At 43.8% G+C, this 72,089-nt stretch overlaps 2 protein-coding genes across 2 annotated transcripts; both read right to left on the bottom strand.

The window, feature by feature from the left end:
* Positions 1 to 28,198: 28,198 nt before the first annotated feature.
* Positions 28,199 to 41,034, bottom strand: LOC311143458 (nectin-3-like). The gene is made up of 10 exons (XM_084179275.1): positions 40,953 to 41,034; positions 40,573 to 40,654; positions 38,386 to 38,733; positions 32,804 to 33,109; positions 32,288 to 32,390; positions 31,892 to 32,046; positions 31,292 to 31,394; positions 31,123 to 31,165; positions 30,945 to 31,022; positions 28,199 to 30,817 (listed from the first exon to the last, which is right to left on the bottom strand). Exons 2-9 carry the CDS (start codon positions 40,625 to 40,627, stop codon positions 30,987 to 30,989), a joined length of 1,149 nt encoding a protein of 382 aa, XP_084035401.1. The 5' UTR covers positions 40,628 to 40,654; positions 40,953 to 41,034; the 3' UTR covers positions 28,199 to 30,817; positions 30,945 to 30,986.
* A 26,797-nt stretch (positions 41,035 to 67,831) lies between these two features.
* LOC311143825 (uncharacterized protein) lies at positions 67,832 to 69,245 on the bottom strand (the record flags this gene model as incomplete). Its single annotated transcript, XM_084179707.1, has 5 exons — positions 69,232 to 69,245; positions 69,055 to 69,144; positions 68,300 to 68,383; positions 68,089 to 68,193; positions 67,832 to 67,966 (listed from the first exon to the last, which is right to left on the bottom strand). Exons 1-5 carry the CDS (start codon positions 69,235 to 69,237, stop codon positions 67,832 to 67,834), a joined length of 420 nt encoding a protein of 139 aa, XP_084035833.1. The 5' UTR covers positions 69,238 to 69,245.
* Between the last annotated feature and the right edge of the window lie 2,844 nt (positions 69,246 to 72,089).

The raw sequence follows: 72,089 nt of genomic DNA, 5'->3' as shown, positions 1-72,089 counted from the left end.
AAGATGGGTCGTGGCTGGGTCTTCCAGCATGACAACGACCCGAAACACACAGCCAGGGCAACTAAGGAGTGGCTCCGTAAGAAGCATCTCAAGGTCCTGGAGTGGCCTAGCCAGTCTCCAGACCTGAACCCAATAAAAAATCTTTGGAGGGAGCTGAAAGTCCGTATTGCCAAGCGACAGCCCGAAACCTGAAGGATCTGGGGAAGGTCTGTATGGAGGAGTGGGCCAAAATTCCTGCTGCAGTGTGTGCAAACCTGGTCAAGACCTACAGGAAACGTATGATCTCTGTAATTGCAAACAAAGGTTTCTGTACCAAATATTAAGTTCTGCTTTTCTGATGTATCAAATGCTTATGTCATGCAATAAAATGCAAATTAATTACTTAAAAATCATACAATGTGATTTTCTGGAGTTTTGTTTTAGATTCCGTCTCTCACAGTTGAAGTGTACCTATGATCGAAATGACAGACCTCTACATGCTTTGTAAGTAGGAAAACCTGCAAAATCGGCGGTGTATCAAATACATGTTCTCTATGTATATACAGTGGGGGAAAAAAGTATTTAGTCAGCCACCAATTGTGCATGTTCTCCCACTTAAAAAGATGAGAGAGGCCTGTAATTCTCATCATAGGTACACGTCAGCTATGACAGACAAATTGAGAAAAGAAAATCCAGAAAATCACATTGTAGGATTTTTAATGAATTTATTTGCAAATTATGGTGGAAAATAAGTATTTGGTCACCTACAAACAAGCAAGATTTCTGGCTCTCACAGACCTGTAACTTCTTCTTTAAGAGGCTCCTCTGTCCTCCACTCGTTACCTGTATTAATGGCACCTGTTTGAACTTCTTATCAGTATAAAAGACACCTGTCCACAACCTCAAACAGTCACACTCCAAACTCCACTATGGCCAAGACCAAAGAGCTGTCAAAGGACACCAGAAACAAAATTGTATACCTGCACCAGGCTGGGAAGACTGAATCTGCAATAGGTAAGCAGCTTGGTTTGAAGAAATCAACTGTGGGAGCAATTATTAGGAAATGGAAGACATACAAGACCACTGATAATCTCCCTCGATCTGGGGCTCCACGCAAGATCTCATCCCGTGGGGTCAAAATGATCACAAGAACAGTGAGCAAAAATCCCAGAACCACACGGGGGGACCTAGTGAATGACCTGCAGAGAGCTGGGACCAAAGTAACAAAGCCTACCATCAGTAACACACTACGCCGCCAGGGACTCAAATCCTGCAGTGCAGGACGTGTCCCCCTGCTTAAGCCAGTACATGTCCAGGCCCGTCTGAAGATTGCTAGAGTGCATTCGGATGATCCAGAAGAGGATTGGGAGAATGTCATATGGTCAGATGAAACCAAAATATAACTTTTTGGTAAAAACTCAACTCGTCGTGTTTGGAGGACAAAGAATGCTGAGTTGCATCCAAAGAACACCATACCTACTGTGAAGCATGGGGGTGGAAACATATATATATGCGAGAGCAAAAAAACATATGGAGGATTGGAAGTGATGCAGACAATTACATTGATGGAAGTAGCAATCTATCTGCAATATTAAAGCTGATCTACCCCCTGAAAAATGCTAACGTGTGCTAATGTGATTAACATGACTGTTGTAAGTAACAGGACATAGATATATCTTATATGGGCAGAAAGCTTACATTCTTGTTAATCTAACTGCACTGTCCAATTTACAGTAGCTATTACAGCTAAAAAAAGACCATGCTATTGTTTGAGGAGAGTGCAAAACAACAAAAAATTTAAGGCAACTGGTTTGATACATTCACCTCTGAAGGTAAAAAATGTACTTACATTCAGTAATATTGCTCTGATTTGTCATCCTAAGGGTCCCATAGATAAAATGTAGCATAGTTTTGTTTGATAAAATCAATTTTTATATTCAAATGTAGGAACTGGGTTCTACAGTTTGAACTCCTGCTGTCTCTGGCTCCACACCCACCCCACCTGGCCATCTAGATAAGTCGCTCTGGATAAGAGCGTCTGCTAAATGACGTAAATGTAAATGTAAATGTAGATGTGTGAAAGTTAGTGTATAAGCTAAAGATCCATCATATATGACATTCCTGGGAGTGTGTAAACTTACATTTTGAATTACCATGTCATTTTTGTATGTTCTCTATAGTTATGTACTTGAAAATGTATCAATTGACAAATTCAGCACATTTGGGCAGACTTTATACAAAATAGTCCAGTATTGGAATGCTTCACTGGATCAATGTGAAACTTTGTACACACACTGCTGCAATATTATATTGTGGCCTTTCTATTACATTTACATTTTAGTCATTTAGCAGACGCTCTTATCCAGAGTGACTTACAGTTAGTGAGTGCATACATATTATTATTATTTTTTTTTTCATACTTGCACTCTTGCATTTCAAATATGATGGAACACATTTGTTTATAGAAAAAGCATATTTTTTTGTTTGTATTATCTTTTACCAGATCTAATGTGTTATATTCTTCTACATTAAAAACACCTAAGATTATATTAGCCTACTGTACTTGAGAGTGAAATAACATTCTTCTCTCCCTGTTTGTTTTTCCCGCTCTTTACATACTGAATATGTGTCACGTTCGTTGTGTAAAGGATCGGACTAAGGTGCAGCGTGGTATGCGTACATAGTCGTTTATTTTAATAAACACCGACAAAATAACAAAATCCAACAGAACGTGAAGTTCAAGAGGCTAAACATCAAACAAGCCAAACAGAAACAAGATCCCACACCTAAGGTAGGCAACATGGCTGCCTAAGTATGATCCCCAATCAGAGACAACGACCGACAGCTGCCTCTGATTGGGAACCACACCCGGCCAACATAGAAATATATAAATTAAAATTCACACCCTGACCAACCCAACTAGAGATCTCAATGTCAGGGCGTGACAGTATCCCCCCCCCCCCCCCCCCCCCCCAAAGGTGCGGACTCCGGCCGCAAAAACCTGACTCATTAGGAGAGGGTCCGGGTGGGCATCTAGCCTCGGTGGCGGCTCCGGCTTCGGACGTGACGTAAGCAGTAAACTCTTCTCCCACCCTGCCTCCCCTTTGCACGCCCGGTCCGGTCTGGACCCCGGCACGATGCTCCCCCTCTCAGTCCTCCCACAATGCACCAAGCCCTGTCTGGACCCTGGTGTGGGAGCCTTCGACCCTGGAGAGGGGCTGACATCTGGTCCCGGCCCAGCAGTATTAGATTTCACACCCTGACCAACCCAACTACAGATCTCAATGTCAGGGCGTGACAATATGGCAGAGGTCACACACTGACTATAAAAATGGTAGGTCAATATAATGTTACTAAAATTACAAATTACATGAGCTTTTACATATAATTGGCCTTTGACTGTGAAATGGGTTGGGAAAGGCGTCCGTAGGTCTCCGTTCGTCAGGTGTGGTATTTTATTAGCCTGGGGCCAACTGAAACTAAAGGTAAATTACCAGGCTATCTTTATGTTCCATCTTTCCATAGTGTCATTCACTTTTGTTGTTTTCTCAGGTGCAGCTAGAATGCAATGAGGAGGTGATTTATGAAAATTGCCTAGCAACTGAAGTTGCACAACACTGTGAACATGAACCCACAAGACTGAGAGAAAATGAGGCAGAGTAAACAGAAAGAGGACAGCAGTGAGAGAGGGAGCGAAGGGAGGCGCGGGGTGGAGGTGGGGGTGAGAGAGAGAGGGGAGGCACGGGGTGGAGGTAGGGGTGAGAGAGAGCGGGGAGTCACGGGGTGGAGGTGGAGGTGGGGGTGAGAGAGAGAGAGAGAGAGAGGGGAGGCGCGGAGTGGAGGTGGGGGTGAGAGAGAGAGAGAGAGAGAGAGGGGAGGGGTGGAGGTGGGGATGAGAGAGAGAGGGGAGGCACGGGGTGGAGGTGGGGGTGAGAGAGAGAGAGGGGAGGGGAGGGGTGGAGGTGGGGGTGAGAGAGAGAGGGGAGGCACGGGGTGGAGGTGGGGGTGAGAGAGAGGGGAGGCGCGGGGTGGAAGTGGGGGTGAGAGAGAGAGGGGAGGCGCGGGGTGGAGGTGTGGGTGAGAGAGAGAGGGGAGGCGCGGAGTGGAGGTGGGGGTGAGAGAGAGTGGGGAGACGCGGGGTGGAGGTGTGGGTGAGAGAGAGAGGGGAGGCGCAGGGTGGAGGTGATAACAACAGTGCTGAGGCCAAAAGTCCTAACAGTTAGCTATTATTTTTGCTCAATCACATTAAACCTGAATCAAACCAAAGTTCCAAAGGCTGGGCCTAATATTGTGTATAAGAGGTCATACATTAAGTTCTGTAGTGATTCCTATGTTGTTGATGTGAAGAATATTTGATGGTCTGTGGTGTGTAATGACGAGCAACCAGACGCTGCACTTGACACATTTATGAAATTGCTTATTCCAGTTACTAATAAGCATGCACCCATTAAGAAAATGACTGTAAAAACTGTTACATTCGTTGTGGATTGATGAGGAATTGAAAAATTGGATGGTTGAGAGGGATGAGGCAAAAGAGATGGCAAATAGGTCTGGCTGTACAACCGATTGGCAAACGTACTGCAAATTGAGAAATCATGGGACTAAACTGAATAAAAAGAAGAAGAAACTACACTATGAAACAAAGTTAAATGACATAAAGAATTATAGTAAAAAGCTTTGGAGCACCTTAAATTAAATTTTGGACAAAAAGGTAAACTCCGCTCCATCATTCATTGAATCAGATGGCTCATTCATCACAAAACCCACTGATATTGCTAATTACTTTAAATATTTTTTCATTGGCAAGATTAGCAAACTTAGGCATGACATGCCGGCAACAAACACTGACACTACACATTCAAGTATATCTGACCAAATTATGAAAGACAAGCATTGTACTTTTGTATTCCGTAAAGTAAGTGTGGAAGAGGTGAAATAATTATTATTGTCGATCAACAATGACAAGCCGACGGGGTCTGACAACTTGGATGGAAAATTACTGAGGATAATAGCGGACGATTTGCCACTCCTATTTGCCATATCTTCAATTTAAGCCTACTAGAAAGTGTGTGCCCTCAGGCCTGGAGGGAAGCAAAAGTTATTCCCATACCTAAGAATAGTAAAGCCTCCTTAACTGGCTCAAATAGCCGACCAATCAGCCTGTTCCCAACCCTTAGTAAACTTTTGGGAAAAATGGTGTTTGAACAGATAAAATGCAATTTCACAGTAAACAAATTGACAACAGACTTTCAGCACGCTTATAGGTAAGGACATTCAACAAGCACAGCACTTATACAGAGAAATTGATGATACAACTATTGTGGGGGCTGTTTTGTTAAACTTCAGTGCGGCTTTTGACATTATCGATCATAGTCTGTTGCTGGAAAAACATATGTGTTATGGCTTTGTAGTGTATTAAAATTATGTCTTTGTTAAATGTTTTTCATGACGAAATGGAATGTTGGTTGTTCAAGCCAGAGGGGGGATGTTTTATGATGTTATTTGAAATGTGCCGCTTGGAGGGTGACGCCCGAGGGGAGACTGGTGATTGGCCAGAAGAGGGGGTAACCCTTATTTTGGTATTGTCTATATAAGAAGGGTTTTAGACAATAAACCCCAGAGCGGTTATTATAATTCGAGGCAACTGCTCTCCAGACAACGCGTGTCTGTAATTTATGCTGTAACCTCGTGGTATGAATAAAAACTTCTGACACGATGCAGCATGGATGGACTCTTTTGTTGACAGCAATGATGACCACCATTCATCATATACGACATAATGGCGAGCTTGCCAGGAGGGATGATGCAATCCTTCTTTGCTGCATTTGGAGTCACCAAGCTAACTCAAGCTGACTTTGATTTGGAGTCATGACCCGACTAAACACAGCTAAGTTGTTGGTTTTGTTACTGCTTATGTACACTGGAGGAATGTACCCTTACGACCGTGTTTCGGGTGGCGTTATGGCTGTTGAATAGGAGTCTGGAAAATTTCTAAATTTGGTTGATGGGTAAACGGTAAATAATTTTAGAGCAATCGATGGTAGAGATATTAACGGCAGATATTGGCAGAATGAAGTCAGGAATACGTATGCATTTTAGGGCATTGTCAATCTGGAAAGACCTCGAAACGGGGCGACTCGTAATAATAATAATTATTATTATTGAGTGGGCTACAAATCCTGTGTGAAGTGTTAGGCTTTGGCAGGTTGGTTCCGGGAACCATGAATTGAATGATTGTATTTATGTTATACTCCTCCTCTGGCCGACGGGAAATTGGCTGGGGGTAACCTCTCGATATGATATTCATAATTCAAGGCAGCATAAAGTTAGATGGATATATGGATAATGATTTGGGGACAATGCTAGGATATTTGTTGGCGTAGTAGGCCGCAGTTAGCTAAAGGCTAATGGTGAGTGATTATGCTTCATGCTACATGATACATGGCTGCTAATGATAATGCTAAAGGCTAATTGTGTTGAGTGCTACATGCTAGCGGATGTCCTTAAAGGCCCCGTACCGACGGATTAAAGTCTTTTAAATTTGTATTTGTGTGTAAGTCAGGTTATATGTTTTGTGAGCTCTGTTATGTGTAATTGTGTGAGTATAAGGTATAAAATGGTGGAGCTGTAGCGTAATGCTGTCGTTCTGTGGTGGGGGAAGCATGGCTTTAAAATTGGATGTGCGCATGTGCGTGATTTTACGGGGCTAAAACTACAACATGTGGTTATGTGCTAAGCCTACAAAGCACGGCATTATGGGTAAGGGTCATAGGTCCCATGTGGGGGTCGGAAGGGACAATAGTCACAGAATAGAGAGATTTTGGGAAAAATCTCCTAGGTGTTAAACGGCTGTTGTTCGAACGTGAAACTATTTGGCGAGATGTAGTAAAGTTATAAATCAAATATATGTTGACGGAGTATAATTAATTAAATTAAAAGACGATTAAAATTAAATGAAATGTTTTGGAGCGATCTATTTAATAAATGTATGGGCATGTGTTTAATTTTGCGACATTACACTACAGAACGGGGGAGTTGGAGTTTATGGCACGAGATTAGGGAACATTTTGTTTTACGGCACTAGACGGCACCACGATGGGATGCTGAAACTCAAGCATGAGGTTAAAATGATATTTGCGCATGCGTGGATTTCTGTAAAACAACACATTGGTTAAACTGCAGGGGGAGACAGAGGAACACAGACGACGGAACAAATACGCATAAAGAGATTTTAACACGAATCTTATAAGTTTAAACGGCGGTGGGTTAAGATGAAACTTGTTTTGGGACTTATTGAATTTATAAATTAAATATATGATAATGGATTATAATGGATTGAATTAAATAATTAAATAACGGATTAAAATAATGTTTTTGAGCAATCTATTTAGTTCTGAGTTTAGTCTTAGAGTGAATAATGTAGAACGAATGAATATTGAATGGTTGGAAATACTCAGTGATGGCATTAACTACTAAAAGCTGTTCTTGTGTCTTTGTCCCTTGTCATGAGAGACAGGAGAGAGGGGGAGCGAGGAGATACAGGAAGTGATCACGTGACGCGGCAGAGGATCAAGTCATAAAAAAGGTTACTGTTACAAGATATGTGATGTTATGACGATTTTACATAGGCTTGGCAAATACTATTTCATTAGAAATTGCATTTTGGTGGCTCTGTGTATCACTGGGGTTTGATTACAGATGTGTTGGGAATCAAGGATGGATTGAGGATTGTTCTGTAAATTTAAGATAATTAGAGCTAATAGAGCAAGGGGTTATGGGAATTGGAGTATTGAAGGGTTGTAAGGTTAGAAGGCTTTGTTTATGGGTATTTTAGTCTGAAGATGACTAACTTGCATTTACTTGCAGTTGATGGGTTGTGGTAAGATAGCTAACACTAATTGATATTGGTGACATAGGAATAGGAATTGGGGTTAATTATTCAGGATTGTTAATGGATTTGTTTAGGTTATATTAAGAATTACAGGGGGGAAGCCTATATAACTTATATAGTCTAAAATAGGATAGTTCACAATAAAGGAATAGAAAGGCTTGTTACAATGGGGAAAAAGATATCAGGACTATGAAAGTCATTACACGGGTTGAAATAGTGGTAATCCTTTAATTAAAGTGTTGCTAGGGTATCCGGCAAGTGAAACAAAAGTTGCCCTTCATTCTCAAACAGAAATTGATAAAATATTCCAGCGATAAGATAGGCTAAAAAGTAGAGCTTAGGGATGTTTATTCTCAGCTTACAATGATCATCTAGGAGTGATTATTGCATCAGAAATTAAGATGAACAAATAATAGATAGGGTACCAGCAGAAACAACGATGAAGATGAATCCAGAAGACGGAAGAAAATGAGAGGTCTGGAACGTGAAGGAGAAGAGGATGATGAAGATGAGAGTGATTGAGAGAGGTCATGGGTGGATATGACTCTGTGATCAGAAGGAAGTTGGCAAGAGAGAAACGAAGAAGGGTACACGAGATTTGATCTCTGATGGAAGTTGAAGATGAAGAAAGCGATGAAGATTTGGAGATTAAAGGTGCTTTATTTTCAAGAGGAGTTTGTCCTACAAGGACTGGCACAGAAGAAAAGTAAGAAGATGATGGAAGATGATATTTCGAGGACAGAACTTAGAACTAAGGTTGAAGAATACTGATATGTCAACGACGAGAAGGAACAGGACCAAGAAAACTGCTGAGAGAATCCCAAGAACAGGAGAAAACAACAGAGGAAGATGAAGGAGCAAGTGAAGATCACCTGTTCTAGAGAAGATCCGGAAGGGGGGTGCATTGCTGAGAGCCTCGATTGGAGAGGAAGAGAAAATAGCCAACAATTGAAGTAAAAACAACCGACCATTAGAAGTGATAGTGAATAGGGGAAAAACTTATCTGGGTTCAGTCTAAAGAGGTTAAACATATCACTCTGTAAAATAAACTAATTAGGTTAGGATAGGGATTGGAAGTAGTAAAACAGTTTAATTACTCTTAAGGAATCAATTGAGCTCTGCTATAGAAGTCAAATAGGAATTAAAAGAGACAATATACCAATGACATTGTGGGAAGAGATGCATGGTGTAAATTGAAGTGTTCAATCAGAGGCACACTAGACGACTGACTGTCTGGTAGAATATTTTAAAAAGTAGGGTTTTTGGGAATCATTTGCTTAAAAAGATAATATCATAGGAAGGATGATAATCTATTAGATTGCCTATTAGACAATCTGTCTGGGAAAATAAACTTAATAGGGTGACTGTTATTCTGGGTTACATTCTTACACTAAGAGATTTCAGGCTAGGCTAAAAGGTGTTTAGACGTTTTGCCAAGTCTGTGTGTAATGAGTCAGAAGCAGGTGGGGAACTTTCCCAATCACATATTCTACAAATTTGGTGGTAAGAGATTTTGTCAATAAGTCAGGGGAAAAGGTTTTAAATGTTATGAGAGAAAAGATTAGATTAAAATAAGTTAGGGGTAGGCTAGGTTGAAGGGACTCTGAGACAGTAAGCTAAGTTTCAAAGTTAGTAGTGAGAGAGAACCGTAATGAATGACACTTTAGAATAGGAAGATCAAGGTAATTGTGGGTACCTTTTGTTATAATCAGAAGGTTTAAAGTTTAGAGGTAGAACTGAAAGGGGGAAAAAGTGACACTAGTGGTGATGGATGGAAGTACAAGTAAAGAGTTGAAAACTAGGTTGTTTATAGGGGTCCAGCATCAATTATAGGGGGAAAATACTGTTATTAGGGTTAGGAGAATAATAATTATAATATGCCATTTAGGATGATGACGTTTCTTTCACAGAGAGAGAGAGAGAGATAATTAGGGAGAATATGTGTACTTATCTAGTGAAATCATTAAAATTTGTTTTGGTTAAGAATTATTGGTTAAAGGGCTATGTAATTTGTAAGGTGACGCTTATAATGGAAGATTTGAAGTCTGTAGAAGTTTCCACAGTCACAGAGGGAGTTAAGGATAAGTTTATTACAGTAGTCACTCCAACAGTGAATAATACACATGGGATATGGGTAGCTTTTCCACTAGAAGGAATTAAGGGTTTTAATTCATCAACTAAATCAACGACGGTAATGGTAACTTTGGAAAGAAATTAATGACTCAGGAGTTTATGTTACGGATGGAGAGGGCTGTCAATGATAGTACGAATAGGATTAAAATAGGAGAGCAGATAGAAACAATATAGATTAATCTGAAATGGAGAATATAGATTCATCATGGAAGCTGCAGGATGGGGTCTTTTGATTTTGATGACAGAGGGGGGGGGGGGGTATCTGATCAGTGCTGCTCGTTCCTCTGTTGTGAAAATTAGAGATAGATTAACTCATTCTGTAAGGTCAGTGAGGAATCTTGAGGGTTGATGTCTGTTGGGGATGCCAGCCCAAGACGTGTTAGACGGTCGCGCGGCCTCTATCAGGTGTGGGTAAGTCTTATGCTTTGTCATGACTGTGGTATCGGCAACAGTCATTGACAGATAAAATAATGTAGTTGTCAGAACAGTAGGGTTTAAGTGTTCTTGGGTAAATGGATTACCCTATGGGAATTGTTAGATGGAAAGTAAAGTCAGGTAACAGTGGAAACCTGAAGTATTCAGGTGAACCAGTGAGGATAAAAGTTGTTGTTGTTCTAATAAAACATATGAGGTAAGGGGTATGTTTATGGGAATATCAGAGTGTGATGAGTATAGGATAACCTTGGATAAGTATGACCTTAAGGGTAGTAATGACAAATAATAGGTTACTTTTTATATATCAGGTAGTAAGAAGAGCAGGACTTTGATGGTTAAAAGATTAGCTTTTGACTGACAATGTGACTATGGGAATTTTAGAGATATTTGGTGGGTTTGTGATGATAGAGTATATTCTTACCCTATGGGGGATAGGAGGTTGTTACAGGTCAACGTTTAAGCTTCCATATGAGGTTTTTACCATTAAAAGAGGAGTGGTACCAACACAGAAATCTGAAGCTAGGGTTGAAAATGGGGTGAAAAGAGACATGGCTACATGTCATAGTCTTCAAGCCTATCATTGAAGGGTAAGTCTAAGGGAGAAGGGGGGACTTCATTCATGGTATGGTGTAACATTTGGGAAGATAATATTGATAAATATTAGTTATACTTTGAGTCCAGATAGTTCAGATAATATCACTGGGGTTATAGATGCATTATAAGGGATGTGTTTGGGAGATCTGAGAGGATGCAAGATCAATTAGGCCAGTAGGGGCAGTGATGGGTCAGATTTTAGTTTTAGCTTTGATAACACTGTGATGTTTGTAATTTGTTACTGATCTTTGAGAAAGCTATGATATTGAGATAGGTTGGAGAGTGATTCCTGGAGACAACACTCAGATGCCCGTGTTGACTGTTCCTGATCTGGATAAAGATGGATGGACTACTGATGGATAAATATCATTTTTTTATGAGTTGATTATTTTTCAAAAAAAAAATTCAATAGTAGGGTGATGTTGGTATGATTTATGAATCAAGGGGGGGATAGGTTAATGTGATTCATACATCATTTATAGGTCATTTTTTATATTCTTAAATTGATGTTGAGGTTTAATTTGAAAATGTTGTTTTGCAAAAGATACTGTTTGGTCGTTATTTTCTTGTCATTCCAGAAGCATTTGGGGGAACATGTGACTCAAAGACAATATGAAGGGACAATATGACTGGAGGAGATGAAACAAGGAGGGTGTGGCTGATTCCATCATTAACAAGTCCATTGGAAGTCGAGACTACGGAGGAGATGAAGTGTAGTGGACTACATTCCAGTGTCTGCAATGAAATATAGACATATTTGATGTGTAATACATAATTGTGTCATATTCTTAGGTATTGATTTTAGTAGAATGATGTTTGATGTTATTGAATGCAGATGAGGATCTTAGATGCTTTTGTTTATTTCGATGGGGTAGGGAAAGGACGTTTAGGCAGGGAGAGATTCCCTTTCAGGTCCTATGGGTTGACCAGCCTGAGAGTGGATGTTTCTGGATAGGATTTTGTTTGCAGGGGAAACATGTGTATTTAATGGCATCATAGTTTCAAATGTATTTACATGGTTTATGAGTTTATCTGGAGTACCGCGGTGGTTGCCTGGGGCAGAGGGACCGTGAGAGAATTTTACTGTCTTGATTGATATGGATGGATGGCTGCTGGACAGTTTTTCGCTCTTACACTCCATAGAGATTTCTTCATATGTCATAGTAATGTATTCACACTCCATAAAGATTTATTCATAATTCATAGTAATGTGTTCACACTTCATGAACAGTTTGTTCATAATTCATAGTAATGTGTTAACATTTCATCAACAGTTATTCATATTTCATAAGAAAGGTATTTACACTCTAGAGGAGAATGTGTTTGGTTTAATGTTAAAGATACTCAATAAGATAAATGGTTAATAGTCATAATCCTATTCTGTTTGGTTTCGAGACGTTTAGGTTGTCTCGAAAGGGGGGAATATGTAGTGTATTAAAATTATGTCTTTGTTAAATGTTTTTCATGACGAAATGGAATGTTGGTTGTTCAGGCCAGAGGGGGGATGTTTTATGATGTTATTTGAAATGTGCCGCTTGGAGGGTGACGCCCGAGGGGAGACTGGTGATTGGCCAGAAGAGGGGGTAACCCTTATTTTGGTATTGTCTATATAAGAAGGGTTTTAGACAATAAACCCCAGAGCGGTTATTATAATTCGAGGCAACTGCTCTCCAGACAACGCGTGTCTGTAATTTATGCTGTAACCTCGTGGTATGAATAAAAACTTCTGACACGATGCAGCATGGATGGACTCTTTTGTTGACAGCAATGATGACCACCATTCATCATATACGACAGCTTTACACCCCCTGCTATATTGTGGATACAGAGTACCTGTCTAACAGAACACAGAGGGTGTTCTTTAATGGAAGCCTCTCCAACATAATCCAGGTAGAATCAGGAATTCCCCAGGGCAACTGTCTAGGCCGCTTACTTTTTCCAATCTTTACTAATGACATGCCACTGGCTTTGAGTCAAGCCAGTGTGTTTATGTATGTGGATGACAACACTATACACGTCAGCTACCACAGTGACTGAAATGACAGCAACACTTTTTATTTATTTATTTTATTTTATTTAACCTTTATTTAACCAGGTAAGCCAGTTGAGAACAAGTTCTCATTTACAACTGCGACCTGGCCAAGATAAAGCAAAGCAGTGCGATAAAAACAACAACACAGAGTTACATATGGGGTAAAACAAAACATAAAGGCAAAAAATACAACAGAAAATATATATACAGTGTGTGCAAATGTAGCAAGTTATGGAGGTAAGGCAATAAATAGGCCATAGTGCAAAATAATTACAATTAGTATTAACACTGGAATGATAGATGTACAAGAGAAGGTGTGCAAATAGAGATACTGGGGTGCAAATTAGCAAAATAAAGTTTAACCAGACACCTAGGTATTTGTAGTTGTCCACATACTCTAGGTCAGACCCGTCGAGAGCAGTGATTCTAGTCAGGTGGGCGGGTGCCAGCAGCGTTCGATTGAAGAGCATGCATTTAGTTTTACTTGTGTTTAAGAGCAGTTGGAGGCTACGGAACAACAAAGAGCTGCAGTTAGTTTCAGAATGGGTGGCAAGGAATAAGTTAGTCCTAAATATTTCTAAAACTAAAAGCATTGTATTTGGGACAAATCATTTACTAAACCCTAAACCTCAACTAAATCTTGTAATGAATAATGTGGAAATTGAGCAAGTTGAGGAGACTAAATTGCTTGGAGTAACCCTGGATTGTAAACTGTCGTGGTCAAAACATATTGATACAGCAGTAGCTAGGATGGGGAGAAGTCTGTCCATAATAAAGTGCTGCTCTGCCTTTTTAACACTATCAACAAGGCAGGTCCTACAGGCCCTAGTTTTCTCACACCTGGACTACTGTTTAGTCGTGTGGTCAGCTGCCACGAAGAGGGACCTTGGACAAATACAATTGGCTCAGAACAGGGCAGCACGGCTGGCCATTAAATGTACACAGAGAGCTAACATTTATAATATGCATGTAAATCTCTCATGGCTCAAAGTGGAGGAGAGATTGACTTCATCACTACTTGTTTTTGTAAGAAGTGTTGGCATGCTGAATGCACTGAGGTGTCTGTTTAAACTACTAGCACACAGCTCGGACACCCATGCATACCTCACAAGACATGCCACCAAGGTCTCTTCACAATCCCCACGCCAAGAACAGACTATGGGAGGCACACAGTACTACATAAAGCCATGGCTACAGGGAACTCTATTCTACTTAAAAAATATATATTTTAAAATCAGATTTTAAAAATGTGCCTTTTACTGTGGACTTGTTTCCGTCTGGCCACTCTACCATAAAGGCCTGATTGGTGGAGTTCTGCAGAGATGGTTGTTCTTCTGGAAGCTTCTCAACCACATCCAATGAGAAAATCTGGAACTCTGTAAGAATAATCATCGGGTTCTTGGTCACCTCCCTGACCAAGGCCCTTCTCCCCCGATTGCTCAGTTTGACCGGGCGGCCAGCTCTAGGAAGTGTGTTGGTGGTTCCAAACTTCTTCCACTTAAGAATGATGGAGGCCACTGTGTTCTTGGGGATCTTCAATGCAGTGGTGATTTTAGCTTATAAATCTTGGTGTGGCAAAGAAAAATAATAATGAGGGATGCATTCCAGCAAAGCCACAACACAACACAACACAACAGTAAACAATACATTCATTGCACTATAATAGTGACAAACGATGCCCACAAACTGTTAGGGCATACATAAAGCTGTCCCAACAGCAGAGTCCCAACAGCAGTCCCAACACCTTACCACTGCTACACCTCGCTATCAGTGGAGCCTTGTCTGGCAGCGAAACAGATCATTCAGTCTCATTTACTGCCTTAAAAAAAAAACATGGCTAACTTGCTTAAACAAATGTGGTTTCTACTGACAATTGAGATGTACAAACTATGGCATAAGGGGACGACAAGCGGATAAGAGGCAATCCATAACTTCGATTAAGACATTAATGAGCCAACTAGGAAGGACGTAGTCAATATAACTATTTGTTCAGCACTTTTGAAATGTACAGCGACAGAATTCAGAACATGGGCCGTCTTACAGTGTTCTCCCTGTATACCAAGTCAGAACCGTAGGATAAATAAAGGGGGCATATAAGCTGACAATGAAAGCTCTTACAATATTTGATGATTACATTTCTCTAAAATAGGCTATAGGCTACATGTGCACCACCAAGTCAGAACAGTAGGCAAAATTAAGAGGGGAAAATATACCAAATTATTAGGGTGAGGCACATGTGCTACTAACAGCTTACTACACAACATATACTTAGTATTACTTTCTTAGCTACAGTATACATATCTCCCTGGCATATTACATAATTTATGCAGCAGCATACAATATACTTTTGGACTCACCTTGTTGTGCTGTGCTCACTTGAACAGGAAGGTGGCGTGGCTGTCCTTCGTGGGCAAATGTTGTCATTAAACTTTGTCATCAAAGTCTGGCATTCTCTGGATTTATGGTGCTTTCAAGACAACTGGGAACTCTGAAAAAACAAGGTTGAATCATGATGACGTCAGTGATCTTCAGGTCATAGCTCTAGAAAGAGGCCAGAGTTCCCGATTTACAATTCCGAGTTGGATGACCGTTCAAAATGTATTTTCCCAGTCGGAGCTTGTTTTTTCCCGAGTTCCCAGTTATCTTGAACTCACTGAAGTCAGATTTCCAACTTGTTGTGTAATGTATATGTCCAATGGCCGATTAGCACCGATACGTTTTATTTATAATTTATCTTAATTATTTATCTTCACATGACAAGGATTAACAAGGTTTTGCCAGTAGATTGTGGAGTTGATTCGTGATGATGACTACAAGCTAAGATTTTGAAAGTATGATGTTGACATGATCAGTCCAATCAAAGCTACTGTAGATATAACGTGATTTGACGTCATTTTATCTGTGGCAAATGACCTTGAGCCTTCTTGGATAGGCACTTCTAATGGAACTCTATGGCAGCACCCAAGGGGCTTGAATTTTCGAGCTCTACCCTTAGACTTGGCGGTGATGTAGTGTCCCCATGAGTGACAGAACACTGAGCCAATCACGGCTCAACTAGAGAACATTACCAACCCCTGGCTGCCCCACCACCACAGAAAGCACTGAGCTAGGCTGAAACACATCCATGTTGGAGCTGCCTTACTCAAGAAAGCAAAAAAGAGACCATGTTTGTATGAGGCTTTATTAACTCAATGATTATTATTATTTTTTTACATTGTTTACAAACTGATATGTGACACGTCGTAATGCCAAAATAACATGCAAAACAGGCAAGCCCAAAAAAATTGCTACAAATGTGGGGCTTTACCCCACCTTCCCTGAATGATGGGTCGCCACTGCTTCAATGATGCAGACATTTTTTGGTACCCTTCCCCAGGGCTGTGCCTTGACACAATCCTGTCTCGGAGCTCTACGGACAATTCCTTCGACATCATTACTTGGTTTTTGCTCTGACATACACTATTAACTGTGGGACCTTATATAGACAGATGTGTGCCTTTCCAACTCATGTCCAATCAATTAAATTTACCACACGTGGACTCCAATCAAGTTGTAGAAACATCTCAAGTATGATCAATGGAAACAGGATGCACCTGAGATCAATTTCGAGTCTCATAGCAAAGGGTCTGAATACTTCTATAAATAAGGTATTCATGTTTTTTATTTTTAATACATTTGCAAATATTTCTAAAAACCTGTTTTTGCTTTGTCATTATGGGGTATTGTGTGCACTCACTAACTGTAAATCGCTCTGGATAAGAGCGTCTGCTAAATGACTAAATGTTAAATGTAGATTGATAAGGCAAAAAATATTTTTAGCCATTTTAGAATAAAGCTGTAAAAAGTCAAGGGTTCTGAATTCTTTCCGAATGCACTGTATGTATGTATGTATGTATGTATGTATGTATGTATGTATGTATGTATGTATGTATGTATGTATGTATGTATGTATGTATGTATGTATGTATGTATGTATGTATGTATGTATGTATGTATGTATGTATGTATGTATGTATGTATGTATGTATGTATGTGTTGTAAAGGGAACCCAGGTATAAGCTAAATAATATGTACTACATGGAGAAGCTTGTCAGTAATAACTAGACATATCCCTGGCTGATGGCACTTCTTGCAGCTGCTCCATAATGCATTCCTTCATATTATGAAGTCAATGCAGTCTTGGTACAGGGAGCAGTTACAAGAGGAACCATGAAACCAAGGGTGTGGCTAGTGATCAACTGGGAACAGAAGCTCCACTAACAGCTGCCTTATGATCCACACCTTAACCCTATCCCTTTTGAACCCTATATTTTTTTGGGTTTTAGCCTAGCATTAGTGTACTGTAGATAGTTAGTAGAATGCAGGTCTTTTCAATATATTAGTAGTTAGAATGCAGCTTAGAAAGATGCTTTTTGCATTATGTCATGCCTTGTTCAAAGTTTATTCAAGGCCGTGCTTTGGTTAGTGCACTGTAACCTTGCATTTCAACTTTGGAATTAGGAACACACAGGGATATGCTGTTTGATGTGAGGCCTTTGAGGCTCAGCTCTGTCTGCCTGATGGAAGTTATGGGCTTCTGTAGACGGGTAGATTAATTACCTCCAGAACCACCAACTGTTCACACTGCTGACACATGCTGATTGGCTAGAGGCTAATTAAACCTATACTATACTAAGCGGGACATGCATTTCATTCTTCAGTGAAAATAAATAATTAATTATCTGTAGTGACTATTTAATGTGTTAAGTGTGTAGTATGTAAATAATAGCTATTTTTTTGTAATTGTTTTATTCAACCTGTATTCATCACTCATTGTCATTCATTTAAGGTTCTCTTTCTCACGGGTCTATTTTCTTCTGTTATTTCTGGTGTGATTGGAACAACAAGATCACATGAGCATCAGAAGGAAACATATCCCACAAGGCTAACTTTATGTATAACCATTACTGACATATACTCTCCTCGCCTCCTTCTCAAAACCCTTTGGACTAGAAGGTCAGAGGGGAGGGACCATGTACCTTCTCTTCCAATACTGTTGAGAAGTGTCACGGTTTCGGCCGAGGCTGCTCCTCCTCCTGGTTCGGGCAGGCTTCGGCGTTCGCCGTCCCCGGAGTATTAGCTGCCACCGCTCTATGTTTCTGTGTTTGATTGCTTTTGTCTGTCTGACACACCTGTGTCTGTTTGAGTATTGATTACGTGTCTTATAAGTTCCTTGTTTTGCTCTATGGTAATTGTGTGTTGTTATTTTCCGTTGCCTCTTTGTATTTGATACGTGTTTGTTTTCCGTATCATTTTTCTATGTTTGGTGTTTTACGCGTGTGCGTAATTTTCCCTCGCCTCTTCGTGTTATCGAGGTCGGGGTTTATACTATTGCATTTGAGACTATTAAAAGTCTTGTTGGACTAAACCTCTGCCTCCTGCGCTTGACTCCTCCACCACATCCACGACGGTTTATGACAGAACAACACACCATTATGGAGTCAGCAGGATCAGCGGCGGCACCCGAATCCCTGCTGGACCGGATCAATTTCCAGGACGCCATGATCCAGCGACTCGGGACCGCCATGGACGAGGTGTCCAACGCCCTGCGCCGATTGGTGAACTCTGAGGTGGCCAAGGACCCTTACAACATCACCTCACCAACGGCCAGTCCTCCTCTCTCAGTACCGGAACCCAGTGGCATTCGGCTCTCACTCCCGAGGGCATATGACGGTTCTGCAGCCGGGTGTCAGGGATTCCTCCTGCAGGTAGAACTGTACCTTGCCACTATACACCCGGCGCCCTCGGGATACGAGAGCGTCTCCGCCCTCATCTCCTGTCTCTCCGGCAAGGCGTTGGAATGGGCCAACGCCAAATGGAGGGGAATAGACGCCGCTACCATCACCTACGCGGAGTTCTCCCGCCGCTTCAGGGCTGTCTTCGATCATCCCCCTGAGGGGAAAGCGGCGGGAGAGCGTCTATTCCACCTCCGACAGGGGAAGAGGAGCGCACAGGAGTTCGCACTGGAGTTCCGGACACTAGCGGCGGATGCGGGGTGGAATGAGAGGGCCCTCATCGACCAGTACCGATGTAGTCTACGAGAGGACGTTCGTAGGGAGCTGGCCTGCAGGGACACCAACCTGTCGTTTGACCAGTTGGTGGACATTTCCATCCGTCTGGATACCTTGCTGGCTACCCGCGGACGTCCCGAGTGGGGGTCGTCCAGTCCACCCTCCAGCACCCCCGAGCCGATTCCCATGGAGCTGGGGGGTGCTGGCGCTAGAGAGAGGAGGAGAGGGAACCCGAGGGGGGCCATCCCCTGCACCACCTGCGGTCGTGGAGGACACACTGCGGCCAGGTGCTGGGGAGGGTCCCCTGGGAGAGGTGACAACAGGCCACGCACTGGGGAGTCATTTCAGGTGAGTAGGCGCCCCACTCACCCAGAGCTCTCTGTTGGTCACATGAGTATTCCTGTGAGGTTTCCACAGGTGGCACCTCATTCCCAGCATAAGGCGCTAGTAGATTCAGGCGCAGCTGGGAACTTTATTGATTGGGCATTTTGTAGTAGGTTAAGGATTCCCCTTCGGCCGGTAGACAATCCATTTCCTGTCCACGCATTAGACAGCCGGCCATTGGGGTCGGGCCTGATCAGGGAGGTCACAGCACCACTGACTATGACGACGCAGGGGGGTCATGAGGAAATCATTCAGTTCTATCTGATTGACTCTCCTGCGTACCCAGTGGTGTTGGGCCTTCCCTGGTTAAGCACCCATGATCCTACCATAGCGTGGCAACAGAGGGCTCTTATGGAGTGGTCTGCCCAGTGTGTAGGGAGATGTCTAGGTGTTTCCATAGGGGCGACCTCGGTAGAGAGTCCGAACCAAGTGCCCGCACAGCGCATTCCCCCCGAGTATGAGGATTTAGCACTCGTGTTTAGCAAATCGAGGGCAGCACGGCTACCTCCTCATAGACAGGGGGACTGTGCGATAAATCTCCAGACCGGAGCGGCTCTTCCCCGGAGTCATGTGTATCCCCTGTCTCAAGAGGAAACTGCGGCTATAGAGACATACATAGCCGAGTCCTTGGCACAGGGATACATACGGTTCTCTACTTCCCCAGTCTCCTCGAGTTTCTTCTTTGTGAAGAAGAAGGACGGGGGATTGCGCCCGTGTATTGATTATCGTAGTCTCAATCAGATCACAGTTAAATACAGCTACCCACTTCCACTGATTGCGACGATGACGGAGTCATTACGCGGAGCGCGGTTCTTCACAAAGTTGGATCTCAGGAGCGCGTACAATCTGGTGCGCATTAGGGAGGGGGATGAATGGAAGACAGCATTTAGCACCACCTCGGGTCATTACGAGTATCTCGTCATGCCATACGGTTTAATGAATGCTCCTTCAGTCTTCCAATCCTTTGTTGACGAGATTTTCCGGGACATGCATGGGCAGGGAGTAGTAGTTTACATTGACGACATCCTAGTGTACTCTGCTACTCGAGCCGAGCATGTAGCCCAGGTACGCCGAGTGTTGAGACGACTGTTGGAGCATGACTTGTATGTCAAGGCAGAGAAATGCCTGTTTTTCCAGGAGTCCGTCTCCTTTTTGGGTTATCGATTGTCCGCGTCTGGTGTGGAGATAGAGGTAGACCGGGTATCGGCCGTGCGTAATTGGCAAACTCCAACCACTGTAAAAGAGGTGCAGCAATTCTTGGGTTTTGCTAATTACTACCGGAGGTTTATTCTGGGTTTTGGACAGGTTGCAGCTCCCATTACGTCCCTGCTAAAGGGGGGTCCGGTTCGCTTGCAGTGGTCGGCTGAGGCGGACAGGGCATTTGTCAAACTTAAGAACCTGTTCACCTCGGCTCCTGTGCTGGCGCATCCGGATCCCTCTTTACCATTCCAGGTTGAGGTAGACGCGTCCGAGACTGGTATTGGGGCAGTTCTATCACAACGGTCCGGCACGCCACCTAAACTCCGCCCCTGTGCGTTCTACTCCAAGAAGCTCAGCTCGGCGGAGAGTAACTATGATGTCGGGGACAGGGAGCTGTTAGCCGTAGTCCAGGCCCTAAAGGTGTGGAGGCATTGGCTTGAGGGGGCTCAACACCCTTTCCTCATTCTGACGGATCACCGTAACCTGGAGTACATCCGGGCAGCTAGGAGATTGAACCCTCGTCAGGCTAGGTGGAACATGTTCCTAACCCGGTTCGTTTTTAAGATCACATACATCCCTGGGTGCCAGAATGGTAAGGCAGACGCCCTGTCCCGGCGGTATGACACAGAGGAGAGGTCCAACGAGCCTACTTCCATACTGCCGGAGTCCTGTTTGGTGGCTCCGGTGGTGTGGGAGGTCGATTCAGAAATCGAGCGGGCACTGCGTACCGACCCTACTCCCCCCGAGTGTCCTGTGGGGCGGACGTACGTTCCGCTCGAGATTCGTGATCGACTTATTTATTGGGCTCATACATCACCCTCCTCTGGACATCCCGGTATTGGCCGGACAGTGCACTGCCTTAGCGTGAAATACTGGTGGCCAACGTTAGCCAGGGATGTGAGGGTTTATGTCTCCTCCTGCTCGGTATGTGCCCAGTGTAAGGCGCCTAGACATTTGCCCAGGGGTAAGCTACATCCCCTGCCCGTTCCACAACGACCATGGTCCCACCTATCGGTGGATTTCGTAACCGACCTTGCCCCCTCCCAGGGGAATACCACCATTTTGGTCGTTGTGGATCGGTTTTCTAAGGCCTGTCGTCTCCTTCCCATGCCGGGTCTCCCTACTGCCCTACAAACCGCTGAGGCCCTATTCACCCATGTTTTCCGGCACTATGGGGTCCCCGAGGATATTGTGTCTGACCGAGGTCCCCAGTTCACTTCCAGAGTTTGGGGAGCGTTCATGGAACGGTTGGGGGTCTCGGTAAGACTTACCTCGGGGTACCACCCAGAGAGTAATGGGCAGGTGGAACGTGTCAACCAGGATGTGGGTAGGTTTTTGAGGTCCTATTGCCGGGACCGGCCGGAGGAGTGGTCGAGGTTCATCCCCTGGGCAGAGATGGCCCAGAACTCTCTCCGCCACTCCTCCACCAACTTAACTTTTAGGTTATCAGCCGGTCCTGGCACCGTGGCACGAGAGCCAGATCGAGGCCCCTGCGGTGGACGAGTGGATTCGGCGCTCGGAGGAGAGGTGGGACGCTGCCCATGTCCATCTGCAGCGTGCCATCCGTCAACAAAAGGCGAGCGCCGATCGCCACCGCAGTGAGGGACCGGTGTACGCACCGGGAGATCGAGTCTGGCTCTCGACTCGAAACCTGCCCCTCCGCCTGCCCTGCCGGAAGCTGGGTCGGCGGTTTGTGGGGCCCTTCAAAGTCCTGAGAAGATTGAACGAGGTGTGTTACAGGTTACACCTGCCAATTGAGTATAAAAATATTAACCCCTCGTTCCATGTGTCTCTTCTCAGGCCGGTGGTAGCTGGCCCACTCCAAGAAGATGAGATAGGAGAGACCCCTCCGCCCCCTTTGGACATCGAGGGGGTCCCGGCGTACAGGGTCCGGACCATCCTGGACTCGAGGCGCCGGAGGAGTGGTCTCCAGTATCTCGTGGAGTGGGAGGGGTACGGTCCGGAGGAACGGTGCTGGGTGCCCAGGGGGGACATACTCGATCCATCCCTCCTGACTGAGTTTCACCATGGGCATCCCACGCGCCCGGGTCCGCGTCCTCCTGGCCGTCCCCGAGGCCGGGGTCGGCGCGCGGCTGGTGCCGCGCGTCAAGGGGGGGGGTACTGTCACGGTTTCGGCCGAGGCTGCTCCTCCTCCTGGTTCGGGCAGGCTTCGGCGTTCGCCGTCCCCGGAGTATTAGCTGCCACCGCTCTATGTTTCTGTGTTTGATTGCTTTTGTCTGTCTGTCACACCTGTGTCTGTTTGAGTATTGATTATGTGTCTTATAAGTTCCTTGTTTTGCTCTATGGTAATTGTGTGTTGTTATTTTCCGTTGCCTCTTTGTATTTGATACGTGTTTGTTTTCCGTATCATTTTTCTATGTTTGGTGTTTTACGCGTGTGCGTAATTTTCCCTCGCCTCTTCGTGTTATCGAGGTCGGGGTTTATACTATTGCATTTGAGACTATTAAAAGTCTTGTTGGACTAAACCTCTGCTTCCTGCGCTTGACTCCTCCACCACATCCACGACGGTTTATGACAAGAAGGAGGCGAGGAGAGAGGATGTAAGGAATCAGGGACAGACAAGTTGAGATAGAGCCATGATTAGGGCTGTTATTGTCACCGTATTACCACCACACCGGTGGTCACGAGTCATGAGCGCAGTCACATTCCACGTGACCGTTTAGTAACGGTAACTAGGCTTCTCCAAAACTGCGCTCTGATGCCGCTGATGGTCATTAGTAGCCTACCAAACTTGCTAACTGCCAGTCGCTAATGGCCTGGTACTCAGCGCTCTATTGTCCCGCTAATCACTCTAAAGTCAATGCAAAAGAAATTCAAACACTTAATGACAGCCCATGAGCTTTTTTTTTTTTGTCATTTAGCAGACGCTCTTATCCAGAACAATTTACAGTAGCAATTAGGGTTAAGTGCCTTGCTAAAGGGCACATCAACAGATTTTTCACCTAGTCGGCTCAGGGATTAGAACCAGCAACCTTTCAATTACTGGCACAACGCTCTTAACCACTAAACTACCTGCCGCCCACTAAGCTACCTGCAACATTTCTATAGGCTATGCAATTGTGTGAGAAAACAGAGTTTTTATGGCCTTTTTAAAGAGGAGGATCCCATCAGCTTCCTATAGGCTAGGTGTCAGTGGTACTGATGTCGATGTGGTGGTGGAGTCAGGCGCAGGACACAGAAGCTTAATCCAAACAGACTTTACTAGTCAGGAAAAGGACAAAATACAAAACAAAGAGCCTCAAACGACGGAGGCGAGTGATACGCAGACCGTGCGTAAAACACTAAATACAAGAGATGCGCAAACAGTGCGAAACTACTCTTGAACACGAGAATGCAAAAAACCAACAAACCCCAACAGACAGGCGTACAATTACACACAACTAACTACAAACAAAACGAGAAACTTATAGGGGACATAATGAACACTAAATGGAAACAGGTGTACAAGGAAGACAAAACCAAACAAACATCGATAACATTCAACGGTGGCAGCTAGTACTCCGGGGATGACGAACGCCAAAGCCTGCCCGAGCAAGGAGGAGGAGCAGCCTCGGCCGAATCCGTGACACTAGGCCTACTATCATAGCCACGGAAAGTAGGGGTGCTGAGGGTGCTGCAGCACCCCCTGAAAAATAATCAAAATATATTAATAAAACAAAACAAACAAAACAATAAAAATATTTTTCTCACAGAAGTAGTGCACTGTGCTAGTCCTGTATTAGCAAGATTTTTGTTGACTTCATCCACATTTAGTTGATATAAAGTTACAGCCTGAATTTAAAATTGATTAAATTGAGATGTTGTGTCACTGGCCTACACACAATAGAACATTTTACAATTTCATTAAAAATGAAAAGCTAAAGTGTCTTGAGTCAATAAGTATTCAACCCCTTTGTTATGTCTAGCCTCAAGAAGTTCAGGAGTGAAAATCTGTTTAACAAGTCACATAATAGGTTGCACAGACTCACTCTGTGTGCATTAATAGTGGTTAACATTATTTTTGAATGACTACCTCATCTCTGTACCCCATACATACAATTATCTGTGAAGTCTTAAGTCTCTCAGTCAAGCAGTGAATTTCAAATACAGATTCCACCACAAAGATCAGGGAGGTTTTCCAATACCTCGCAAAGAAGGGCACCTATTGGTAGATGGGTAAACATTTTAAAAAGCAGACATTGTGCATGGTGAAGTTATTACACTTTGGATGGTGTATCAATACACTCAGTTACTAAAAAGATACAGGCATCCTTCCTAACTCAGTTGCCGGAGAGGAAGGAAACTGCTCAGGGATTTCACCATGAGGCCAATGGTGACTTTAATACAGTTACAGAGTTTAATGGCTGTGATAGGAGAAAACTGAGGATGGATCAACAACATTGTAGTTACTCCACAATACCAACCTAAATAACAGAGTGAAAAGAAGGAAGCCTGTACAGAATAAAAAATATTCCAAAACATGCATCCTGTTTGCAAGAAATGTTGCAAAATAAATGTTGCAAAATCCAACACAACACATTACTGAGTACCACTCTTCATATTTTCAAGTATGCTGGTGGCTGCATCATGTTATGGGTATGCTTCTCTTCGACAAGGACTATGGAATCTTTTGGGATAAAAATATATGGAATAGAGCTAAGCACAGGCAAAATCCTAGAGGAAAACCTGGTTCAGTCTGCTTTCCAACAGACAGTGGTAGACAAATTCCCCTTGCAGCAGGACAATAACCTAAAACACAAGGCCAATTATTCACTGTTGCTTACCAAGACAACATTGAATATTCCTGAATGGCCTAGTTACAGTTTTGACTTAAATCGGCTTGAAAATCTATGGCAAGACTTAAAAAATGTTGTCTAGCAATGATCAACAAACAACTTGACCAAGCTTGAAGAGTTTTAACAATAATAAATATTGTACAATCCAGGTTTGCAAAGTTCTTAGATACTTACCCAGAAAGACTCACAGTGGTAATTGATTCCAAAATTAAACATCTTAACAGGTATTGACTTATGTCAATTAGATATTTCTGTATTTCATTTTCAACACATTTCACACAAAAAATGTAACATATTTTCACTTTGTCATTATGGGGTGTTGTGTCTAGATGGGTGAGCTTAGTGGTTAAGAGCATTGTGCCAGTAACCGAAAGGTCGCTGGTTCTAATCCCCGAGCCGACTAGGTGAAAAATCTGTCGATGTGCCCTTGAGCAAGGCACTTAACCCTAATTGCTCCTGTAAGTCGCTCTGGATAAGAGCGTCTGCTAAATGACGAAAAAAAAAAAAAAAAACTCTAAATGAAGCATATAGGAGGACCTGTTTCTTTGTTAACCGCTCAACACAGATTAGCCACATGTACACACTCCCTCAGAAATCATTTGGGGAAAATATCCTTTATATTTTATGTTCAATTGTGTTCTTCATATTTTAAAATAATATAAAATAATACCACGGAATGCTAAGCAAATCTTGTCTGCTAAATGAACTAGTGTAGCCCACAGTCATATGGCATAGCCAGATCAGGGCGTAACATAAGGACAACTCAGAATATGCTATTCTGTTCTTCTGAAATAGGCTACATTTACTTCATATAATGTTTCTTTAGACCTGTGTAAATTAAATAATGAATTTATTGTGATGGTGTAGGCTATATTAAATTGATTTATTAGACTTTGAATATGTAGATGTTCCAAGGGTCTGCATCAGTAGGCTATGCGTGGAAGCCAGGAGATGCTAAACGTGTTTATGTTAATTACGGTCAATTACAGTGAGAACGGCAGTTATTTGCATGACAATCATGGGCTGACAAAATTTCATGACCACCACAGCCCTAGCCAAGACGTTTGACCACCCATTTGGCTCTGTTTCATGGAGATGGGGGGTTTCCCTCTATGGGATGTGCAACCAGTGACAGAGGCGTGAAACTGAGAGGCTGAGGAAGCTTTTACAAAATGTCACAAGAAAAATACAGTACATCAGACATTGTAATAACAAAAAAAGTATTCCTCCCCTCAAAGAAGTTACTGTTTACATCCTCCGCCATCTACATCAGATTCAGAACACTGCCTCTGCCCAGACTCCTAACTTGATTGCTATCCTATTACACTGAAAAGTACCCAGGCATGATCCTTATGGGAATGGGTGAAATTGGAGTGCTTCAACCCAACCCACATGGCTTTATGGCTGTGAAGCATTCATCTGTGTCATTCCTCAGTTCAGTAATTTTTTACAAAATATCAGAAGAAAAACACAGTACATCAGACATTGTAATAATAAAAAGAGGAGTTACTGTTTACGTCCTCTACATCAAATTCAGAATCTTGCCTCTGCCCAGACTCCTAACTTGATTGCTATCCTATTACACTGAAAAGTACCAAAGCATGATCCTTATGGGAATGGCTGAAAATGGAGTGCTTTAACCCAACCCACACGGCTCTATGGCTGTGAAGCTATTCAGCTGTATCATTCCTCAGTTAATCATTTTATTTTTAGAGAAGGAGAAAGAAGGAAAAGTAGTTGTACGACTTGAAATATAGATAACAACTGATGTTTTTACAGGGTTGGGGAGTAACTAGGCTGCAAATCTCGGTACATTTTGCTGCTAACTAACCAACCCCCATTAACTGGTTAATAAATGGTTAAATTCGTTTTTAAACAGTACAATTACATGACCAACATAAAAACATGCGACAATAGCAAGCCCTTTGTGTCATATTATTGAACATGCAACTACTGTCATGAAGCAGACAATGTTATACACCTTTTATAAACATTTGTCAAAAATTTCAAAAAGACACACCTGATGTGAGCCATTTCATATAACATAGATGAACATCTACGTTAGAAACGTAGGGACAGATCGAAATTTACTGGGGTGGAGGGTTGTCAAAAATGGAAAATAAATCTTTGGGGAGGGTTGTGTGGTTTTTTATTGGGCACAGGGGAGGGTAGTGCGTTTTTTCCCTGGTTTACATTCACACTTTTGAAGGTTTTACTAGATAATTTCATCCATCCTAGCCACATTTCCTAATCTGCTTGCATGCGCCTCCCCTATATCAAGGTATTTTGGTCCTTCCCTTAGGCACTACACGTTTCCTTTTACTAACTTTTACTATACCACAGGTCAATATAGTCTACCAGTCTGTCTATCCTGCACTCTATCCACCATTCATAGTGATAATAGTAGTAGGTGGATAATTTGTCTAAATCTGCAATAGGCTAACTAGCAATCATACCACAAATAAAAGCATTCAAAACTTCATAAATTCTCAATATTAATCCACAATTATTTTTCTTTAATGCCAGTTTGGTTATTGTAACCAAAATATGTTTTTCCTTGACTTCCACTAGAGAGATCTAACAGCTACTGGTAACTACAGTGCCTGGTCACTACAGATATTGAAATATTTTTCATTTCACTGAAGAATGAAATGCATGCCCCAATCAGTATAGTATTTGTATTTGTATTTATTAGGGATCCCCATTAGCTGCTGCACTCTTCCTGGGGTCCAAACATATTAAAACACTTACATTACATATAAAACAAAATATAAAACAGTACATCATATAAGATTATTACACCACTACGTGTCTACAATACAAAATGTTTAACACCACCATAGAACAATATCACAATGTATGAATATGCATGTGTCTGTACCTTTGTGTGTTTCTCTTCACAGTCGCCGTTGTTCCATAAGGTGTATTCTTACCTGTTTTTAAAATCTGATTCTACTGCTTGCATAAGTTACCTAATGTGGAATAGAATTCCATTTTAGTCACGCCTCTATGTAGTACTGTGCGCCTCTTATAGTCTGGTCTGGACTTGGGGACTGTGAAGAGACCTCTGGTGGCATGTCTTGTGGGGTATGCATGGGTGTCCGAGCTGTGTGCTAGTATTTTAAAGAGACATTCAGCTTGTCAACACCTCTTACAAAAACAACTAGTGATGAAGTCAATCTCTCTTCCAATTTGAGCCATTTGAGATTGATATGCATGTCATTAATGTTAGCTCTCCATGTACTTTTAAGGGCCAGCCGTGCTGCCCTGTTCTGAGCCAACTGCAATTTTCCTAAGTCCCTCTTTGTGGCACCTGACCACACGACTGAACAGTAGTCTAGGTGCAACAAAACTAGAGCCTGCCTTGTTGATCGTGTAGTTAAGAAGGCTGAGCTGCACTTTATTTTGGACAGACTTCTCCCCATCTTAGCTACTGTTGTATCAATATGTTTTGACCATGACAGATTGCAATCCAGGGTTATCCAAGCAGTTTAGTCACCTCAACTTGCTCAATTTCCACATTATTCATTACGAGATGTAGTTGAGGTTTAGGGTTTAGTGAATGATTTGTCACAAAAACAATGCTTTTAGTTTAGGAATATTTAGAACTAACTTATTACTTCCAACCCATTCCGAAACTAACTGCAGCTCTTTGTTGAGTGTTACAGTAATTTCAGTTGCTGTAGTAGCAGACGTGTATAGTGTTGAGTCATCCGCATACATAGACACACTTAAAGCCAGTGGCATGTCGTTAGTAAAGATTGAAAAAAGTAAGGGGCCTAAACAGCTACCCTGGGGAATTCCTGATTCTACCTTGATTATGTTTAAGAGGCTTCTATTAAAGAACACCCTCTGTGTTCTGTTAGACAAGTAACTATTTATCCACATTATAGCAGGGGGTGTAAAGCCAAACACCTCAGTTTATCCAGCCGCAGACTGTGATCGATAATGTCAAAAGCTGCACTGAAGTTTAACAAGACAGCCCCCACAATAATTGTATCATCAATTTCTCTCAGCCAATCATCAGTCATTAGTGTAAGTGCTGTGCTTGTTGAAGGTCCTTCCCTATAAGCGTGCTGAAAGTCTGTTGTCAATTTGTTTACTGTGAAAAAACACAATTTTCCCAGAAGTTTACTAAGGGTTGGTAACAGGCTGATTGGTCGGCTATTTGAGCCAGTAAAGTGGGCTTTACTATTCTTGGATAGCGAAATGACTTTAGCTTCCCTCCAGGCCTGAGGGCACACAGATTCTAGTATGCTTAAATTGGAGATGTGGCAATTAGTAGTGGCAATATGATCCGCTATTATCCTCAGTAAATTTCCATACAGATTGTCAGACACCGGTGGCTTGTCATTGTTGACAGACAACAATCATTTTTTCACCTCTTCCACACTGACTTTACGGAATTCAAAAGTACAGTTCTTGTCTTTCATAATTTGGACAGATATAGAGTACCAGTCAAATGTGTGGGGGTGCTTTGCTGGTGAAACTGTCCGTGATTTATTTGGAATTCAAGTCACACTTAACCAGCATGGCTACCACAGCATTCTGCAGCGATACTCCATCCCATCTGGTTTGGGCTTAGTGGGACTATCATTTGTTTTTCAACAGGACCTCCAGGATGTGTAAGGGCTATTTTACCAAGAAGGAGAGTGATGGAGTGCTGCATCAGATGACCTGGCCTCCATAATCACCCGACCTCTAACCAATTGAGATGGTTTGGGATGAGTTGGACCTCAGAGTGAAGGAAAAGCAGCCAACAAGTGCTCAGCATATGTGGGAACTCCTTCAAGACTGTTGGAAAAGCATTCCAGGTGAGGATGGATGAAAGAATGCCAAGAGTGTGCAAAGCTGTCATCAAGGCAAAGGGTGGCTACTTTGAAGAATCTAAAATCTAAAATACAATTAGATTTTTTTAGCACTTTTTTGGTTACTACATATGTTCCATATGTTTCATGGGTTTTGATGTCTTCACTACTATTCTACAATGTACAAAATAGTAAAAATTAAGAAAAATCTTTGAATGAGTAGGTGTGTCCAAACTTTTGACTGGTACTGTATACATACAGGAGAGTTGTTGTTCCTGCTGAAGAAACAAAGCCCCTACACAATGACAAGGCAGTCCACGAGAGAAGCTGTGGTGGAGGAGGGGCCGAGCCGAGGTTTCTAATGTCACAGTGAATACTGCTAGGGTCTCTGTTCATTAGATGGTTGGAGAATGTGCCTCTTCTTTGCAAATGGTTAGAACAATGGAGAATGTGCAGACTGGAATTCTTCCCACACCCAGTGCATGTCTGAGATTCTTCTGGCATCCGCTCTCAGCCTGTCCGGCGATTTCATTAAAATAGCACAATAAATATACCTCATGAATAGACAATAGCACAAACAATTTTTTTTTGAATAATTTAAAACAAATATTTCAAGAACAACAAAAAAATGGTTTTCCTTACATCACGATACTTCTTCCTGATCCGCCTTCCTGGTTTGGAGTGTTAGAACCCAGACGTCCCAGGTTCATCTTCCTCAACCTTGTCATCAGACATTATAACAGTATTATTACATAGCAAAAAGTGGCTGATGTGATAGGTTAATCACGCAACAATGGTGGACTTTTACATAGTCACATACCTGTGGGGGTGCCTGGAACTGGTGATTGGCCATGATTGAATTCCTGAGATATCGTCCAGAACAAAATATCATATGAAATTGAGCCAAATCAATATATGATCATCTAATGCAAATGCATTTTTTTCACAATACAAAATTCAGTTCATGATATCACAGTGGATGATATTACCAAGGAAACTGTCCGTATTTCCTCCAGTACCATACGAGTGCAGCCGCAGTAACAATCAGACATAGAATGACAATGAGTAGAACCCAACAGGCAGCAGAGGTCTCTGTGAGGAGAGAGGGGATACAGTTAATATAGGAAACAGTCTGTATTTACAATTACATATAATTGTGTTGACCTAACAAGCATCATGGCTCTGATGAAAACACTTTCCTGCAGAAAGCAAAGAGATAAAACTAAGTAATAAAACATGTACATATGCAGTAAGAGATAAGTGTGTATCATTACCATTTTAGTTAGTTGTTATACAGTACCTTCCTGTAGAAAGAGGAATGAGGCCATAAGTCTGAAACTAACACATGCAGTGAAAGATAAGTGAGCATCTGGCTCAACTTTGTTATCCATGCTACATCACATTTCTCATAACCTCATATATGTGTTTTATGTGTATGCCAGGAATGCCTGTATTGTTGCCAGACACATTTCCCTATGGAACAATAAAGTATTCAATAAATCAATCAATCATATAACAATTATAAGCAACCAGTTAAGCAACCAGCATGAATAGTGTGTGTGTGTGTGTCTCTCTCAGGTGCTTCTCACCAGAGGATGTGTGTACATAGAGGGAGCCAGTTGCTCGTCCGTAGGGGTTGGAGGCCTCACAGACATAGAGACCATTCAGCTCAGAGCTGAGACTGAGGAGGTGCAGTATGTCTCCCTCTGCTCTCACTGAAGACCCAGGCCATGGCTGGCCCACTCTGGGGGAGAGAGAAGAGAAGGGCTGAGTGTGTGTGTGTGTGTGTGTGTGTGTGTGTGTGTGTGTGTGTGTGTGTGTGTGTGTGTGTGAGAGAGAGAGATAGGCAAAAGCATGACTTGACTACCAACATTATTTATGAACATACTGAAGCGTCAAGCTAATATATGTCTCATATGTTTAAACAAGTGTACCTAACATTAGCATTTAAACTGCTTTGAACTAGTTTACATAGGAGTGAGTACCTGCTCCAGGTGTAGTTGGGTTGTGGGTTGCCGTCTGCTACACATAGTAAGACTGTGGCTTTAGAGGCCTCACTAAGGGTGATGTTCACTGACTGAGGTGGATCTATGAGAGATAGAGAGATAGAGATAGAGATAGAGAGAGAGAGAGAGAGAGAGAGAGAGAGAGAGAGAGAGAGAGAGAGACAGAGAGAGACTGTATATTTACAGTCTATAGTGTAGGACAGTAGTAGTAGAATATATTTACAGTGTCTGTCTATAGTGTAGGACAGTGGTAGTAGAATATATTTACAGTGTCTGTCTATAGTGTAGGACAGTAGTAGTATAATATATTTACAGTGTCTGTCTATAGTGTAGGACAGTAGTAGTAGAATATATTTACAGTGTCTGTCTATAGTGTAGGACAGTGTTAGTAGAATATATTTACAGTGTCTGTCTATAGTGTAGGACAGTGGTAGTAGAAGACACTTACAGTGGATGTCTATAGTGTAGGACAGTGGTAGTGGAGTATATACTTACAGTGGATGTTTATGGTATAGTTGTAGCTACTTTCTGTTGTCAGGGCAGACTGGTTGACGACACACTGGACCTGCTGCTGATTGGCTGCTCTGGTTGGCACCCCGAGCAGGTGGCTGAGTACAGTGGTGGTTCCGTTGGCGTGCTTGGTGGAGTTAGTCACCGTCCTCAACAAACTGCCGAATGTACCTGTCTTCCACTTCACTTCTGCCTGTGGCTTGGCACCAGCAGCCACGCAGGTTGCCAAGACAACCTCATTCTCCCCAATGACAGGAGGAACATCAACTGGCACACTCACTACTGGAGGAACTATGACCAGAAAACAAACAAACAGAGAACAGAAAACATGAACAAGTCACTCATTATTGTGTTTCCCATGTAGCTCAGTTGGTAGAGCATGGCGCTTGCAACGCCAGGGTTGTGGGTTTGATTCCCACGGGGGACCAGTATAAAAATGTATGCACTCACTAACTGTAAGTCGTTCTGGATAAGTGTGTCTGCTAAATAACTACAATGTAATTATAAATGTGGAACTATATGTGAAAAACAACCAAAACACACACAGCCTGTCATGTGAAACTTATCCAAATGCTCATGTTACATGACCAACAAACCCTACCATGTTTTCTATCTGGCCAATTGCAATATACATCATTAGTAGCTACACATTTACTGTATTGGAGGTTTGGGCAAATCCGGTTTTAACAGGTTTTAGCTCAGCCTGATGATCGGTACCTGCACCTGAGGTATTAGGTTTCACACATCACAAAAGCTGTTTTTCATTTTCAGCAGTTCCATTGAAAAGCCTTCACAGCCCAGTGATTATGCCGTTAAGGGATGCTGTATATATTCCAACATCTGTTCCACCATAAGGGAAACTATTGATGCCTGGGCTCTCCTGGTTACAGCTTGAGTAACAGGATACACTCTTAGAAAAAAAAGGAGCTAAATAGAACCATATAGGTTTCTTTGGGTTGTCCCCATAGTGGAATCCTTTTTGGTGCTAGGTAGAACCCTCTTCAAACCCTCAAACTGCTTCAATAGAAGGCTGCTTCCATGTACTGTCACAGACACCAGATAGGTGCAGTTTTACAGGGTCATCCATAGTAGTACAGCACCACTGGAGCAAATTAGGGTTAAGTGTCTTGCTCAAGCGCAAATCAACAGATTTTTCACCTTGTCGGCTCAGGTATTCGAACCAGTGACCTTTTCGGTTATGGCCCAATGCTCTAACCGTTAGGCTACCTGCCGCCCGAGAACCCTTATATCTTTGAAGGAATCTTCCTAGAACCCTCTATGAACGGTTCGACCAACCTTATTAGCCTTTAAAATTAAACTCTTTATGACAATGCATTACATACAGTATATATCATAAGGCCTTTATTTGAGGGCCTAGTTCTACCCTAAAAATGAAACTCCTGGTTTACAGGCCACATCAGGCCTGCAATTCACATTATGCTGGCTTGGTAAGTGATGTGTAATTGCTATTGGAATCCAGCCACTGAGGATATAAAACAATTTGAACTTTTAGTCACCCGCAACCTGCATTCAGAATGACAGCCAGGGTAGGTAAGACTGATATATTAGACTACCTAAATCATCTAAACTGGAACAACTTTCTCAGTAATGGGTGCAATAAATTCAACTAGTAACAGATTGGATTAGTTTGGGGAAATACATGTATGTTATTTATCTTTGTGTAGCATAAATATACTAATCACTGGACATGCAAAAACACAGATATTGAAACAAACTATTTTTTTAAATCTACCTCCAATAAAGCATGCTGAGAAATATGATAATGATGGGAGTGGTTTTGAGTGTTTTACTCTACACCAGAACAAATATATATACAGTAACTTCAGAAAGTATTAACAAATACAAATATATTTACTGAGCTTTCTTATATCTCCTAGATATAGGACAAACACTTCAAAACCTTATTCCTTATAATTAATTTTTTGACTGTCTTTTTTGCCATTTATGAATGTGTTATTCCATTATTATTCGTTAAAAAAGTTATAACAGACTATATATGGGCAAATACTATTCATAGAATAAAAAAGGAACGTTTTACATCTTCCTAAATCTGAGGGTGGTTTCAACCTTCCAGACATGGAATTGTATCAGCTTGCTACACAAGGCTTTTACTTGCAACATATAGTTAAATGCACTTAAGAGAAACAATGGGTACATATTGAAGACGTTCATGTTCATCCCCAGAATCTTTTTACATGTCTATTTGCAAAGGATAAAGCTAAGAACATTAACAACTTCATAGTTAAGAATACTATAACGATATGGAAGAAAATGAGATGTATTTTACAAGAACCAATATCTCTCCCTAGAAACACAACCTTATGGAACAATGCTTGGATAGCTTTTCAGAAACACAAACTTATGGAACAATCCTTCGATAACTTTTCAGAATTCATCGATAAATTGCCCCACATGGAAAACTAAAGGCATAGAAACCGTAAATGACTTGGTAATAGGAAATACATTTATTTCCATGACAGCTTTAAAAAGCAATTTTGTGTTGACCAATGTAGATATTTTCAAATACATGCAACTTAAAAGCTATATATCACAACATTTCAGTTAGAAATCTTTTGGACATCAGAGCAATTTTGAGGGAATCCTATGAGTCAGAAAAGGATATTCATATGATAGGTAAGCTTTACGAAACCTTGCAGAGAGCCTATACAACTGACAATATAAACTATTGGAAGATTTTGTCACAACTTGCTCCGAAGCTGCCTCTTCTCCTTGTTCGGGCAGGCTTTGGCGGTCGTCGTCACCGGCCTTCTAGCCACTGCCGCTCCTCATCTCATCATTCCATTGGTTTTGTCTTGCTTATTACACACACCTGGTTCATATCCCCTCATCAGTACCTGCATACAGTGGGGTAAAAAAGTATTTAGTCAGCCACCAATTGTGCAAGTTCTCCCACTTAAAAAGATGAGAGAGGCCTGTAATTTTCATCATAGATACACGTCAACTATGACAGACAAAATGAGAAAAAAAAATCCAGAAAATCACATTGTAGGATTTTTAATGAATTTATTTGCAAATTATGGTGGAAAATAAGTATTTGGTCAATAACAAAAGTTTCTCAATACTTTGTTATTTACCCTTTGTTGGCAATGACACAGGTCAAACGTTTTCTGTAAGTCTTCACAAGGTTTTCACACACTGTTGCTGGTATTTTGGCCCATTCCTCCATGCAGATCTCCTCTAGAGCAGTGATGTTTTGGGGCTGTCGCTGGGCAACACGGACTTTCAACTCACTCCAAAGATTTTCTATGGGGTTGAGATCTGGAGACTGGCTAGGCCACTCCAGGACCTTGAAATGCTTCTTACGAAGCCACGCCTTCGTTGCCCGGGCGGTGTGTTTGGGATCATTGTCATGCTGAAAGACTCAGCCACGTTTCATCTTCAATGCCCTTGCTGATGGAAGGAGGTTTTCACTCAAAATCTCACGATACATGGCCCCATTCATTCTTTCCTTTACACGGATCAGTCGTCCTGGTCCCTTTGCAGAAAAACAGCCCCAAAGCATGATGTTTCCACCCCCATGCTTCACTGTAGGTATGGTGTTCTTTGGATGCAACTCAGCATTCTTTGTCCTCCAAACACGACGAGTTGAGGTTTTACCAAAAAGTTATATTTTGGTTTCATCTGACCATATGACATTCTCCCAATCCTCTTCTGGATCATCCAAATGCACTCTAGCAAACTTCAGACGGGCCTGGACATGTACTGGCTTAAGCAGGGGGACACGTCTGGCACTGCAGGATTTGAGTCCCTGGCGGCGTAGTGTGTTACTGATGGTAGGCTTTGTTACTTTGGTCCCAGCTCTCTGCAGGTCATTCACTAGGTCCCCCCGTGTGGTTCTGGGATTTTTGCTCACCGTTCTTGTGATCATTTTGACCCCACGGGGTGAGATCTTGCGTGGAGCCCCAGATCGAGAGAGATTATCAGTGGTCTTGTATGTCTTCCATTTCCTAATAATTGCTCCCACAGTTGATTTCTTCAAACCAAGCTGCTTACCTATTGCAGATTCAGTCTTCCCAGCCTGGTGCAGGTCTACAATTTTGTTTCTGGTGTCCTTTGACAGCTCTTTGGTCTTGGCCATAGTGGAGTTTGGAGTGTGACTGTTTGAGGTTGTGGACAGGTGTATTTTATACTGATAACAAGTTCAAACAGGTGCCATTAATACAGGTAACGAGTGGAGGACAGAGGAGCCTCTTAAAGAAGAAGTTACAGGTCTGTGAGAGCCAGAAATCTTGCTTGTTTGTAGGTGACCAAATACTTATTTTCCACCATAATTTGCAAATAAATTCATTAAAAATCCTACAATGTGATTTTCTGGATTTTTTTTCTCAATTTGTCTGTCATAGTTGACGTGTACCTATGATGAAAATGACAGGCCTCTCTCATCTTTTTAAGTGGGAGAACTTGCACAATTGGTGGCTGACTAAATACTTTTTTTCCCCACTGTGGTGTTCCCTCTGCCCCCTTGTCTTTGTGTGTGATTGTTTATTGTGGAGGATAGTGAAGCTCGGTGGAGCTCCGTGTATTTTGTATCGCTGGGATATGTCCCTGTGTGCCTTGTATTTTCCAGTGCGCCTGTTTTGCGCACTGGAGTGTTTTTGACGCATTTCTGCGTAACTCTGTATTTGCGGAATAAAGCCTGTTATTCTGTGATTGACCATCCTGTGCCTGACTCCTTCAACATCACCACATCACAGATTTAAAAAGAACTGATATTGGCACAAGATGGAGGGAATGTTGGAACATAACTAACGAGATTACAGTTAACGAAAATGTACGCTTAATCCAGAATAAATTAATGTTTAGAATTTACATACAAGACACAAAATTCACAAATTCTACCGCACATCGGCAGTCATGTCTGAAGTGTCAAACTACTAATGACTCAATCATTCATGCCTTCTGGGAATGTTACACAATTCAAAAGTTATGGGCGGAGTTGGAAAGATGGATGTCAGAAGTATTGCAATGTAAATGTACTATTAATTTGTCTGTCTGTATATTTCAAGACATGACATATGAGGGTGCAATGAGATACCCGATGGGTTGGACAATACTCTTCTCATCAATAATCTTTAAACAAAACATATACTCAAAAGCTGGAGATAAGCCAATCCTCCGTCTTTCACACAATGGAAAGGTCAAATGCTTTAATATTAAAAAATTGAAAGACAGTGTGCGACGGAGAGAAACAAAATTGTGCCGTTTGAGGCCATGTGGCAGAAAGCGTTTGAGGCCATGTGGCAGAAAGCGTTTGAGGCCATGTGGCAGAAAGCGTTGCGGGCGCTGGAGATTGGGGTGGGGGCTAGTGGGTCTGGGCGGGTGTGATATAGTTGATGTTTGTATGATGTAGTCATTTGTATGTCTATGTTTTGTATTGTTTATAAAAGATAAAATAAAATCTTTAAAAAAATAAATAATAATAACCTACCAACTTTTTAGCTGTCTAGTGTTGATTATCACAAACAGTCTTTCTACACTGTCAAATGTAGAAACAGTGATACAAAGAGTGAAGAAAGAGTTCTTACCAATCACAGTCAGAGGTATCTCTGTATTGTATGCTCCACTGGGGAAAACACTGAATATACATGTGAAGGTGCCTTCATCCAACAGTCTAGCAGCTGTTATTCGAATAGATCCAAGGTTTTCTGATGGGTTCCCAATAAACTGGACTCTACCTTTCAATCCATTCAGTGCAATAAACTTAGTATCCCCATTCGGATAAATCAGCATAAAATTATGGTTCTGTGTTTCTTCCAAAGTACTTTTCTGCCATGTTATCTGTTCGAGGTCCTCGGTTGTCTCTATCAGTCTGCAGGATAAGTCCACATCCTCCCCCTGTACCACAGTCTTGCGTCCTCCAATCACCTGTGTACCTGAAGAGAAAACACAAGCCAAAAACACTGTCCAAAAGATACCTGTAGAATAGATGCTTATGAACTCTAATAAACAGAGATGTTACCTAAACACACTGATAAGACCATTATTTGTATATTTGTATTTAGCTGTGCTTATGAAATATGACATCCAATTGATGCTGAAATTTGGATATTGCAACAACAACAAAAATGTGCCAATTGCTCAATATTTGAACCAAAAACCCATTTGTGCAGCCATAGTCAGAGGAGATCGCTAAAGCACATGATCTGGGTCCAGTCTAGGCTGAAGCTGTTATTAGAATATGTTCTTAGAATAATAAGCCAAAAGCCTTGAATCTATCCCTATACTTATTCAAGAGTAAGATATTCAATACATTCCCAGATACTTGGGCATGCTCAGCATGTCTCAAAACATACTGAGTTAAAAACATAGTAAACATACTGAGTTAAAAACATAGTAAACATACTGAGTTAAACACATAGTAAACATACTGAGTTAAAAACGTAGTAAACATACTGAGTTAAACACATAGTAAACATACTGAGTTAAAAACATAGTAAACATACTGAGTTAAACACATAGTAAACATACTGAGTTAAACACATAGTAAACATACTGAGTTAAAAACATAGTAAACATACTGAGATAAACACATAGTAAACATACTGAGTTAAACACATAGTAAACATACTGAGTTAAACACATAGTAAACATACTGAGTTAAAAACATAGTAAACATACCGAGTTAAAAACATAGTAAACATACTGAGTTAAAAACATAGTAAACATACTGAGTTAAAAACATAGTAAACATACTGGGTTAAAAACATAGTAAACATACTGAGTTAAAAACATAGTAAACATACTGAGTTAAAAACATAGTAAACATACTGAGTTAAAAACATAGTAAACATACTGAGTTAAACACATAGTAAACATACTGAGTTAAACACATAGTAAACATACTGAGTTAAAAACATAGTAAACATACTGAGTTAAAAACATAGTAAACATACTGAGTTAAAAACATAGTAAACATACTGAGTTAAAAACATAGTAAACATACTGAGTTAAAAACATAGTAAACATACTGAGTTAAACACATAGTAAACATACTGAGTTAAAAACATAGTAAACATACTGAGTTAAAAACATAGTAAACATACTGAGTTAAACACATAGTAAACATACTGAGTTAAAAACATAGTAAACATACTGAGTTAAAAACATAGTAAACATACTGAGTTAAAAACATAGTAAACATACTGAGTTAAAAACATAGTAAACATACTGAGTTAAAAACATAGTAAACATACTGAGTTAAACACATATTAAACATACTGAGTTAAAAACATAGTAAACAAACTGAGTTAAAAACATAGTAAACATACTGAGTTAAAAACATAGTAAACATACTGAGTTAAACACATAGTAAACATACTGAGTTAAAAACATAGTAAACATACTGAGTTAAACACATAGTAAACATACTGAGTTAAAAACATAGTAAACATACTGAGTTAAAAACATAGTAAACATACTGAGTTAAACACATAGTAAACATACTGAGTTAAAAACATAGTAAACATACTGAGTTAAAAACATAGTAAACATACTGAGTTAAAAACATAGTAAACATACTGAGTTAAAAACATAGTAAACATACTGAGCTGTGTGTGCCTTATTGTACCCTAGAAGGACAAGGACGACAATTTAACAGTAGGATTGTGTGTTTGGTGGTTGTTATTGCCTTGCCTTGTGTCAATAAGAAAAAGAAAAAGGAAAAAAAATGCACTCGAAAGTATGACATTTTATGACATCAATTGGAAACCTACTTTCTGTGTCCCTCTGGATGATGAGTAGAATCACACAGCACAGCTTCCGTAACATGCTTTGCTCTTCTCATTGCTAAGATCACTAGGGGAAATGTAATTATAGCATTATATTACATTTTCAGATTGACGTTTTGTAATAATGAGGACCTATTCATTGTTTATGTACGACAGTTATGTAGGCTAAGTTATTTCAAATGTAAAATTATGTTGAATGCAATGCAAATTATTCAAGCACTGGTCTGCAATCATTACTCAGATAGAGACAACGCACATCTTGCAAAGTAGCCTACACCTTATAACAAAAATAAACAAACAGTCCTACATTGGTCAGTAATAATGGAATAAAACAGATTAATCTGTAAATGTAATAGGCCACTAACCTTTGATGAATGTTAGTTCCTCTGCTGAAGTAGCCAAAACATCATTATTTTGCCGTTTGTGCTGCCAGAATAATGTCCTGTTGTTCCTGCAGAAAAACGCATTTTCAATAAAGATGTCAGGCTGCTTTCCAGCCAAAAAAAAAAAAAAAAAAAAAACAGTTATTCTTCTTCGATGAGGTTTACAGCAGTTGTTATTCAATAAATGTTGCATTACCGCCACCTACTAGACTGGAGTATAACTCCTTTATACTTTTTGAAAAATAGACAAATACCCTACCATCTAACCCTACACTCACTTAAATAAAAAATAAAAACACTATCCTACTGCACTATTAAAATATATTTAGTCCTACATCAGGCCAATAGCCTGAAAGGATGGGACACTACCACTTAGAACAGCGCCGGAGAAGATGGCTGCCGTTTTACAGCCCTCTAACCAATTGTACTATTATGTGTGTTTTTCCGCGTTATTTGTAATTTATTTTGTACATAATGTTTCTGCCATCGTCTCTTATAACCAAAAAGAGTTTCTGGATATCAGGACAGCGATTACTCACCTCGTATTGGACGAAGATTTTTTCTTCAATGAGGCGGCCGCGAAGGATATCATACAGACACCCGACAAGGCCCAAATCCCCGTCATTCGCGTGAGGAAGAGACGGAGATATCGCGGACGAAGATCGGGGTGCCTTGTAAGGATCCGACGGCGAGCGAGTAAACTGCCTCTTCCATCAATCCTATTAGCCAACGTTCAATCTTTTGAAAATAAAGTGGACGATTTAAGATTACGGTTATCCTACCAACGGGACATTAAAAACTGTAATATCTTATGTTTCACGGAGTCGTGGCTGAACGACAACAATGATAACATTCAGCTAGCAGGCTATACGCTACATCAGCAGGACAGAACGGCCGACTCCGGTAAGACAAGCAGTGGCGGTCTGTGTATATTTGTAAACAACAGCTGGTGCACAAAATCAAATACTAAGGAAGTCTCGAGGTTTTGCTCGCCTGAGGTAGAGTATCTTATGATAAGCTGTAGACCACACTATTTACCAAGAGAGTTTTCATCTATATTTTTCATAGCTGTCTATTTACCACCACAAACCAATGCTGGCATTAAGATTGCACTGAATGAGTTGTACAAGGCCATTAATCAACAGGAAAACGCTCATCCAGATGCAGCGCTTCTAGTGGCCGGGGACTTTAATGCAGGGAAACTTAAATCCGTTCTACCTAATTTCTACCAGCATGTTAAATGTGCAACCAGAGGGAAAAAAACTCTAGACCACCTTTACTCCACACACAGAGACGCATACAAAGCTCTCCCTCGCCCTCCATTTGGCAAATCTGACCATAACTCTATCCTCCTGATTCCTGCTTATAAGCAAAAACTAAAGCAGGAAGCACCAGTGACTCGGTTAATAAAAAAGTGGTCAGATGACGCAGATGCTAAGCTACAGGACTGTTTTGCTAGCACAGACTGGAACATGTTCCGGGATTCTTCAGACAGCATTGAGGAGTACACCACATCAGTCACTGGCTTCATCAATAAGTGCATCGATGATGTCGTCCCCACAGTGACCGTACGTACATACCCCAACCAGAAGCCATGGATTACAGGAAACATCCGCACTGAGCTAAAGGGTAGAGCTGCCGCTTTCAAGGAACGGGACTCTAACCCGGACGCTTATAAGAAATCCCGCTATGACCTCCGACGAACCATCAAACAGGCAGAGAGTCAATACAGGTCTAAGATTGAATCATACTACACTGGCTCTGACGCTCGTCGGATGTGGCAGGGCTTGAAAACTATTACAGACTACAAAGGGAAGCACAGCCGCGAGCTGCCCAGTGACACAAGCCTACCAGACGAGCTAAACCACTTCTATGCTCGCTTCGAGGCAAGCAACACTGAAGCATGCATGAGAGCACCAGCTGTTCCGGATGACTATGTGATCACGCTCTCCGTAGCCGATGTGAGTAAGACTTTTAAGCAGGTCAACATTCACAAGGCTGCAGGGCCAGACGGATTACCAGGACGTGTACTCCGAGCATGTGCTGACCAACTGGCAAGTGTCTTCACTGACATTTTCAACATGTCCCTGACTGAGTCTGTAATACCAACATGTTTCAAGCAGACCACCATAGTCCCCGTGCCCAAGGACTCTAAGATAACCTGCCTAAATGACTACCGACCCGTAGCACTGACGTCTGTAGCCATGAAGTGCTTTGAAAGGCTGGTCATGGCTCACATCAACAGCATTATCCCAGAAACCCTAGACCCACTCCAATTTGCATACCGCCCCAACAGATCCACAGATGATGCAATCTTTATCGCACTCCACACTGCCCTTTCCCACCTGGACAAGAGGAACACCTACGTGAGAATGCTATTCATTGACTACAGCTCAGCATTCAACACCATAGTGCCCTCTAAGCTCATCACTAAGCTAAGGATCCTGGGACTAAACACCTCCCTCTGCAACTGGATCCTGGACTTCCTGATGGGCCGCCCCCAGGTGGTAAGGGTAGGTAACAACACATCTGCCACACTGATCCTCAACACGGGGGCCCCTCAGGGGTGCGTGCTCAGTCCCCTCCTGTACTCTCTGTTCACCCATGACTGCATGGCCAGGCACGACTCCAACACCATCATTAAGTTTGCCGACGACACAACAGTGGTAGGCCTGATCACCGACAATGATGAGACAGCCTATAGGGAGGAGGTCAGAGATCTGGCCGTGTGGTGCCAGGACAACAACCTCTCCCTCAACGTGACCAAGACAAAGGAGATGATTGTGGACTACAGGAAAAAAAATAGGACTGAGCACGCCCCCATTCTCATCGACGGGGCTGTAGTGGAACAGGTTGAGAGCTTCAAGTTCCTTGGTGTCCACATCACCAACGAACTATCATGGTCCAAACACACCAAGACAGTCGTGAAGAGGGCACGACAAAGCCTATTCCCCCTCAGGAGACTAAAAAGATTTGGCATGGGTCCTCAGATCCTCAAAAAATTCTACAGCTGCACCATCGAGAGCATCCTGACTGGTTGCATCACCGCCTGGTATGGCAACTGCTTGGCCTCCGACCGCAAGGCACTACAGAGGGTAGTGCGTACGGCCCAGTACATCACTGGGGCAAAGCTTCCTGCCATCCAGGACCTCTATACCAGGCGGTGTCAGAGGAAGGCCCTCAAAATTGTCAAAGACTCCAGCCACCCTAGTCATAGACTGTTCTCTCTGCTACCGCACGGCAAGCGGTACCGGAGTGCCAAGTCTAGGTCCAAAAGACTTCTCAACAGCTTCTACCCCCAAGCCATAAGACTCCTGAACAGCTAATCATGGCTACCCGGACTATTTGCACTGCCCCCCCACCCCATCCTTTTTACGCTGCTGCTACTCTGTTAATTATTTATGCATAGTCACTTTAACTCTACCCACATGTACATATTACCTCAACTACCTCAACTAGCCGGTGCCTCCGCACATTGACTCTGCAACGGTACCCCCCTGTATATATAGCCTCCCTACTGTCACTTTATTTTACTTCCGCTCTTTTTTTTCTCAACACTTTTTTTGGTTGTTGTTTTATTCTTACTTTTTTTGTTTAAAATAAATGCACTGTTGGTTAAGGGCTGTAAGTAAGCATTTCACTGTAATGTCTGCACCTGTTGTATTCGGCGCATGTGACCAATAAAATTTGATTTGATTTGATTTGATTTGATTCTGACGTCAAGTCTCGAACACCCAAATACCTCTCTGCAGCTGCCACCACAACATCCATTTTCTGCGACCTACATTCCATCCCTGCAGTACAGATGATAACCATTGCTATAAATCCAATCTTACTGAAACATATATCACTTGTTGGCCTATCCCTCTGTACTAGTACGGATCTACTACTCACACCACTCCTCTCAGGATCCCTACCCCTTGACCCATCTTCCTATTTTTTCACTGCCTCAGCATATGACAACTTCTGCACTACTCTAACCCTGGAAACCTCAACCTGCATCTCTCGCACCAGACATTTCTGATCCCCAGCCCCATGGGCACCCCTAAAATTAACACATACCACTACTTTCCCCAATGCTACACATTCCTTTGTCTCATGCCCCTCTGCACACTTCTCAGACCTCCCTCTTACAAACTGCTACCACATGCGCATAAGTTTGACACCTGTAACAACGTAATGTATTCAGCACAAAAGCTCCTACAGGATAACTTATACAGTATATCCTAACATCACTTTGTCGAGCAAAGACTCAACATCAAAACTCAAATGAACAGATAATGACTCTTCTGTTTCACCACTCTGCGTCGCACCAAACGACGAGCATCACAATCTTCCCCTTCAGTTGGTCAACTTTCACATTTACCGCTAACACAGTAATCACTCCCTTTTCTTGTGAGCAAAACAACTCACATCTCTTGCCCCCATTCGACGCCATTTAACCAGTTGTCACAATCCGCACAAACCCCTCGGGATGTAGCACTCAACAGTGCATCCCACTTGTAAAGCAGCTGCTTCATCTTGATGTTCTTCTATATCAATAGCTACCGCGATGCTTTTACATTTCAAACAAGTGCGCTCTTCCAACCACCAGCCAAAACAGTTCGGAAGAGTTTGTGCATATATTATGAGGACATTTTGGACGTTTTTGTTCGTTTTGGACTTCGGTAAGCGTTTATTCGTCTGTTTGAGCACACACATTTTTTTGGGGAGGCAAGCCGGAGTCGGTAGCCGAAGTCTACACTACTTCATCGGTGATTGGTCAACAGTAGGGATTCGTCAATAAAGTATTTGTTGGCAATCAACGAGAGACGACTCGTTTTCATTCAAATTGGTTGAGAGAATGCCAAGAGTGTGCAAAGCTGTCATCAAGGCAAAGGGTGGCTAATTTGAAGAATATAAAATACATTTTGATTTGTTTAACACTTTTTTGGTTACTACATGATTCCATATGTGTTATTTCATAGTTTTGATCTCTTCACTATTATTCTAAAATGTAGAAAATAGTAAAAATAAAGAAAAACCTTTGAATGAGTAGGTGTGTCTGTCACGTGCATTAAGGAACGGGACGGACCAAGGTGCAGCGTGAAAGGCGTACATGTTTATTAAAGAATAAACACACAACACAGTAACCAAAATAACAAAACATAACCGTGACGGTCCAAAGGCTAACACACAAGCCTAAAACAGGAACACAACAAAAACCCACAACACAGGCAGGAAAACTGGCTGCCTAAGTATGATCCCCAATCAGAGACAACGAGCGACCGCTGCCTCTGATTGGGAACCACACCGGGCCAAACATAGAAATACAAACCTAGAAATTCACACCCTGACCAAACTAGCTAGAGTTCTATAAGCCAGGGCGTGACAGTACCCCCCCCCAAAGGTGTGGACTCCGACCGCACAAACCTGACTGAATAGGGGAGGGTCCGGTTGGGCTTCCAGCCTCGGTGGCGGCTCCGGAGTGGAGCCGCTGACCGGAGCTGGACTTGGCACCGGTGGAGCGGACTGCTCTGGCTCCAGCTTTGAGCCGCTGACCTGGAGCTGGATCAGGCACCGGTGGAGCGGACTGCTCTGGCTCCGGAGTGGAGCCGCTGACTGGTGCCGAACCAGGCACCAGTGGAACGGGCACGGGCCGTGCCGGACTGGCGACGCACCCCACTGGCTTGGTACGAGGAGCAGGAACAGGCCGGGCCGGACTGGCGACGCGCACCACTGGCTTGGTGCGAGGAGCAGGAACAGACCGGGCCGGACTGGCGACGCGCACCACTGGCTTGGTGCGAGGAGCAGGAACAGGCCGGGCCAGACTGGCGACGCGCACCACTGGCTTGGTGCGAGGAGCAGGAACAGGCCGGGCCGGACTGGCGACGGGCACCACTGGCTTGGTGCGAGGAGCAGGAACAGGCCGGGCCAGACTGGGAACACGCACCACTGGCTTGGTGCGGAGAGCAGGTACGGGGCGTACCGGACTGGGAACCGGCACTGGAGGTCTATGAGTGTCTCCGTCCTTTACACTCCGCGCCCCGTCCTCCTCCAGTGAGGACCTCCTTGAGCCGCCACGAGTGCAGTGGTTGAGGCTCCTCTCTGTCGCTCCCCGACCACCCTTTTAGCCCCCCACATTTTTTTTATTGGGGCTCTCTCCACCCTGATCCCTTTCAGGGCCTCCATCTGCCTTGCCAGATTCCTCTCTTTTCTCCCGCCAGGTCCATCCTCTCTGTTCCTCCTGGGCACGCTGCTTGGTCAATTGGTGGTGGGTTTTTCTGTCACGTACGTTAAGGTACGGGACGGACCAAGGTGCAGCATGAAAGGCGTACATGTTTATTAAAGAATAAACACACGACACAGTAACCAAAATAACAAAACTTAACCGTGACGGTCCAAAGGCTAACACACAAGCCTAAAACAGGAACACAACAAAAACCCACAACACAGGCAGGAAAACTGGCTGCCTAAGTATGATCCCCAATCAGAGACAACGAGCGACAGCTGCCTCTGATTGGGAACCACACCCGGCCAAACATAGAAATACAAACCTAGAAATTCACACCCTGACCAAACTAGCTAGAGTTCTATAGGCCAGGGCGTGACAGTGTCCAAACATTTGACTGGTACTGTACTTGTTTCAATAGCTATTGATGAGAGGAAACCTAATATCCAATATAAAAGTTCTTAAACCGCTATCAGGAAACCCACTAGTTATTAACTGCAGAACTACAGTGAAGACAAATACAATGAACTGTAAATGTTGTGGTATTGTTGTAACACGTTTACTAAGAAGTTGAGTCTTGTAAACTGTAAAGCATCAAATGTGGTATTCTGTTGATTTCTTTCACTATGATACCTGGCTCTTTTTTGGCATGTTAACTAACTATTTTGGATTACATTGTGTAATTAGTCTTGTCCATAGACTGAGTTGAGTCTTTTGAAGTATTGACTCTGCTGGCGTTGTGCTCTTCGGGCAGTGTGACCATCAGACTGGGTATTGCTCTCCTGTAGGGGAGAGAAGAGAGGAGTGAAGAGAAAATACAGTATATAAGATATAGATGAGAGGAGAGGTGAAAAGAGGAGAGGAAAGGGGGCGTAAAAAATATGTGAGACAAAAGAAGAGTAGAAGAGAGAAGAGAGTGAAGAGAGGAGAGAGTGAAGAGAGGAGAGAGTGAAGAGAGAAGAGAGTGAAGAGAGGAGAGAGTGCTGATTAAGAGAAGACAATGTTCCTTCACTGTAAACATTTCCTGTTGTTTTTACGGGGACTTACCAGTTACCTGTACAAGGAAAAGGTACCGTAAAAAAAGGTACAGTATTTTACTGTAATTGTAAATGTTATCCAGTAGTGTTACTGTAATTGATTACAGTACCAATAATTATACGGTACTCATTTTACTATAACAACTACTCTTAGTGTAATCTTTGATACCGTTGTTTTAAGGTAACTGCACTATTAGGTACACTCCCGGGTACTGGTTCCTGTGAAAATACAGTAGATATAAAATATGTTTTTACTGCTAAATTAAGGTGTTTTTGCTGTAAAAGGACAGTATAATGTTGAGTGCTAATTAATTGGGACAATACCTCACGTAGTATTTGAACTCACATCCTATTGATTGGTAACTACTTGAATTCCCTGCTGCACCACCAGTTCAGTGAGAATACAAGAGAAAAATAAAGTATATATACAGTGAGGGAAAAAAGTATTTGATCCCCTGCTGATTTTGTACGTTTGCCCACTGACAAAGACATGATAAATCTATAATTTTAATGGTAGGTTTATTTGAACAGTGAGAGACAGAATAACAACAAAAAAATCCAGAAAAACGCATGTCAAAAATGTTATAAATTGATTTGCATTTTAATGAGGGAAATAAGTATTTGACCCCTCTGCAAAACATGACTTAGTACTTGGTGGCAAAACCCTTGTTGGCAATCACAGAGGTCAGACGTTTCTTGTAGTTGGCCACCAGGTTTGCACACATCTCAGGAGGGATTTTGTCCCACTCCTCTTTGCAGATCTTCTCCAAGTCATTAAGGTTTCCAGGCTGACGTTTGGCAACTTGAACCTTCAGCTCCCTCCACAGATTTTCTATGGGATTAAGGTCTGGAGACTGGCTAGGCCACTCCAGGACCTTTAATGTGCTTCTTCTTGAGCCACTCCTTTGTTGCCTTGGCTGTGTGTTTTGGGTCATTGTCATGCTGGAATACCCATCCACGACCCATTTTCAATGCCCTGGCTGAGGGAAGGAGGTTCTCACCCAAGATTTGACGGTACATGGCCCCGTCCATCGTCCCTTTGATGCGGTGAAGTTGTCCTGTCCCCTTAGCAGAAAAACACCCCCAAAGCATAATGTTTCCACCACCATGTTTGACGGTGGGGATGGTGTTCTTGGTCATAGGCAGCATTCCTCCTCCTCCAAACACGGCGAGTTGAGTTGATGCCAAAGACCTCGATTTTGGTCTCATCTGACCACAACACTTTCACCCAGTTCTCCTCTGAATCATTCAGATGCTCATTGGCAAACTTCAGACGGGCCTGTATATGTGCTTTCTTGAGCAGAGGGACCTTGCGGGCGCTGCAGGATTCCAGTCCTTCACGGTGTAGTGTGTTTCCAATAGTTTTCTTGGTGACTATGGTCCCAGCTGCCTTGAGATCATTGACAAGATCCTCCTGTGTAGTTCTGGGCTGATTCCTCACCATTCTCATGATCATTGCAACTCCACGAGGTGAGATCTTGCATGGAGCCCCAGGCCGAGGGAGATTGACAGTGCTTTTGTGTTTCTTCCATTTGCGAATAATCGCACCAACTGTTGTCACCTTCTCACCAAGCTGCTTGGCGATGGTCTTGTAGCCCATTCCAGCCTTGTGTAGGTCTACAATCTTGTCCCTGACATCATTGGAGAGCTCTTTGGTCTTGGCCATGGTGGAGAGTTTGGAATCTGATTGATTGATTGCTTCTGTGGATAGGTGTCTTTTATACAGGTAACAAACTGAGATTAGGAGCACTCCCTTTAAGAGTGTGCTCCTAATCTCAGCTCGTTACCTGTATAAAAGACACCTGGGAGCCAGAAATCTTTCTGATTGAGAGGGGGTCAAATACTTATTTCCCTCATTAAAATGCAATTTATAACATTTTTGTCATGCGTTTTTCTGGATTTTTTTGTTGTTATTCTGTCTCTCACTGTTCAAATAAACCTACCATTAAAATGATAGAATTATCATTTCTTAATTTTTTCTTTTTGTATTTTTTAGGGGGTAGATCAGCTTTAATATTGCAGATAGATTGTAACTTCCATCAATGTAATTGTCTGCATCACTTCCAATCCCCCATATGGTTTTTTTCTCTCGCATATATATATATATATATATATATATATATATATATATATATATATATATATATATATATACATATACACATACATACACATATACATACATATCCTTTAAAAATATACAGTGGGGAAAAAAACTATTTAGTCAGCCACCAATTGTGCAAGTTCTCCCACTTAAAAAGATGAAAGAGGCCTGTAATTTTCACATTGTAGGATTTTTAATGAATTTATTTGCAAATTATGGTGGAAAATAAGTATTTGGTCAATAACAAAAGTTTCTCAATACGTTGTTATATACCCTTTATTGGCAATGACACAGGTCAAATGTTTTCTGTAAGTCTTCACAAGGTTTTCACACACTGTTGCTGGTATTTTGGCCCATTCCTCCATGCAGATCTCCTCTAGAGCAGTGATGTTTTGGGGCTGTCGCTGGGCAACACGGACTTTCAACTCCCTCCAAAGCTTTTCTATGGGGTTGAGATCTGGAGACTGGCTCACTCCAGGACCTTGAAATGCTTCTTACGAAGCCACTCCTTCGTTGCCCGGGCGGTGTGTTTGGGATCACGACGAGTTGAGTTTTTACCAAAAGGTTCTATTTTGGTTTCATCTGACCATATGACATTCTCCCAATCCTCTTCTGGATCATCCAAATGCACTCTAGCAAACTTCAGACGGGCCTGGACATGTACTGGCTTAAGCAGGGGGACACGTCTGGCACTGCAGGATTTGAGTCCCTGGCGGCGTACTGTGTTACTGATGGTAGGCTTTGTTACTTTGGTCCCAGCTCTCTGCAGGTCATTCACTAGGTCCCCCCGTGTGGTTCTGGGATTTTTGCTCACCGTTCTTGTGATCATTTTGACCCCACGGGGTGAGATCTTGCGTGGAGCCCCAGGTCGAGAGAGATTATCAGTGGTCTTGTATGTCTTCCATTTCCTAATAATTGCTCCCACAGTTGATTTCTTCAAACCAAGCTGCTTACCTATTGCAGATTCAGTCTTCCCAGCCTGGTGCAGGTCTACAATTTTGTTTCTGGTGTCCTTTGACAGCTCTTTGGTCTTGGCCATAGTGGAGTTTGGAGTGTGACTGTTTGAGGTTGTGGACAGGTGTCTTTTATATTGATAACAAGTTCAAACAGGGGCCATTAATACAGGTAACGAGTGGAGGACAGAGGAGCCTCTTAAAGAAGAAGTTACAGGTCTGTGAGAGCCAGAAATCTTGCTTGTTTGTAGGTGCAGTGGCGGCTCCTGAAAAAATTCTCAGGGGGGGGCAATTTTTCTGATGATTTAGGTGACCTACACACATTTTAAAAAATATATGTCCAGCAACAACATGAAGACAGGGGCAGCATATAAGTCAATGCCAGAAGCATTTATTGACTGATCTCAAAAGTGTTGGCTTACAAAAGCAAAATAAGTTTTCACAGTAAAAATAATCAAGGGTGTTCTTTCACATTCCTCAACACTGCATAAACAATATGCATTTCCATAAACAAATGAAATATCAGCTGAAAATACAGCATCTTGGTTTTTGTTCAGATTGCAGGATCAACAAGAGCTTTTACCACATTTTTTGATATTGTTTAATCTTACCTTATGGCCTGCACTTGCTTGTGAAGCTGTCGAGGGCACGTTTGATAAAGACAGCATCGATGTCCTTCTTCTGTAGCTTCTGGTACAGAATGTCGACGTGGGGCATGATTTTGTGAAAAAGCCGCAGGAAAAAAATTAAATCTTCATCATGTAGTATCCTCACGTAGCCAGCTGCCTCTCTCACGGTGTGCTGGTCAAATGAACCCAATGAACCCGTCCGGATGGCTTCAAAACATTCTATGAGGTCGTCTCGATTCTCGTAGACAGTGTTCACGACTCTGCTGTTGCTAACCTCATCGTTGTGGCGGCGGACAGCTAGCCTGTATCCCTCATCCAGTTGAGTGGCAATATTCACTCTCCCCAAAGCAGACAATCTCAAACAGCTATATGTGGGTCTTTGACAGCTCATTTTTCTTAATCTTTTCTGAAAGATGGTGCATGTCGGTTACACCAGTCGCTGTCCAAGCGGTGCTGTCTGCCTTGCCGCCTTCAGGGTGAAAGAGTAGTTTCTTAGTTACGTTCATGGTTACGTTACGTTACGTATGACGAAAGCGCGTAAGTGCAAGCCCTCAGAAACCCATAGAGATTGTATTGAAAGCTCTGATATTTGAAAAAAAAATATTTTACATTAGAGGCTATGAGAGACTTCTGGGCGATTTTCAACCTGACTGAAATCGCCCCAAAACGGGCGGGGACATTTGAAGCACGACTTTAGCCTGATTGGACATTTAGTGGCAGATCAGGCGTCTAGATTAGAACACTGAACTACTGTTGCCGTGATATAATTGATTAGAAAAAAAATCCCTTCCTTTTCCCGTTTGGCAGTGCGTCGCCCATATCGCCCTAATGAACACACCGCCCCTGTGTAGGTGACCAAATACTTATTTTCCACCATAATTTGCAAATAAATTCATAAAAAATCCTACAATGTGATATTCTGGATTTTTTTTCTCTCAATTTGTCTGTCATAGTTGACGTGTACCTATGACGAAAATTACAGGCCTCTCTCATCTTTTTAAGTGGGAGAACTTGCACAATTGGTGGCTGACTAAATACTTTTTTTCCCCACTGTATAGTGCCTCTCATACACACCGGATGTAACACTAAAGTCTGTTCAAGTGACCAGAAATAATTACATATCCTCTGTTTTACTTGGTGGCTGACTAAATACTTTTTTTCCCCACTGTACATATTTCCCTTTGGTCCTTAAATGAAACTGGTAAACTTTTTTATTTATCACAATTTTCTTTAACCAATTATGTTCTTTAATGCAAGGCCGAAAGACAAGTTCCTTACGTTTTCCTCCTTCCACTTTCCTCTTCCATTTTTGCGGTAATGCTGCAATTATTTGGTTGTAATTTTGGGTAGAGCAGACATTTCCATATCTTTTGGTTAGCTGCATGTAACTCCACCATTCCTACCGATAATAACATTTACGAAGATTATACCTTTTTTAAACATTTTCTCCAAATATAATGGTTTTTTTATCAATTAGTATATTTGAGTTTAACCACAATATTTGTTGCAATATTTGTTCTGTCATTTCTGGAGGATTAAATTGAAATTGCAACCAACTTTCTATGGCTTGTTTTAGAAATAGTGATATTTGGGAGATTATTTCCTTTTCAAATACCTGAAAGTATTGGGCAAACATACAAAATCAGCAGGGGATCAAATACTTTTTTCCCTCAATGTAGCCTATTAACAACCTGTCATCTTAATGCTAATTTAATACAAAGAAAAAAATTGAAATACCACATTTACATAATTATTCAGACCCTTTACTCAGTACTTTGTTGAAGCACCTTTGGGAACAATTACAGCCTCGAGTCTTCTTGGGTATGACGCTACAAGCTTGGCACAGCTATATTTGGGGAGTTTCTCCCCTTCTTCTCTGCAGATCCTCTCAAGCTCTGTCAGGTTGGATGGGGAGCGTTGCTGCACAGCTATTTTCAGGTCTCTCCAGAGATGTTTGATCGGGTTCGAGTCCGAGCTCTGGCTGGGCCACTCAAGGACATTCAGAGACTTCTCCCGAAACCACCCCTGTGTTGTCTTGGCTGTGTGCTTAGGGTCGTTGTCCTGTTGGAAGGTGAATCTTCGCCCCAGTCTGAGGTCCTGAGCGCTCTGGAGCAGATTTTCATCAAGGATCTCTCTGTACTTTGCTCCGTTCATCTTTGCCTCGATCCTGAGTAGTCTCCCAGTCCCTGCTGCTGATAAACATCCCCACAGCATGATGCTGCCACCACCATGCTTCACCGTAGGGATGGTGCCAGGTTTTCTCCAGATATGACACTTGGCATTCAGGCCCAAGAGTTCAATCTTGGTTTCATCAGACCAGAGAATCTTTAGGTGCCTTTTGGCAAACTCCAAGCGGGCTGTCATGTGCCTTTTACTGAGGAGTGGCTTCCGTCTGGCCACTCTACCATAAAGGCCTGATTGGTGGAGTGCTGCAGAGATAGTTGTCCTTCTGAAAGGTTCTCCCATCTCCACAGAGGAACTCTAGAACTCAGTCAGAGTGACCATCAGGTTCTTGTTCCCCTCCCTGACCAAGGCCCTTCTCCTCCGATTGCTCAGTTTGGCCGGGCGGCCAGCTCTAGGAAGAGTGTTGGTGGTTCCAAACTAAATCCATTTAAGAATGATGGAGGCCACTGTGTTCTTGGGGACCTTCAATGCTGCAGAAATGTTTTGGTACCCTTCCCCAGATCTGTGCCTCGACACAATCCTGTCTCGGAGCTCTAGGGACAATTTATTCGACCTTGGTTGGTGCTCTGACATGCACTGTCAACTGTGGGACCTTGTATAGACAGGTATGTGCCTTTCCAAATCATGTCCAATCAATTGAATTTACCACAGGTGGACTCCAATCAAGTTGCAGAAACATCTCAAGGATGATCACTGTAAACAGGATGCACCTGAACTCAATTTCGAGTCTCATAGCAAAGGGTCTGAATATGTATGTAAATAAGGTATTTTATTTATTTATTTTTATTCATTTGCAAGAATTTCTAAAAACCTGTTTTCACTTTGTCTTTATGGGGCATTGTGTGTAGATTGCTGAGGATTTTTTAAAAATATACATTTTAGAACTAGGCTTTAAGGTAACAAAATGTGGAAAAAGTCAAGGGGTCTGAATACTTTCCGAAAGCACTGTACATCAGAAGTTGTATCGAATAATGCTGGGTACCCGGACACGGACAAAATTCGGCTCTCCTCCATGTTTTTGCGTGATCTCGACTGTGAAGACACAAGCACTGTACTGACTTTGGTGAAGATGCAGAGCTGCTTCTTCTTCTTCTTCTTCTTCTTCTTGTTCTTGTACTTGTTCTTCTTCTTCTTCTTCGTCTGTGAGGTTTAACAGCGATTATTACATTTACATTTACATTTTAGTCATTTAGCAGACGCTCTTATACAGAGCGACTTACAGTTATTGACTGCATACATTTTCATACATTCATACATACATTCAATTTTAATGATGTTGCATTACCGTCACCAACTAGACTGGGGTATAAATCCATTATAGTTTGATCCAGAAAAAGAAAATGTGCCTACCATCTCATTAAATCCCAACACCCTATTCCACTTTTTAACCCTATCTGTCCCTGACCCAGGTCTCTCCAGAGATGTTAGATCGGGTTCAAGTCCGAGCTCTGGCTGGGCCACTCAAGGACATTCAGAGACTTGTCCCGAAGCCACTCTTGCGTTGTCTTGGCTCTGTGCTTAGGGTCATTGTCCTGTTGGAAGGTGAACCTTTGCCCCAGTCTGAGGTCCTGAGTGCTCTGGAGCAGATTTTCATCAAGGATCTCTCTGTACTTTGCTCCGTTCATCTTTGCCTCGATCCTGACTAGTCTCCCAGTCCCTGCCGCTCAAAAACTCACAGAGATCCTCTCAGGATTCCTCACCCTTGATCCATCCTCCTCTACATTTTTCACCGCCTCAGCATAAGACACCTTCTGTACTACTCTGACCCTGGCCACCTAAACCTGCCTCTCTCACACCGGACACTCCTGATCCCTAGCAACATGGGCACCCCTACAGTTGACACACACAACTTTTTCCACCGAAAATATATATTCCTCTATCCCATGCCCTCCTTCACACTTAACACATCTTGGAATCGCCCTCCTACACACTGCTGCAAAATGACCATACACGTGGCACCTGAAACACCGCAGTGGGTTCGGCACAAAATCTCTAACAGGATAACTGATATGTCCTAACATGACTTTGTCAAAACTCAAAAGGACAGAGAGTGACTATTCTGCTTCCCCATGCTCACCACCAGGTTTGCGTAGCATCAAACGGCGGGCGTCACAAACACCGGGAATCTTCCCCTTCAATTGCTCCACCTCCACACTTAATGCTACCCCAGAAAGATCAGGAAATGAAAATGAAAAATGCCTTCTTCCTCTCTTTCCTCTTCCATTCCTCACAGCGTGAACGGAATACGGTTTCCTGCAGCTTAGGTAGAGGAAGTAAGTTCCCATACTCATAACAGAAGTTCCTGTGGTTCCCGCTTGTCTCTGTAGCCTTTTTCCACTCGACCGTGCCCACAATATCCATGATCGTACCATATTAAACTCCCCTGTTTTCTCAAGGAAAGTAGCTAGCCACATTACTTCCACTGACAAAACTGAGAAAATCGCACTTGCGTGTTTCTGCCTCTCACTGTTTCCACCTGTGTTTGAGCACCTGTGTGCACGCAGCGTAAGGAGTTCAGCCAAGCCCGCAGGGATGCCACCGCCATCTAGGAACAACTTGTGACTTGAGATACTGTATATTTCATTTAATTCCTAGATAAAAGCCTAATCCCTAGACTTCATCACGTGGCTATGTTGTTTTGCTGTTAACAAGCGTTAGGCCCTATGCTTTCCAGACACTATGCAAATCCTTTCCCACAACAGGCTTACCAGCCCTTAACCCTGAGCACCACCTTGAGGCTATATAGTACAGAGGTGTATCTGTCTCTCATGCTCTGGTACAAATGACGTGTCATAGCAGATGCTCTTATCCAGAGCGACTTACAGGAAATGCATTCATCTTAAGATAGCTAGGTGAGACAACCACATATCACAGTTGTGATCATCAATATACAGGATACAAACATTCCATTCCAGCTTAACAATGGATATATAGCTTTTTGCTAAAAAACAAATTTTCATACCTAAAATCTATTAATTAAAAATCTGAAAACAGTATTATTTTACACACACATTAAGGTAGTGAAAAGCATGAGCTGGCGCACACTGCAAAAAGTTGTTAGAGGTGCTGACTAACGGCAAGTAAACTATACGTTATAGATAAGCTCCCAGTAATTTATTGGGTAAACCACCAACGTTTCGGCATCACTGTGCCTTCTTCAGGGTAATGTCATGAATGCTTGAACCAGGTTATATAGACAAACAATGCAATTAGTGCAACCAATGACAATAGTGAGGGGTGTGTAATAGTAATTAGGGTGATGAGGATGAAAAAGTTAAACTGTTAAAAGACAATCGTTTACAGCATGTTGAATATATTAGGTTATTGTTTTCACTATCATATTGCAACATAATTAGATATTGTATAGATTGTATTAACATCAACATTCATTATTATTTCATTTCATATTCAGTTGAAGCTGGAACTTTACATACACCTTAGCCAAATACATTTATACTCAGTTTTTCACAATTCCTGACATTTAATCCTAGTAAAAATTACCTGTCTTAGGTCAGTTAGGATCACCACTTTATTTTAAGAATGTGAAATGTCAGAATAATAGTAGAGAAAATGATTTATTTCAGCTTTTATTTCTTTCATCACATTCCCAGTGGGTCAGAAGTTTACATACACTCAATTAGTATTTGGTAGAATTGCCTTTAAATTGTTTAACTTGGGTCAATGTCATGAAACCGTCGTGGATGTGGTGGAGGAGTCAAGCGCAGGAAGCAGAGGTTTAGTCCAACAAGACTTTTAATAGTCTTAAAAGCAATAGTGTAAACCCCGACCTCGAAATAACACTACGAGGCGAGGGAACATTACGCACACGCGTAAAACACTAAACGTAGAACAATGATACGGAAAAAACAAACACGTATCATACACAAAAGGCAACGGAAAATTAACAACACACAATTACCAAAGAGCAAAACAAGGAACTTATAAGACACCTAATCAACACTCAAACAGACACAGGTGTGACAGACAGACAAAAGCAATCAAACACAGAAACATAGAGCGGTGGCAGCTAATACTCCGGGGACGGCGAACGCCGAGGCCTGCCCGAACAAGGAGGAGGAGCAGCCTCGGCCGAAACCGTGACAGTACCCCCCCCTTGACGCGCGGCTCCAGCCGCGCGCCGACCCCGGCCTCGGGGACGGCCAGGAGGACGCGGACCCGGGCGCGTGGGGTGCCCATGGTGAAACTCAGTCAGGAGGGATGGATCAAGTATGTCCCCCCTGGGCACCCAGCACCGTTCCTCCGGACCGTACCCCTCCCACTCCACGAGATACTGGAGACCACTCCTCCGGCGCCTCGAGTCCAGGATGGTCCGGACCCTGTACGCCGGGGCCCCCTCGATGTCCAAAGGGGGCGGAGGGGTCTCTCCTATCTCATCTTCTTGGAGTGGGCCAGCTACCACCGGCCTGAGAAGAGACACATGGAACGAGGGGTTAATATTTTTATACTCAATTGGCAGTTGTAACCTGTAACACACCTCGTTCAATCTTCTCAGGACTTTGAAGGGCCCCACAAACCGCCGACCCAGCTTCCGGCAGGGCAGGCGGAGGGGCAGGTTTCGAGTCGAGAGCCAGACTCGATGTCCCGGTGTGTACACCGGCCCCTCGCTGCGGTGGCGATCGGCGCTCGCCTTTTGTTGACGTATGGCACGCTGCAGATGGACATGGGCAGCGTCCCACGTCTCCTCCGAGCGCCGAATCCACTCGTCCACCGCAGGGGCCTCGATCTGGCTCTCGTGCCACGGTGCCAGGACCGGCTGATAACCTAAAACACACTGGAAAGGTGTTAAGTTGGTGGAGGAGTGGCGGAGAGAGTTCTGGGCCATCTCTGCCCAGGGGATGAACCTCGACCACTCCTCCGGCCGGTCCCGGCAATAGGACCTCAAAAACCTACCCACATCCTGGTTGACACGTTCCACCTGCCCATTACTCTCTGGGTGGTACCCCGAGGTAAGGCTTACCGAGACCCCCAACCGTTCCATGAACGCTCCCCAAACTCTGGACGTGAACTGGGGACCCCGGTCAGACACAATATCCTCGGGGACCCCATAGTGCCGGAAAACATGGGTGAATAGGGCCTCAGCGGTTTGTAGGGCAGTAGGGAGACCCGGCATGGGAAGGAGACGACAGGCCTTGGAAAACCGATCCACAACGACCAAAATGGTGGTATTCCCCTGGGAGGGGGGAAGGTCGGTTACGAAATCCACCGATAGGTGTGACCATGGTCGTTGCGGAACGGGCAGGGGATGTAGCTTACCCCTGGGCAAATGTCTAGGCGCCTTACACTGGGCACACACCGAGCAGGAGGAGACATAAACCCTCACATCCCTGGCTAACGTTGGCCACCAGTATTTCATGCTAAGACAGTGCACTGTCCGGCCAATACCAGGATGTCCAGAGGAGGGTGATGTATGAGCCCAATAAATAAGTCTATCACGAATCTCGAGCGGGACGTACGTCCGCCCCACAGGACACTCGGGGGGAGTAGGGTCGGTACGCAGTGCCCGCTCGATTTCTGAATCGACCTCCCACACCACCGGAGCCACCAAACAAGACTCCGGCAGTATGGAAGTAGGCTCGTTGGACCTCTCCTCTGTGTCATATCGCCGGGACAGAGCGTCTGCCTTACCATTCTGGGACCCAGGGATGTATGTGATTTTAAAAACGAACCGGGTTAGGAACATGTTCCACCTAGCCTGACGAGGGTTCAATCTCCTAGCTGCCCGGATGTACTCCAGGTTACGGTGATCCGTCAGAATGAGGAAAGGGTGTTGAGCCCCCTCAAGCCAATGCCTCCACACCTTTAGGGCCTGGACTACGGCTAACAGCTCCCTGTCCCCGACATCATAGTTACTCTCCGCCGCACTGAGCTTCTTGGAGTAGAACACACAGGGGCGGAGTTTAGGTGGCGTGCCGGACCGTTGTGATAGAACTGCCCCAATACCAGTCTCGGACGCGTCTACCTCAACCTGGAATGGTAAAGAGGGATCCGGATGCGCCAACACAGGAGCCGAGGTGAACAGGTTCTTAAGTTTGACAAATGCCCTGTCCGCCTCAGCCGACCACTGCAAGCGAACCGGACCCCCCTTTAGCAGGGACGTAATGGGAGCTGCAACCTGTCCAAAACCCCGAATAAACCTCAGGTAGTAATTAGCAAAACCCAAGAACTGTTGCACCTCTTTTACAGTGGTTGGAGTTTGCCAATTACGCACGGCCGATACCCGGTCTACCTCTATCTCCACACCAGACGCGGACAACCGATAACCCAAAAAGGAGACGGACTCCTGGAAGAACAGGCATTTCTCTGCCTTGACATACAAGTCATGCTCCAACAGTCGTTTCAACACTCGGCGTACCTGGGCTACATGCTCGGCTCGAGTAGCAGAGTACACTAGGATGTCGTCTATGTACACTACTACTCCCTGCCCATGCATGTCCCGGAAAATCTCGTCAACAAAGGATTGGAAGACTGAAGGAGCATTCATTAAACCGTATGGCATGACGAGATACTCGTAATGACCCGAGGTGGTGCTAAATGCTGTCTTCCATTCATCCCCCACCCTAATGCGCACCAGATTGTACGCGCTCCTGAGATCCAACTTTGTGAAGAACCGCGCTCCGCGTAATGACTCCGTCATCGTCGCAATCAGTGGAAGTGGGTAGCTGTATTTAACTGTGATCTGATTGAGACTACGATAATCAATACACGGGCGCAATCCCCCGTCCTTCTTCTTCACAAAGAAGAAACTCGAGGAGACTGGGGAAGTAGAGAACCGTATGTATCCCTGTGCCAAGGACTCGGCTATGTAGGTCTCCATAGCCGCAGTCTCCTCTTGAGACAGGGGATACACATGACTCCGGGGAAGAGCCGCTCCGGTCTGGAGATTTATTGCACAGTCCCCCTGTCTATGAGGAGGTAGCCGTGCCGCCCTCGATTTGCTAAACACGAGTGCTAAATCCTCATACTCGGGGGGAATGCGCAGTGCGGGCCCTTGGTTCGGACTCTCTACCGAGGTCGCCCCTATGGAAACACCTAGACATCTCCCTACACACTGGGCAGACCACTCCATAAGAGCCCTCTGTTGCCACGCTATGGTAGGATCATGGGTACTTAACCAGGGAAGGCCCAACACCACTGGGTACGCAGGAGAGTCAATCAGATAGAACTGAATGATTTCCTCATGACCCCCCAGCGTCGTCATAGTCAGTGGTGCTGTGACATCCCTGATCAGCCCCGACCCCAATGGCCGGCTGTCTAATGCGTGGACAGGGAATGGAACTTCTACCGGTCGAAGGGGAATTCCTAACCTAGCACAAAATGCTCGATCAATAAAGTTCCCAGCTGCGCCTGAATCTACTAGCGCCTTATGCTCATGTGACCAACAGAGAGCTCTGGGTGAGTGGGGCGCCTACTCACCTGAAATGACTCCCCAGTGCGTGGCCTGTTGTCACCTCTCCCAGGAGACCCTCCCCAGCACCTGGCCGCAGTGTGTCCTCCACGACCGCAGGTGGTGCAGTGGATGGCCCCCCTCGGGTTCCCCCTCCTCCTCTCTCTAGCCCCAGCACCCCCTAGCTCCATGGGAATCGGCTCGGGGGTGCTAGAGGGTGGACTGGACGACCCCCACTCGGGACGTCCGCGGGTAGCCAGCAGGGTATCCAGACGGATGGAAATGTCCACCAACTGGTCAAACGACAGGCTGGTGTCCCTGCAGGCCAGCTCCCTACGAACGTCCTCTCGTAGACTACATCGGTACTGGTCGATGAGGGCCCTCACATTCCACCCTGCATCCGCCGCTAGTGTCCGGAACTCCAGTGCGAACTCCTGTGCGCTCCTCTTCCCCTGTCGGAGGTGGAATAGACGCTCTCCCGCCGCTTTCCCCTCAGGGGGATGATCGAAGACAGCCCTGAAGCGGCGGGAGAACTCCGCGTAGGTGATGGTAGTGGCGTCTATTCCCCTCCATTCGGCGTTGGCCCATTCCAACGCCTTGCCGGAGAGACAGGAGATGAGGGCGGAGACGCTCTCGTATCCCGAGGGCGCCGGGTGTATAGTGGCAAGGTACAGTTCGACCTGCAGGAGGAATCCCTGACACCCGGCTGCAGAACCGTCATATGCCCTCGGGAGTGAGAGCCGAATGCCACTGGGTTCCGGTACTGAGAGAGGAGGACTGGCCGTTGGTGATGCGAAGTTGTATGGATCCTTGGCCACCGCAGAGTTCACCAATCGGCACAGGGTGTTGGACACCTCGTCCATGACGGTCCCGAGTCGCTGGATCATGGCGTCCTGGAAATTTATCCGGTCCAGCAGGGATTCGGGTGCCGTCGCTGATCCTGCTGACTCCATAATGGTGTGTTGTTCTGTCATGTAACCGTCGTGGATGTGGTGGAGGAGTCAAGCGCAGGAAGCAGAGGTTTAGTCCAACAAGACTTTTAATAGTCTTAAAAGCAATAGTGTAAACCCCGACCTCGAAATAACACTACGAGGCGAGGAAACATTACGCACACGCGTAAAACACTAAACGTAGAACAATGATACGGAAAAAACAAACACGTATCATACACAAAAGGCAACGGAAAATTAACAACACACAATTACCAAAGAGCAAAACAAGGAACTTATAAGACACCTAATCAACACTCAAACAGACACAGGTGTGACAGACAGACAAAAGCAATCAAACACAGAAACATAGAGCGGTGGCAGCTAATACTCCGGGGACGGCGAACGCCGAGGCCTGCCCGAACAAGGAGGAGGAGCAGCCTCGGCCGAAACCGTGACAGTCAAATGTTTCGGGTAGCCTTCCACAAGCTTCCCACAATAAGTTGGGTGAATTTTGGCCCATTCCTCCTGACAGAGCTGGTGTAACTGAGTCAGGTTTGTAGGCCTCCTTGCTCGCACATGCTTTTTCAGTTCTGCCCACACATTTTCTACAGGATTGAGGTCAGGGCTTTGTGATGGCCACTCCAATACATTGAATTTGTTGTCCTTAAGCCATTTTGCCACAACTGTGGAAGTATGCTTGGGGTCATTGTCCATTTGGAAGTCCCATTTGCAACCAAGCTGGAACTTCCTGACTGATGTCTTGAGATGTTGGCGGCAGGTAGCTTAGTGGGTAAGAGCGTTGTGCCCGTAACCGAAAGGTTGCTGGTTCTAATCCCCGAGCTGACTAGGTGAAAAATCTGTCGATGTGCCCTTGAGCAAGGCACTTAACCCTGATTGCTCTTGTAAGTCGCTCTGGATAAGAGCGTCTGCTAAATGACTGTAAATGTAAAAATGTTGCTTCAATATATCCACATCATTTTCCTTCCTCATGATGCCATCTATTTTGTGAAGTACACCAGTTCCTCCTGCAGCAAAGCACCCCCACAGCATGATGCTGCCACCCCCGTGCTTCACGGTTGGGATGGTGTTCTTCGGCTTGCAAGCCACCCCCTTTTTCCTCCAAACGTAACGATGGTCATTATGGCCAAACAGCTCTATTTTTGTTTCATCAGACCAGAGGACATTTCTCCAAAAAGTACGATCTTTGTCCCCATGTGCAGTTGCAAACCGTAGTCTGGCTTTTTTATGGCGGTTTTGGAGCAGTGGCTTCTTCCTTGCTGAGTGGCCTTTCAGGTTATGTCGATATAGGACTTGTTTTATTGTGGATATAAATACTTTTGTACCCTTTTCCTCCAGCATCTTCACAAGGTCCTTTGCTGTTGTTCTGGGATTGATTTGCACTTTTCGCACCAAAGTACATTAATCTCTAAGAGACAGAACGCGTCTCCTTCCTGAGCGGTATGACGGCTGCGTGGTCCCATGGTGTTTATACTTGCGTACTATTGGTTGTACAGATGAACGTGGTACCTTCAGGCGTTTGGAAATTGCTCACAGGGATGAACCAGACTTGTGGAGGTCTAAAAAAAAAATTCTGAGGTCTTGGCTGATTTATTTTGATTTTCCCATGATATCAAGCAAAGCGACACTGAGTTTGAAGGTAGGCCTTGAAATACACCTCCAATTGACTCAAATGATGTCAATTAGCCTATCAGAAGCTTCTAAAGCGACTTGCCAAAACTATAGTTTGTTAAAAATAAATTTGTGGAGTGGTTGAAAAACGAGTTTTAATGACTCCAACCTAAGTGTATGTAATCTTCCGACTTCAACTATACATATTTCATTGTTTCCTTTTCATTTCATATTTGTTACATGCAATCTTTTGGTTCAAACATAATGCATAACAAGCATCATAAACAAAGGGAACACATTGGGTGCACGCTGATAAGCTGCTGAAAGAATATGCTCATTTAGCAGACTTGTTCATAAAAAAAGGGGACGTGTTCATAAAAAAGGCCTGAGGTCAAAGTAAAAAAAATACTTTAAAGTACTACTTAAGTCATTTTTTGGGGATACCTGTACTATTTATATTTTTGACAACTTTTACTTTTATTCCACTACATTCCTAAAGAAAATATGCACTTTTTACTCCCATACATTTTCCCTGACACGCAAAAGTACTCATTACATTTTGAATGGTCAGGCAGGACAGCAATATGGTCCAATTCACACCTATCAATATAACACGTTGTCATCACTACTGCCACTGATCTGGCGGAATCACTAAATACAAATACTGCATTTGTAAATTATGTCAGTGTTGGAGTGTGCCCCATCTGTCTGAAAAAAAAATCCCCAAACAAATTGTGCCGTCAGGTTTGCGTAATATAAGGAATTTGATGTGTAGTATTTACTTTTACTTAAGTATGACAATTTTGTACTTTTTCCACCACTGGCTGCTACTGTGTAGTCAGTGTTCTTACACCTGATTGAGCTGCAGTATTCAGCTATGCGTTGTTTTAATTGTCTTTTCAGTTGTCCTACGTAGGCTTTCTCACATGGACAGGTGATGAGATAGATTACTTTGTCTTGCATGAGATGACAGCCCTAACAGGGATTTTTCAACCTGTGTGTGGGTATCTGAAGAAGGATGTTTTCATGGTGCTGTTTCCCTGTGCACATGAAATTCCCATTTGGAATGCCAAGAGTGTCAGAGTGAGCTCAGATCTCACGGAGCTGTCCCCAATGTTCGGCCACGCTTTTAGACCACCAATAGGGGTTCCTTGAAGAGAATTTGCCAGTGCTTTTTCAAGCTTGCTTTCATTTTCGTCTCTCTCTCTCTCTCTCTCTCTCTCTCTCTCTCTCTCTCTCTCTCTCTCTCTCTCTCTCTCTCTCTCTCTCTCTCTCTCTCTCTCACTCTCACTCTCACTCTCACTCTCACTCTCACTCTCACTCTCTCACACTCACACACCGTTGTAATTATGCAGTAGCCTACAAAGAAATATGTGCACTGTTCACAACAGGTTTTTGCAGGCATTTTAGCAAACAAGAGTTAAATTACAGTTTTTCTCAATTGCTAAAACACTAAACCCTATTGTCTGAACCAAATGCTCAGTTGCCTGAACCCACTGATTGAATCAATCACTCTTTTGGCAAAACCATAAGCACTTTTCACCTGTTTAGACATAACTTGCCAACACATTTTCATTGTGATGCACCCGTGCTGCATAATGGTGAGCACAGGTGACAAAAGTCAAACACAATTAGAGCACAGGTGTCACCACTTGAACACAACAACTCAAAATTGATCACACTTGTGGCTAATGATGTGAGGGAACATATACAGTAAGCCAGTTCAGAGAGCACTGGTTTGTGAGGCCCTACAATGGATAGAAATCTGAGAGGAAGGGTTCGTGTGAGAGGAGGTCGAGGTGGTCGAGGTGGTCAGCGAAGACAAAGAACAGTAATATCTGATGAAATCAGAGCTACTGTGATTGACCATGTTCTTGTCCATGGTATGAGCATGAGGGAGGCTGGACAAAGGGTACAACCAAACATCAGTAGATTCACTGTGTCCACCATAATCCGAAGATTTAGAGAAGAGAACAGGTAATTACCTTTTTTTGACATTATAGTACAGTATGTAAATGTTAACAGCAATTACTGTATGACATACTATATACTGTACCACAGTATACTGTAAGTAAATATATGTTTCAGTACATCACTGTACCAATGTACTGTAGTATTGTAATGGAGGGTTGGTCTAACTGTTTGTAGGCCTAGTATTCCATGTATATTTTTTGTAACTCCATGTTCTCTTTTTGTAGAATTGAAAGACTGCCACATGGGGGTGGGAGGACAGGTATGTTCTCCCCACACCAAGAGACCCTAATTGTTGATATGGTCCGTGAGAACAATGCCATTAAACTGAGCGAAATTCAGCAGAAGATCATTGAGGACCATTTACATTTTGAGGGTATCAACAGTGTCAGCCTCTCTACTGTTGATCGTGTCCTCAAGCGCAACAGACTGCGCATGAAACAGCTATACAGAGTGCCCTTTGATCGCAACTCAGACAGAGTCAAAGAGCAAAGATTCCAGTATGTACAGGTTGGCATATATCCAGACACATTCAATGTTGATTACTCTAAGTAGTGATTTACTGTAGTGGCCTAAATCACTTTTTCCGTATCACTTACAAAACTATATGTATTTCTACAGAGGGTTTTTCAACTGGATGCAATGGAAAGACCCCATCAATACATCTACATGGATGAAGCTGGGTTTAATCTCACCAAAAGGAGAAGGAGAGGCCGTAATGTGATTGGCCATCGGGCCATTGTTGGTGTCCCTGGGCAGCGTGGTGGCAATGTCACATTATGTGCTGCCATCAGCAATCATGGGGTTGTCCACCATCATGCCAACCTGGGGCCCTACAACACTCACCCGCTCCTCATTTTCCTCAATCACATGCGAGATGCTTTGTTAGGGCAGCAGGATGAGCATCCCATCTATGTTGTTGTTTGGGACAATGTGAGTTTTCACAGAGCCCTCCAGGTTAGAGAGTGGTACAATATGAACCAAGGTTTTATCAATCTTTGCCTTCCACCGTACTCCCCTTTCCTAAACCCCATTGAGGAATTATTCTCCTCATGGCGGTGGAAGGTATATGAACGCCAACCTTACACCAGGGTAAATCTCCTGCAAGCCATGGGACTTGCCTGTGGTGACATAGGTGTGGAGGCATGCCAAGCCTGGATACGGCATGCCAGGTTTTTTTTCCCCCATTGCCTGGCCAGACAAAATGTGGCCTGTGATGTGGATGAAGTCCTGTGGCCTGACCCAGTACGGAGACATGATGCTGTGGCTGAGTAATGCACTTATTTGTATATTTTTGTACTTTATTTTTACATGGGCTTACAAGTGGCAAACACATAAGATTTCTGTTTGTTTTTACAAGTGCTACATGTAAATGCACAAGATTTCTGTTTTGTATTTTTGTACAAGTGCTAAATGCACAGTTTTTGTTTGTTTTGCAACATGCATTTAGCCTACAGTGAACAATAAACATTTATTTCTCCAGCTTCATGTCCTGCGCATTGTGTTTTCTATTTTTCTACGTAGTGTTTAGTGACTGTTCAGTAGTGTTTTTTATTTTGATTGACTCGGGGCACGATTTGACAACATAGTTCAGTTTTGAGCACAGATTGAACTGTTTTGAGGTGAAAGTTTGGTTTTGCAAGAAGAGTCTGAGGTTTTGTGAATGTAGCTTGAAAATTGGGTTTTGTGTTCACAGTTAAGAGAAAAGGAGATCAGCTTTCAAGAAATGTGTCTTAGCAATCGAGAAAAACTGTAAATGCAAAACACTTTATTTTGTGATGGGGCCCTCAGCTCAGTTTGGGAACCTTAATCCAGGCTGGACAGCAGGAACTCAACCTGTATTTCTAGATTCCGCATCACCTCCCCCGAGAGCCTCTCTGGGCTTTCATAGATTGACTCATTGAGGTTGAAGATGGATTGTAGCCATGCCTTCATCTGGCCCTGTTGACAACAGACACATCATCAACTATTATTGAGAGAGAGAGAGAGAGAGAGAGAGAGAGAGAGAGAGAGAGAGAGAGAGAGAGAGAGAGAGAGAGAGAGAGAGAGACACACAAATGTACCTTAACGAGGAGGTAGAAGTTCTCAGCAGCCTCTGTCCAGGCTCCTCCAGGAGGGTCAATCCTCATTATGACTTGCAGGAGCAGATAAAGGAAGCTACCAGGCTCCTGGAGAAGGAACAGGGGACATGAGTGAGTGTCTACAGATCTGATATGACAACAGTGTGTATAGCATAGATAAACAACAGGATGTTCCATTCTTAGGGCCACTTACAGATATAGGAAGAGATGTCTTTCCTTCTAGAAGGCTTAGTAGAACGAATTCATAAAAAACATCTGCGAAGTTGATGCGGTCGATCTGAAGTCAAACAAATAGGATAATTACATAATCTTCATTGATAAGCACTTTAGAAAGTCTCATTGAGTAGATGTTAGATGAGAAGACGGTGCCTGCAGCTAACGCTCAAGCTTGCATGTAGACCTACTCCTACGAGAGCCATCTCCTGCTCTAGTCGCTCCCTGTTTGCTGGCTCATTAATGAAGTTCACCAGTAGGTCGTAGGCCTGCTGAAACTGCCTCACATCCTCAAAACAAAACAATCATAAAATTCCTTAAAACTTAGATCATAAACTCAAAGATTCAGGTCTGTAATTCAAAGGGCCTCCGATTGTTTGGCTAGTATGACGTTGAAACTTTTCAACTAAACCCTATGAATCACTGTTGCCTAAAGGTAACCCACTGTGCAAGAACTGGTTGAATCAATGCTGTATCAATAAAAAATGTCAATGTGATGATGTTGAATCAAAGTGGGAAACTGATTGGATTTGAAAGAAGTCATCAACGTAAGGGAATTTCGTCTTTTAACCTAAATCCAATTACGTTAATTTTTGGGGGGATTTCACATTGAATTCACATTAGTTGACAACTCAACCAAATGTAAATCAAAACGAGACGTTGAAATGACATCTGTGCCCAGTGGGAACTATATATCTGGTCTGATGAACGTTGCACAATTATGTAATTGGTTACCTGCTGGTTGAGCTCGGATAGTCCACTCAACACCATCCTCCCAGCGTGGGTGAGGTAATTGAGGGAGGTACTGTCTGAGGATGTCAGAGCCTGTGAGAACAAGACAGTACATTTACAAATAGTCCAGAAATGTTCATGAAGTGAAATACAAAAGGTGCTAAATTCACATTTTCTCACCTCCATAGCACGTCTGATAGCGGCCAGCCTCAGATCTTAATTTGATCACTCTTTTGTTGCTGAGAATTTTCCTGCACGGCAGGAAATGCAAACTTGTAGCGTATTTGGAATTTTCAAGTTTGTAATTTCCACTTTGAAATTTTAGACTCGATTTGCCCTAACGAAAAATGTATCCTGTTGCTGCAGGATTATTTTCCTGCTGTAGCAAACTGTCTAAAATTAAGATCCTACATCTGTATAACTACAATATTGGGCAGTGTCACACCCTGGCCTTAGTTATCTTTGTTTTCATTCATATTTTAGTTAGGTCAGGGTGTGACATGGTGAAGTATGTGTTTTGGTTTGTCTAGGGGTTTGTAGGTTTAATGGGGTAATGTCTTGTCTAGGTGTTTGTATGTTGATGGCTGCCTGGATTGGTTCTCAATTGGAGACAGCTGTGGTTTATTGTCTCTAATTGGGAGCCATATTTAAGGCAGCCATGGGCATCATGTGTTTGTGGGTAATTGTCTATGTTGAACGTTTGTTGCTTGTCTGTGCACTTACGTTATTTAGCTTCACGGTCGTTTGTTGTTTTGTAAGTTTTGGATAGTGTTCGGTTTCGTGTTTTTCTCTCTTCCAAAATTAAAGAGATGTATTTTGCACACGCTGCGCCTTGGTCCTCCTCTATGCTTGACGATCGTGACAGAATTACCCACCAATCTAGGACCAAGCGGCGTGTCAAGCGGCAACAGGACCCACCTACACAGGATTCATGGACATGGGAGGAGATACTGGATGGAAAGGGTCCTTGGGCACAACCGGGAGAAGTTCGCCGTCCTCGTGAAGAGCTGGAGGCAGCTAAAGCCGAGAGGAGGCGATATGAGGAGGCAGCACGGAGGCAAGGCTGGAAGCCCGTGAGCACTAGCCAAAAATTTCTTGGGGGGGGCCTTAAAGGGAGTGTGGCGAAGTCAGGTAGGAGACCTGCGCCTACTCCCTGTACTTACCGTGGAGAGCGAGAGTACGGGCAGACACCGTGTTACGCAGTAGAGCGCATGGTGTCTCCTGTACGCGTGCATAGCCCGGTTCGGTACATTCCAGCTCCACGTATCGGCCGGGCTAGATTGAGCGTTGAGCCGGATGTCATGAAGCCGGCCCAACGCATCTGGCCACCAGTGCGTCTCCTCGGGCCGGCTTACATGGCACCAGCCTTACGCATGGTGTCCCCGGTTCGCCTACATAGCCCGGTGCGGGTTATTCCACCTTCCCGTACTGGTCGGGCGACGGGGAGCATACAACCAGGTAAGGTTGGGCAGGCTCAGTGCTCAAGGGAGCCAGTAAGCCTGCACGGTCCGGTATTTCCGGCGCCACCTCCCCGCTCCAGCCCAGTACCACCAGTGCCTACACCACGCACCAAGCCTCCTGTGTGTCCCCGGAGTCATGTGCGTCCTGTTGCTGCTCCCCGCACTAGCCCTGAGATGCGTGTCCTCAGCCCGGGACCACCAGTTCCGGCACCACGCACTAGGCCTTATGTGCGTCCCCAGGGTCCAGCATGCCCTGTTCCTTCTCCCCGCACTAGACCTGAGATGCGTGTCCTCAGCCCGGTACCTCCAGTTCCGGCACCACGCACCAGGCCTATAGGGCGTCTCGGCCGGCCAGAGTCTGCCGTCTGCCTAATGGCGCCTGAACTGCCCGTCTGCCCAACGCCGTCTGAACTGTCCGTCTGCCAAGCGCTGCATGAACTGCCCGTCTGTACTGAGCCTGCTAAGCCGCCCGTCTGCCATGAGCCTTCAGAGCCGTCTGCCAGACCGGAGCCGCTAAAGCCTTCCGCCAGACAGGAGCCGCTAGAGCCTTCCGCCAGACAGGATCAGCCAGAGCCTTCCGCCAGACAGGATCAGCCAGAGCCTTCCGCCAGACAGGATCAGCCAGAGCCTTCCGCCAGACAGGATCAGCCAGAGCCATCCGCCAGCCATGAGCAGCCAGATCCGTCAGCCAGCCATGAGCAGCCAGATCCGTCAGCCAGCCATGAGCAGCCAGATCCTTCAGCCAGCCATGAGCAGCCAGATCCGTCAGCCAGCCATGAGCAGCCAGATCCGTCAGCCAGCCATGAGCAGCCAGATCCTTCAGCCAGCCATGAGCAGCCAGATCCGTCAGCCAGCCATGAGCAGCCAGATCCGTCAGCCAGCCATGAGCAGCCAGATCCTTCAGCCAGCCATGAGCAGCCAGATCCGTCAGCCAGCCATGAGCAGCCAGATCCGTCAGCCAGCCATGAGCAGCCAGATCCGTCAGCCAGCCATGAGCAGCCAGATCCGTCAGCCAGCCATGAGCCGTCCAGCCAGGATCCGCCAGAGCCGTCCAGCCAGGATCCGCCAGAGCCGTCCAGCCAGGATCCGCCAGAGCCGTCCAGCCAGGATCCGCCAGAGCCGTCCAGCCGGGATCCGCTAGAGCCGTCCAGCCGGGATCCGCCAGAGCCGTCCAGCCAGGATCCGCCAGCCAGCCAGGATCCGCCAGAGCCAGCCAGCCAGGATCCGCCATTCAGTCCGGTGCTGCCCCTTAGTCCGGTGCTGCCCCTTAGCCCGGTGCTGCCCCTTAGTCCGGTGCTGCCCCTTATCCTGGTGCTGCTCCTTATCCTGGTGCTGCTCCTTATCCTGGTGCTGCCCCTTAGTCCGGTGCTGCCCCTTAATCCAGTGGGGTTAAGTTGGAGGGTGGTCATTGGGAGGAGGCTACGAAAGCGGGTAGTGACTATGGTGGGGTGGGGACCACGACCAGTGCCAGAGCCGCCACCGTGGACAGACGCCCACCCAGACCCTCCCCTAGACTTTATGCTGGTGCGCCCGGAGTTCGCACCTTAAGGGGGGGGTTATGTCACACCCTGGCCTTAG

Source organism: Coregonus lavaretus (genome assembly GCF_964263955.1).
Source record: "Coregonus lavaretus genome assembly, chromosome: 16".
In the NCBI taxonomy this organism is placed as follows: domain Eukaryota; kingdom Metazoa; phylum Chordata; class Actinopteri; order Salmoniformes; family Salmonidae; genus Coregonus; species Coregonus lavaretus.
The sequence above is the reverse complement of the archived record's forward strand: the minus strand, read 5'-3'. Positions and strand labels throughout refer to the sequence as shown.

Coding starts and splice junctions, on each gene's coding strand:
- LOC311143458 (XM_084179275.1), bottom strand. CDS start 40,627: ATGTTACGGAAGCTGTGCTGTGTGATTCTACTCATCATCCAGAGGGAC. Junction 38,734..40,572: donor CATCCAGAGGGACACAGAAA/GTAGGTTTCCAA, acceptor TTTTCTCTTCAG/GTACACAGGTGATTGGAGGA. Junction 31,166..31,291: donor AAATACGGACAGTTTCCTTG/GTAATATCATCC, acceptor ACGATATCTCAG/GAATTCAATCATGGCCAATC.